Here is a 60,948-nt window from a genome sequence, read left to right on the forward strand (position 1 = left end):
TATTGAAACTTTTTTTGGGGTGGACGGGACATTGATTTTTTATTGTTAAATAGTAAATTTCAAATTAAATGATACTGCAGTTGCTCCTTACTTAGTATGGGGTCATTGTCTAGATAAAATATGGTAAGCCTGGTCTGAGTTTAATTTAGGTTAGGGGTGAGCATTTGGTTTATTTGGTTAAAAACCAAACCGAATAAATCAAAATTTTAAAAACCGAACTAAAAAATTAAAACTGAATTATAAAAAAACTGAAACAACTGAAACCAAAATATTTGGTTCAATTTTTTTATTATTTTGGTTAAAACTGAATTTTAATAATATATACTTTATTATATATTATAACATACAATATATATTATATATTATGAAACCAAATTTTATTATATTATATATTTATATATTAATATATAAATATATTATATATTACATATAATAATAGAAAGTTCGATTAATTCGGTTAACCAAATTTCTAATTCAAAAAATCAAAATCGAAAACCAAATTAGTTAAAAACTGAAAAGACCGAACCAAAAAAGGCAAAACCAAAATTTTTCGGTTTTAACCAAATAGTGCTCACCCCTAGTTTAGGCTTGAATTTTTTTGGTACAAGTCCATCTTAAAGTTCAAAAACTCAAACCCAATCTGTACAAAAGCTTTGATTGAATTGGGTAGACCCAACTTACACGCTAACCCTGCCTGAAATTATTTTAACAAAGCCTATGCATGGCATGGGTCCCTCTTAGTACATTTAAAAGTTAGAAGTAATTGACCGATTAGCATACTTGCCTTTAAATCCTTTTCCGTAGTCAACGTTACTTCAACCAGCGTATAAATTCATTATTTCTTTTACAACTAATTAATTACAATGACAAAAATGTAAGAATAATTATACTATTTCTAATATATTGAATTAAAAATTAATTTAATAATAACTAAATAATTAAAAATAAAAATTAATACAAATCTATTAACTTCAATAAATTTAATAAATTCAATTAACTTATCTAAGTTGTTAAAAGCATTGCTTGAGTTAGGACATGGATTGGCTTGGTTCAATTTAAAATGTGATATGGCTCTTTTTTGCTTCAATTCTGCTTGACAAAGCCCGTGCAGTGGTACACCACACGGGTCCAAACAAGTGTAACATTAAACCTAACATATCCATGACCCTATAGCGGAGAACATCTTGAAGCAAAAGAAACTAAGAGTCTGTTTGGTTCATAGTCAGAATCAGAATCTAAATGGACTATTCTTCTCACTTGTTTGGTTCAGACTGGAACCAGAATTTGGTTGGAATGGATTTTCGTTCCCAGGAAAGGGGAGGGAATATGATCATCCCCTCAAATGAGGGGATGCTAGTCCACTAGGAATGAGAATAGAATTCTGATTCTTCTCAATCAAATTGTTGAACCATTCCGATTCTGATTCTAGACCCCTATTCTCACAAATCAGACCCTAACTCTTTCCACCAACCAACTTCAGAATTTGATCTGAACTTCCAAAATAAACTGGCTACCACTATTTTCTCAAATAACATACAGACCATTATATACGATGGAAAAACTTTGGCTGTTCACTCTCAAATAAATAACCCTCATCATACCCCCATTCTTTTTCATATATAAGATGGGGATCACATCATTTTACTTCCTATTTTACTTTTTACAAATAAATAAAACAAAGTTAAATATGAGACAAAAGTAAATCAGAACTCACACTCACCCCCAATACATGATGCATTATAAATCTTACGCCTATCTAGCATGCTTTTGATGTTAACTGATTTTCCTTTTTCTCAAGTGGGTCCCACCAAAATGAAACCAGTTTCCCCAATTCAGGAACGGGAATGTAGGTTGTATTGACTTTGGAATCTAATAATTTCCAAACAAGACTTTTCCAATTTGAACTATTTTGATTTTATAAGTTAAATGAAGTCAAAGTTTTTTTCTTTTTGAATCCAAGATATAACTTCCATTAAAGATTTGGAATCAAACACATATATATTTTTTTGAACGTGTATTTGTCTATGTAAATCAAGGTTTTTAAAACCGAATTGGACAATGAACCGGTCAGGGGGACGGTTTTCGGGTCGAATGATCTGATCATTTGAGCTGAATGGCCAACCCATTCTAATGAAAAATTAAAAAAATTAAAAATTAGCGAAAACCATTCAACGGTTTGACCGCCTAAATCAGCAATTTACTGATCAAATCAATGTTTCTGTTCAAATTAACGGTTTTAGGGTAAAATAGAACCAGTCACTTGACCGATTTCTGATCCGATCGTCCAATCCAATTTTGAAAACCATAATGTAAATCAAACTCATCCATCCTCTTGAAAAAGCAAAATGGTAAGAATGAATTGAGTCGAGAAATTCATTCATGAATCATACTCAAGAAACAAAAACCTATTTACTAATGCCTAATACTGTTTTTTGTTTTGCCTTTTAGAAATGAGATGCCTGATGTGCCACTGAAAAGCATGAAAACTTATCACGTATCTTAATGCTTCTAATCTGAGTGCGGAAAATCCCTACGCCTCATTTGCTTCTTCAAAACACAAAATTACTACTACAATTAATATGAGTTTGGACAGATTAGATTAGACGAGTCAAATGACTAAATCAGATGGTCAAACCTTTCGAGATGACCCATTAGTCATCAAACGATTGAGATTCTCTGTCCTATGAGAATCTGACAAAGTGACAAGTGACAAGATCGATCTGGAATTTGGATGTCGTGAACTCCAAAATTAGATTATTAAGGGCCAAGGCCGTGTGGGCTGTGGGCCTTCCTTTCTGATAACGTGGATACGAAACACAGTTGCGTGTACAAAACTAGAAAGCGTCAGCCTTAACACATGCCACTACTCCCCAGCCCAGCCCAGCCCAGTCGGCAGTCCCTTGGAAACAAAACCCCGTCCCCGTCAAGTACCCAAAAACAGATTTTGTGTGAAAGAAAAATCAGAGAGACAGACAGCAATGCATGGTGGAATGTGGATACCTTTGGATTCAAGCGGTGGGTAGCTCGTCCATTTGTTGTCTGCAATTTCTGCTGGATTCTTCGATTGCGACGAACAAATAATACGTCTCTTCTTCGTATCCTCCAAAGCAAAATTGTACATAAAAGGATGACGCTGAAGCTTCTTCACTCCACCCCCTCGCTGCCTTCTTCCTCTTCTTCATTGCCTCTTCCTCTCTCTACTTTGTGCCAACTTTTTAGGTTTTCAGGTTCGTTTCGACTTGGGCTTCTTGCTGATTGGATCTTCCTGTTGATTCTTCAATTTCTTTGGACTTTTGATTTCGAACCTTGTTCAGGTAAGGATAACTCCACCCGGTGGTTCTTAATTTTGGTGTTTTATTTGTGTATGTGTATACATGATATTGAATTTGAGGATGATCACATTCTTAATTTGCTTTGTTGCATGGTTAGCGGCTCTGGAGGGGTTGAGGGAAGGAAATCTTCTTATTGGTTTACTTATTTTTGGTTGGACCGACGGTGTTGGTACGTACCTCAAATGTTACTACAGAATAGTCTCCGTTGTCTTCATACGTAGGAAGAGGGAGACGGATCTTAGAGACTCAGAGTTCACATATATCAGAGAATGCAGCTCTAGCATCTAGATAATGCTCTTAGCCTCTTCAATACCATTTTCCTTAAAAAGGGAGAACAAAATGAACAACAGGATAAAACGGCATTGCACAATCTAGTAATTATGATTAAGAACTCCATATTTATCCTCCCCTAGCCACACCTCCGCCCATCTATTTTCCCTTCTTGGAGGGGTTTTAGGGGTTAGATGAGAAAAAAAAAAACAGATGGAACAAAGGATTGTGTTGAGACAGAAGTTCCTTTTTTAGGTTCTCTATTACAATGTAGGAGTGCCTTGACTGTTGCCTGTGTATATTAAGGCAAATTACGATAAACATCGTTTTGTGCATGAGATGGTTGCCTACTCCCAATCAAGAATATTTATGTTCTTAAGCACGCAGGTTGAAATACAGGAACATTTCAGTATTTTTTTTTATCAATAACCGTGGATTGAATTAATATTAAAAATATGAGAAAATTACAGGGCAAGGGGGCTAAACAATCTTAGCTTCCAAGAACAACCATTAAACATCAGAAGAACAAACATTACAAGACAGCCCAAAAAATAGAATGTCTGTTCACCCCTTGTCTAGCTAGACCATCTGCCAAAGAGTTCGCACTTCTTTTTACCCATTTGTATTGGATTTCCATGTCCTTAGTCAGCCACTTGAATTTCCTCTTTTCATTACTGTAATTCCAAAGTCTAAGACTATCCTTTTTCAGCCAGTTTAGCACCACTTCAGAATCTCCTTCTATGATCAACTTGTTAATATGCATATCCTTGATTCTTTGTACCCCTTTAAGAGCTGCAAGAATCTCAGATCTCAAAGAATCTCCCACTCCAACTAGTCCAGAATACATAGCTAACAGCTTCCCTTGTTCATCTCTTATTACTCCTCCTATTCCGGATGGCCTTGGATTGCCCAAGCTGCTGCCATCAAAGTTCAGTTTAACAAAGTCATGGGGTGGGGGAATCCAACAAACATTTGAGGCCTTCCTCATTTGAACAAGTTCTGCTATCTCTTTCCACTTTCTTTGCAGCTCATCAACTGAGAATTCTGCGAACAGAGCCAAGGTTTTCAGCCAGTGTATAACCCTAATGTAGATGACCTCCAACATTGCTTCCAAACTTCTCTCCTTATCTATAAATATTCATGAATTTCTCTCCTCCCAAATAGTCCAAGAGACTGCAGCCCTCATACACCTCCACATAAACTTGGCCCTTTTTGTTGGCCGAAACAGCATAAATGTGAATAGGCTTTGTACATTCGAAGGGGGGGTCCACCTGCACCCAAACAAAGAAGTACACCACTCCCAAATGATGTTAGTGAATTGATAGGAGATTAGTAAGTGATATCCAGACTCACCATTAGGGGTGTCCACGGTTCAGTTAACCGAACCATGGCCCCTTTTTGTAAACTGAACCAGTGGTACTGATTTTTTCATTTTGCCAAACTGAAACCGAACCGGTACCACCGGTTAACTGGTCTGCCGGTTTCGGTTTTTGACCGGTTCGGTTCTTTGGTTTTTCAGTTTTTTATATTTATAATATATATTATATAAATATATGTATAATATTATATTATAAATAATAAATGATATATAGTATATTATAAATATTTTAAAAATATATAATATATTTGTAAATAGATCATTATAAATATAATATAAGTATATATTTATATATAATGAATATATATTTATATAAAATACATAGAAAATATGTGACGTATATTAAAATATATATAAAATATACATATAAATATATATACCAGTCGGTTCGGTTAACCATCGATTTTTTTATAGGTTAACCGAAAATCGAACCGGTCCTTCGGTTTTTCAAAAATTTCGAACCGAAATTGAATTGACCGGTTCGGTTAACTGCATTTTGCGGTTCAGTTCGATTTTTCGGTTTTTCATGGACACCCCTACTCACCATCAGCTTTACAAAAGACACACCATTAAGGACAAAAACAACTATTGGGTCTTTTTCTTTGAAGTAAATTTGCTGTGTTAACTCTTTCCAGAAAGGCTTCCCAACAGAAACTCCCAACCTTAGGAGGTATAGGATGACACCACACCTCTTTAACAGGGAAAGACAAGCCAGAAGAAGAAGAATGTGTGAGAGCACTAAAGAAAGAGGCACAAGTGAAAGAACCAGAGGGGGTGAGAGTCCAAATGTGTGAGTGGCACAAGCTCCCTCCCAACTCTCCGACCTCTGATTAAGCCCCTGGAATCTGCTCTATAAATTAGTCTCCCCAGAACTTCAGCTACCAAAGTAAATAAAAAGGGAGAGAGGGGGTCTCCTTGCCTAATCCCTCTCAAGGTTGGGAAGAAATCGACCACTCTCCCATTTACTAGTATGGAGTAATGGCAGTTCCTGATACAACCCAAGACTCATCTGCACCAATTATCCCCAAAACCAAAATTGGTCATCACCTCCATCAAGAAAGACCAATCCACCAAATCATAAGCCTTTTCCAAATCCAGTTTATAAATCACCCTTTTTTCTTGGATCTCTTAAACTCCTCCAAGTTCTCATTTGCTATCAGAATCTGATCTATTATCTGTCTCCCCTTCACAAAGGTTCCTTGATTATCTGCTATAATTGTTGGGAGCACTTTCCTTATTCTGATGGACAACACCTTGGTGATAATCTTATAAAGGCTGTTGACTATGCTGATCGGCCTAAAATCCTTTGAGTGACATGCATTCCTCTTCTTAAGAACCAGTTCTATAAAAGTGGAGTTCAGCCCTGGGTTGATCACCCCTCTAGAATGGAATTCATCAATCACAGTCCACAAATCTTCCTTTAATATCTCCCAACAATCTTGATAAAAAGCCATCGTAAAACCATCTAGGCCTGGTGCCTTTGATCTATCCATAGAGAACACTGCCTCCCTTATCTCTTCCACTTCAAACTTCCTTTCCAACCAATCCCTATTCTCTATCTGCAAAGCTGGCCATTCCATACCCTCAATCCACACCCTACTATTTAGGGGTTTTCTAAAGATAGACCTAAAGTGATTTGCAAAAGCCCCTGCTATTTCTCTTTGGGTGGATATTGTAACCCTTCAATCTCCAAACTTGATACAAAATTCCTTCTTCTTCTTCCACTTGCCACCGCATGAAAAAATTTGGTATTCCTATTCCCCTCTTTCAGCCATTTACACCTTGATTTTTGTCTCCAACTTATTTCCTCCTGAAGAAGATAATCCTCTAACTGTTTATGCAATTTCCATCTTAGCTCCTTATCTTCTTCTGTAAGACAACCCCTTTCTTCCTTGCCATCTAGGTCCTCAATTTGTGCAGTCACTATTTGCTTTCTTTCCTCTAATCTCCCAAACTCTAACAGATTCCACTCCTTGATTTTGCCTTTCAGATACTGGAGCTTCTTATGAAACCTCATTCCACTCCATTTCATTGTTGGATTGCTTTCTAGCCACCATTCTTTGACTTTCTTTATGAACCCCGGGTGTCCTAGCCACATGTTTTCAAACCTAAAGGGAGCAGGACCAACACTTCTCACTTTCTCCCTACAGATTACAATAGGCCAATGGTCAGAAGTCACCATTGGATATGCTCTAGAGTTTAGATTCCCCCAATGTTCTTCCTAGTCATTTGAGAATAGAAATCTATCCAACTTAGAGCAAATTGGGTTCACTTGGAGATTGGACCAAGTAAAACAGCTGTGTGATAGTGGGATCTCTTTAAGCTCGTAAACATCCACAAATTGATTGAATTTCCTCATACTCAAGGTCGATCTCCGCCTTGGACTATTTGTCTCTTCCAGGAATCTTATAACATTAAAGTCACCTCCAAGACACCAAGGCCCTTCCCATAGTCCCCTTATATCAGCCAGTTCTTCCCACAACTTCCTTCTCTCTCTGGAATCATTTGGACCATATACATTGGTAAGAACCCATTCAAACCCATCCTCCACTTGTTTAAACTTCAAGGAAATTGAAAATTGGCCTATTAACTCTTCCTGACCTATGAATACTTCATTCTTCCACATTGTGACAACACCCCCCGTAGACCCCTAGGAAGGCAGAGCCGCCCAGCTAATCCCCCTGCCTCTCTAGACACTCCTTGCCCACCTAATGTCAAAATCTGCTCTCTTGGTCTCCTGCAAAAGTACCACATCTGGGTCTGTTTTCTTGATGGCCTCTTTTGTTACTGCTCTCTTCCTAGCACTTCCCAAACCTCTGATATTCCAGCTTAAGATCCTCATCTAACTATCTTCTTTCCCCTTAAACCCTCCTGCCCTCAGTTATTCCTCTTCCTTCTTTCTCCTTTGACCTTCAAACCTCTATCTCCTCCCACCTCCTTTAGCAGCCTTTCAGCCTCACTCACTCTTCTCCTTTTAGATTTTGCTTCTTCTTTCTTTGTTTTCAAAAATACTTTGAGAACATTTGGATCTTTCAATTTGCACCCCAATTTCTGTACAAAACCCGCCACAGAATCCTCACTAATTACATCTCTTACACTTGACTTTCTACTTCCCTCCCCTATTTTTGTCTCCCCCTTTCTATATCACATTCCTCCTCAGAACCCTCTACTCTAACTCCCTCTGACCCTTCCTTTTGACTGTTTTCCACCACTGCTTCATTTAACACACTCTAGGGTTTCCAGGATTCTTTTCTTTTTTTCTGTTTCTCCTTCATTCCCTACTTCTCTCTCCTGACCCTTCCTGTCACTTCTATTTTCTCTCACCCCATCCCCTCCAAGGGCTGCAGCCTCTGGGTTGGGATCTGTATTTGGCACGGAAGTCAAAGAGCAACAATTAGTATCACAAAACGAAAGGACACGGTTACCTAGGTTGTGGTGGGGAAGATTGGGAGTGCTGGAGTTGGATACAGAAACAGTCTGACCCTGACAAGGAATGTGGGTTCCATCTGGTTCCAAGGCTCGGTTCTGATTAGCTAGCCTTTCCGTCACCTCTGTTAAACAGAGATCACATCTCTTACCCACTTGCTTATGCCTCCCCACTGTGTCCCTTTATTGCTTTGAGAAGTCTCGAGGGATCCCTTACAAAAAACCTGTTCAGCAAGGAGATTTTGAGATGGAGCTTCTGAGTGTGAGTTAGAGTTTCCACCCCCAGAGTTCGAAATGTGTTCAGCGACAACAATGTACGACTCTTCCTCAGCACAGTGAGACGTTACCGCACCTGGTCTTTTTGAGAACAATGTATCCAGATCAAGAGTTGCAGCAGCTTCTTCCTCTGAAAACTTCTCACCCAAAACACTGCCTAAACTGGACTGGCTATCCGAAACTTCTTCCACGTCGTCTTCCTCCATTTTGCAGTCCACCCAGCCCTCGTCAAAACCATCCTTTTCCTCGAGATGAGCTCGATCGTACCTGGGGTTTGGTCTGTCTTGTGATGTTCGTCCCTCCCTGGGTGTTTCAGGAACTGCGTGAGGCACCCACCAGAGAGTACTTGAGCTTCGCTCTGACTGCCTGAGATCACCTACAGCGCCCCCATCCAAAATTTTCGAAGAAGAAGAAGATAGATGATGTCTATCATCTATAGTCCCCAACCATCTCCCCCGACCCACGTGCTCACTTAAACAATCACGTGGGTAGGGATTCCCCCTTCTGGCTGAGCCGATCGGTCCACCCACCGGTTCAGATGGCCCGGCCTGCAGAAATCTCCCTTTCTTAACCACGTCAGTGAAGGTGTCTTGTCCCTTCGAATTACCAGCTAATTCAAAAAATTTTGAATTTATTTCTTTTAATAGATTTTGTGGCTTTTGGTTCTCTCCCACCGACTTTTCAGCTTCCTTTCTAAGCTGCCCCCTATGTTCAGTCTTACCGTCCAGCTGTAGGCCCCTAGTAATCCAACCCTCCATGTCAGCATCGTCTTCTAACTTGGGTCTTCATCCCCAAAGCTCTGCCTCCACCTCTGAAACTAACCATACTTTAAACCATGTACCTTCAGCAAGAACCTCTATTGTTCTTGGGAGCGATTCCAGTCTCACCCCGACCATCCTAACCACAGCAGCACGAAAATCTTGCAGTTGGACTTCCTCCATTTCTCCGCCCAGCAGCTTCACAATATTTCCCAGATTTGCTTCACTCCGGAGATGGAAGGGAAGACCTACCAATTTGAGCAGGAAACTTCCGCAGACATGTTCCATCTCATTACACAATGGTTTCCAGTTTTGAATCTGAATCAAACTTTCTTCACATTCAAAAGATGTAAATCCCCTGATTTTCTCATTGTCAATTCTCAACACTGCCTTCCTGTCTGAGAACGGTTTCAGAGCAACCTCGGACTCCAGCTTCAAGTTGTGCACCACTGAGTTTAGGACCTTCCTCCAATCTTGTATTGCCTTGCTCGCTGAGATCACCATTCCCCGCTCCCAGTCTTCTTTCTCACCATCAAACCACAGCTTCACCCCTGTATTAGAGCTCGAAATAAGTTCACCATCACTGCATGAGCTCTTCTTCAATGGCTGCTCCAGGCTTTTAATGGGTGCCGAACTTCATTCTTGCTTCAACACCACATCGACAGAGACAAGAAACTGCTGCAACCCCTCCGCAAAGGCCATCCAACCTTGTTTCTTCTTCCCTTCCGGTAAGCAAAGCAATTGTCTTCTTGCGTCGAAATATTTTGTGACCATGATGAACCAGCCTTTACCATTGCATCTCAGTTCCACTTCGTACCTCTTCTTTCCCAGTTCAAAAACATTTTTCCATCCTATTGTCCTAACCGATTGTATAACACCATCAATAAAGCCCTTTAACCATGCCACTGCTTCCTCAAACAATAGTATCGTGGCCGTCCTATCCTCCCTAATTTTTAACAGGTTCTTTCCTCTGGCCCTTCCGCTATCAAATAAAAATTTCTTCGCTTCAATAATCAGTTCAGACTTCCATCTACTCACCAAATGAAAAACTTCTCCGCTTCGGCTTCCCATCAGTTCAGACTTCTCCGGGTTCTAATTTGATCGTAGAGCATGTATCCAGAATTTAGAACAGCAGCAATGGTTCCAGGAGGCTTAGAACCGTCTGGAATCTGGAAGACTGCATAATGCCTATGTCTCTGACACCTACAAATTATTTGAATTGAAGCCTTTATCCATTTAAACCAAATTGGGGGGGGGGATTTATGGAGGATGTCATCGCTCCTATCTCTTCTAAATTCTAATAGACCAATATTGCCTCATTGATGTTCAAACTGGTATATTTAATTTTAATCACCTCCAGGCAGAAAGAATGCATTCTGTTTGTGGCCGGGAAAGGACAATGATACTGGATTGCTATTGAAGGGTTGTGGCCCCACGATTATGTTTATTAAATAGGAAAAATCTATGATGCTGGAATTCAATGATAATGACTTCTTTGACGTTTACAAGGATGAAAGAAGAGAGGGATAAGAAAAAGAACCAGTTTGCAGTGATTGCTCATCTTTGTCTTGATATTATCTTTCATAGTATACAAAAATTTGTGCTGTAGGAAAGAAGGTTACTTGATCCAGTGATTTAAACTTTGAGATCATATGGAAGTTTTACTAATATTTCTTTTGTTTTTACTTTCCTTGATGAGTAGCAATGACTTTGTTAAGAAGGAAGATAAAAGAATGTTTCAGGGAATAGTGTTGTAAATTGTATTCAATCTCTGGTTTATCTAATTCATTCTGAAGAAAAGTTCGTAATATATCCATCTACATGTATACAAGTGTAAATTCTGATCTCAACATTTTCACCCTTCTTCATCAACTATGATGGTTGAATTAGAAAGAGTTATTTGAGATTAATATAGTTGCAAAATGAAAGGGATAGTTCTTTAAAAAAAAGAGCTAGGTTGATTGGGTATAAGAAAAGAATGATGAAAAAGAAGTTGAAGTATGGTTTAAAACTGAAAGAAAGTCGGGATCAAGAGAAGCAAGAAAACCAGAGATTGATCAAACGGAAAAAGATATAAAAGAGATAGCTGGGTGCCTGAGTCTCACCTGTAACCTTGTGCCATGGCTTGAGTATGATGAGATTTGGGCAAGATCTCAATGGAATCTTGCTATTGAACATATGGTATGAACTCTGCAAAAACACATTCTTCATCCACTCCGTTGTAGGGGAATAATTCATATATACAGATTACAAGAGAATATCATTCAAATCTCCCCAAATACTAATTTCCTAAGGCATCGCCAATCACAATAAAAACCTTGCAAACAAAGACTAACAAGAAATTCCTATATATCCTAAAGATCCTCTAAAAATCTATGATAATGTAAACAAATCCTCAAAGATACTAAAATCCTCCAATGATGTTCATGGGCCATGGCAGTTTGAGCAACATTTATCCTATTGGCTGGGCTAGCTGGAAGTGGGCTTACAGTAGCTTAAATATTGGGTGTATCAGTGGACCCAACTTTGGAGGAGAATCCAGAGGGCTGCATTGCATATATGCTGGGTGCCAATACCCTGTTTTACAATATCAGACCATACATGAAATCATATGGTTTATCCTCCATCTCTCTGTCTATAAAGTTAAAAGCCATGTTTTTTTTTTTTCTCTAGAGTTTTCAGTTGGACATAATTTTGTGCTTCTGCGTTGCTTCTATACTTCTATTTCCTAAGGCTCCTTTGGGTGTTCATGAGGCAGGTGTTGAATATTTTCTGCAAGCAAGATATGGGTGAGGTTGACACGAAATCAATTGAATCGGTTCAAGCTGTCCTTTCCTTATTTGAGGAGAAAAAAGACCAAAGGAAGTATTGTTTAATTGGGAACGAGGTAAGTGGTTATCAAAAGGTACAGGTAGGGTTAGTTGATCATTGGAACATATAAATGGTAGTTACTATCTAGACCTTAATTTTGGATGTATCTTTCTTAAGAATCCCAGATTCCCACTGGAACTGCTGTTTCACATGCTTAAACTATCTATACTATAATCTATAATAGGTTTTCCAATTTGCACATATGGCAGTCTAAGATCCTTCACTATTTCCATGGAAAGCAGGAGGTGGTGAAGGGGATGGAACTTGACCTCATGCTCAAATACTTGGCCAACTACAAGGTGCAATTGGAAGTAAAAGAATCTGCCTACATGCAAGCCCTTCTCAAGATAGAAGTCTACCAAAAGACAGTTGATGAACTGTCCATCCAGCTGAAGAATGCTGAGGCTGAGAGGGACAAGTACATTAAAGAATGCCAAGAAGCAAGGGTGCGGATAGAGGATCTGGAATCCAAGATTAAGGAGATGTCAGATCAGCTCTTGGAAACTGGAAAGGCAAAAGAACAACTTATCTATGTGGTAAGTGAATTGAAGACCACCAAAGAAGAGCTGCTGAGCACAGAAGCAAAACTTGCTGCTGCTGAGGAATCGAATCTTTCTGCCATTGAACAGGCCAAACTAATTGAAACTTCTATTGATATGGAGAAAAAAAAGAGTGAGGAGCTTCTGAAGCACTTATCAGAGATCAACAAGGCTATGTTTCATTTTAAACTGGAAGTAATTGAAGCAGAGAAAGAGAAGTCCACAATCATATCAGAGAAGGATGGCAAGATACAGATGTCCATAAACGCAGCAGTTCAAGCACAGGAACAATTAGAAGAGATGAGAATACAAGCAACCACTGTGCAAGATTTAGACAACCAACACTTGGCGAAGTCCCAATCAATTGATTTGCCACAGAAATTGAAGCAAGATAAAGAGATCCATAATTCATTTGCAGAAGCTGCTTCTGGTAAAATTGATGATCTAAACCAACTAAAATCAGAGTTGATAGAAAGAGCAAACTCTGTCAAAGAAAGTGATACCAAATCAATGGATTCAGAGCTGAGGCAATTAGAATTAGAACTTAAAAATGCAAGAGAAGAGGTTTGCAATCTAAGGCATGAGATTAAATTTCTTAAAGGTACAATTCAGAAGTCAGAGAAAGAGATGGAAGAGAGCAAGGAAAGAGAGTCTGAAGCTCAGGTTCACATTGCAATGCTGAAATCAGAGCTTCACAGAGACAGATCAAAGATTGCAGCAGCAGAGGCAGCTGAAGCAAGGGCAAAGAGTGTTAAGTCGGGGTTATATCTTGCTGTGCAGCAGTTGGCAATAGAAGCGGATGAAGCCAAGAAGGAAACACAAAGGCTCAGACGAGTAATAGAGAAGGCAAAAGAAGAAGCAGACGAAGAAACTGGAAACTCTGCCAGTGTCAAACCCCAATTTCTTGAATCTTCTTCATGTCTAAAATTGCACAGAGTTGGGGAGTTAAAACCCAAAGTGGAAGAGGTAGAAGACAATATGATACCCATCTCACAATTTCAATGAATGAATGATCGAATACAATCTGCATCAGGGAACATGAGCAAGTGGACTGTTTCCTGAAGATGCATCACATGTAATTGCAGTGTGAAGTAGATGCTTCGAATAAAGAGCTTGAAACTGCAATTGCAGAAATTGGGGTGCTAAGGTCTGTGGTGGAGAAGGCTGTAATCACGGCTGAGCTGGCATTAGAAAATTGGAACAGTGGTCGAGTTGAGGATCAATTAAAGTGGAGGGAACTGAACACTGGAGAAGAGCTTGCTGCAGCTGCAGTTTGCAAGGAAACAGCTCCCAAACAAGGCAATAATGAAATGTTTCCTTTAGGTTCATAATTCGAAATTCTAGTCCCACAGGATGACTTTTTTTTTTTTTTTTTCTTTTCTTTAATGAAAGAGGTTCAGATTGTATTTTTGAGAACTTAGATTAACCATCATTGTCTTCCACTTTAACTTTGGACTTAGGAGTACATTGTTTTAGAAAATCTACCTCCGGTATCATACCTTTCCGGCATCATAGAATTACCCACATATACACAATTAAAACAAGACAGAATATGTTCCATTGCTTGGTACAATGAGAAAAATCTCAGGCTGGTATGTATGAGAACGCATTTATGACTCTGAAAGCAACGACTTCATGTAAAAAAAGAAGAGGAGGTTAAGTTTGAATGATTATATCTAGTCTACCCTTTGCAATACCCCCATATGGTTGGGAGCAACATTGAGTAATGGCCTTTACCTGAGACAAAGCAAAAATAAGCCAAAGATGAGCCATCTACGACTGGAAGAAGGAAGAATAGGCCTTATTTCTTTTTAATTTTTTCTTGGCAAAAGAAAACCAAGAAGAACTTTCTTTCTTTAGGTGAGCGTCGTGTGCATCAGTCCCCTGGGAGACATCTGATGAGCAGTTTCATTTTCTGTTCTAAGTTCTATATAGTTTCTACATATAGAGTATTTACAATAGCTGCTGAATCAGAAAATATATTTATATCTGTTATATTCAGAATTAACGCCTCCTGCAGTCCTTGAACATTTAGAGCCCACCAATACAAGACAAATTCCTCCTCCTGCAGTCCATTATTATTATTATTATTATTATTATTATTATTATTATTAGGGAAATTGTCTAAAATTCACATTACTTTTTAGCATTTCTTTTAAATTCACCATAACTTTTCAAAATGTCCAGTGAACCCTATGTTGGTAGATTATTATTTTACCCTTTGTTCTATTGTAAATGGAAAATAAAGCACAGCTTTGATAAAAAATAACAAAAATGTCTCAAATATTTCAGTTTAAAAAATTTTCTGCCCACTTTACATATTTAAGTAAATAGGGAGTTTTAAATAAAGAAAAGTGCTTTTGATCAAATCAAACTCATCTGATGCTCCATACCTACTTGCACCACACAATTATCACTTTATCCCTTTTAATTTCAAATGCAACAAGAATTGAGATCAATAAAAGATCTATGGTTAAGAAGAGGACACGTGGCTCTGTAGGACCCAACGTCCACTTCTATGTTCTATGAGATGTTAGTTAGAACAAAGGCGTAAAAATTCTAGATAGGTATGCCAATTTAGTACCTGTACTTTAAATCGTGACAATCTAGTGCCCGAACTTTCAATTTGCGACAATTTGGTACTTGATGTTAAATTTCCGTCAGTTAGAAGATAAAAAGTCCTAAATACCCCCAACTATTTCGAATAATGTATGAATTACCGATTAAAATTACAAAAATAACCCATCATCTATTCTGACCAATGCAAGTGGGAACCACTGCTCATACTTGCATTTACAGAGAATCCGAAAACCAGCTCCCTTATGCTAGTGGTGTCAAGCGAATGCGCTACCGGAAAAGTTGATTTCGACGATCGTACACGCCGCCGAAAACATTGAAGTCGAAGAATCCAGTACCGTTCCGGAGGACGACTCCTGTTGCCCGTCGTTGGAACATTATTGCACCCACTGTTTACTCAGCTGTTGCTAGAGAAGACGACTTGTTGCCGGCGCCGAAAGAGACAACTAGGGTATGTTTATTTGCTATTGTTTTCTATCATTTTCTATGCGTTTTTTAACATTGACTTCTCCTTGATTTCTCTACAAGTGGGTTATTGAGATTTTAATCCAAGATTTTTTAGGGTTGTTAGAACTGAAACATTTTGCCAAACATTTTTAGATCTGAAAACAAACAATGTTCTGACCATCAACATATGGCATGCAAACCAAATTGTTTTGGTTTGGTTTTGATTGCAGTATAAAGAAGCTAAAAGCATTCTGAATTTCTGATTTACTTTGTTTTCGACTTTAATTTGTTTTGTTCGAACTCGAAGTAAGCCTGAAGCTTAAATAAACCAAAATTTGAATTATTTATTTGCAATTTCACACTCGTATACAATTCTACCACAATTTCAGAAATGCAGGGTCACTTCAACCCAAATTTCTTAAGAACAAGATGAAGAAAGAATTTCCATCTCCGAAAACCATTGTTTTTTTCTTCTAAAATTTCATAATTTGTCATTTTCCGTCAAGCCAAAGATAAGCATTGGTGAAAAAAAATCCATTTTCACTTTCTGTGCTCTTTTCACATACAATTGTAATCACCATTTCGCCAAAATGGTTTTAGATCTGAAAATGGTTCAAATCAAAACCACATTTCTTCGCCATATGAAAATGGTTTAGATTTGTGCGCAACTCTGATATGGGAGTTTTCATACCCATCAGATCTGTGGGTGATTTTACAGATGTTGGGGAGAAGCTTACCGCCTTTCTTTGCTGGCCTCTCCTTTGTCGTTTCTCCAATTGATTTTGAAGAGAAGGGGTGGAATGGGAGTGCTAGGAATGAAGAGGAAGGTTGGCTCTCTTCTCCTCTTTCATCCGTTCAACCCAGAATAAAGAGAAAAGGGGATTAGGGAAATAAGAAGGGTAAAGGGTAAAATGATCCTTATATTTTCATAAAGGGTAGTTTTGGTATTTTGAAATTTTTACCTGCACCTGATATCATGTGAGTCTTCTAACTGATGGAAATTTAACGTCAGGTACCAAATTGTTGTAAATTGAAAGTTTGGGTGCTAGATTGTCGTGATTTAAAGTATGGGTACTAAATTGGCACTCAGCCTGAAGTACAGGGTACCTATTGGGAGTTTTCCCTAAAAATTAGGCTGACATAAAAATTGGTTATAAGGCTGACATATAGTTTAGGGGCAGTTTGATCATAAAAATTATATTTTATGCTGATGTGGACAACTTATGTCAATGAATACTAGGAATGCTCTAAGGTAAGGTGAATTTTGAAAAACAAAGTCACTATGACAGGTTTTTGATGAATTTAAGAGAAATGCTGAAATGTCATGATGAGTTTTAAACAATTTCCCTTTATTACTTTCTCTCAGATAAAAGAGAATGCATTTATTGGAGAGAAGAGAAGCAGATTAGAGAAGACTTCACTAGCAACATAAACGCGTTAAGTTGTTCTCTCCATCAATGTTCTTCGTCAACTCCCATCTCCAACGGAAAAAAGCAGTGGAATACTTATCTTTGTAACTCGGTTGTTATTTGTTCTTCTTGTCTATCTTTACCAGAACACATACAAAAAAAGGTCATTTACTAAAACACCCTTATAATTTTATGAATTTATTAACACTTATTCTATAATTTGAATTTTACCAAAACATCCTTACAGTTTGCAATCTATTTACTTAATCGACTTTCCATTAGATAACGGTGAAAAATAACAATTTTGACCTTAATGTTTATTTGAACAAATTTAATAAAAAAAAAGTAAAAAATGAAATTACCATTTTTGCCCCTAATAAGATATGACCAACCACTCTATTTGGTCAATTTTATTTTTTTTATAAAAGTGTTGGGTAATTTTGGAATAAAAATCATGAGCCCATGCCCTTGAAAATTATTCATTCAGCTTAGATGATCGTGTTACTATTTTCAGATGAAAAAACAAATACGTTGATTAAGTAAATAGATTAGGTTGTGTTAGTAAAATAAAAATTAGAGGTGAGTTTAAATAAATCATGAAATTATAAGAGGTGTTGTAATAAATGACACAAAAAAATTCAATCACGAAGTTGTGCTGCAACTCTCTTACTATTTTTATTTCTTCCGAAGATCGAAGTCAAAATGGGCGGCTCATTCGCCCCCTTTTATGTTATTAACGCATCATTGATAAAAATTGGAGCTTTGAAAAACTACACGACGAACTCTTGTTCCAAGCTCTCTGTTAGCAGGGACAGCCCACTTTTGCTTCAAACGATAATCCAAACCGTTGGAAACTCTGAAATTTGTGCATCGAACAATAATGAGATATCTGAACAGCCGAGAGCCGACCATCCGATAGTGAAGAATAAAAAAAGGGAGGGGGAAGAGGAGAACAATAATGGAGACAAGACGGATCATGATAGAAGGAGAAACAGGGTGCCGGATTTTGTTTGTATTTTACTTAATTCTTTTCACAGGTACGTGATATGTCTCGAGGTCTCTGTGTTTTTCATTTCGAAGCTTTGGTAGCTCATTCAGTGATATTTCTGTCTTTTGCCCACATAAAAAGAGTTGTCAGTAACATGATTTATGCCAATATTGATGAAACCAAGGTATCACCAACACCAGCTTTTGTTCTTCTTCAATCTGGGTACTTTTGATTCTGTGTTCAGTAAGTCCATATGGGATTTGTTCATTTTGTCCCCCGACTGGTGGCCTTGTCATGCACCGAGAGCCGCAACTGGAACCGCTTGTGGCATCACAAACATGATTTGCAGTTTTGACCGGGGAAACCCGTGTACTGATTCTGCTCAAGAACTCAGTCTCTGTACTATTTCGTCGGGATTTTAGCACTGATTATTCTTTAATGGAACTAATCTCTCAGTTGGGAAGTTTTTCTTCCCGACGGTGGGAGGTCCATGCATGAACCTTGACTTCATGAGGGAGACTTAGCAGTGTTCTGGTTTTCAGGAGACGGTGGGAGGGGAACGAGAGCGAACATTTGCTTCAGCTTTCTGTCTCCCCTTGTGACCTTGTCCATGATCTTTGGTTCTGTAACATTCATGGACCTCACCTATCAGCTTTAGGTTTTTGGTTGAATGGTTTCTTGTGATATGGTATATATCAGACTCTATTTGACCAAGTGGTCCAGTGTTGAATACTTGTCGCCTCATTATTTTGCCTTATGATCAGAATTCACTCAATCAGCTTTGTTACCCACTCTAGGAGTCCAACACATTGAGTAGTTGGGGAAGCTCTTCGAGAGAAGTTCGTAATTGCGATCTGTAATTAAATCCTGACACACCAAGGAGGCATGGAATGTTCATCCACACACACTTTAGTCTGCATTTAGTTGTAGTGCAATTTTATTTACACTAATACAAATACATTGGAGTGCAGATGAAAAAATGCAAATTCTCATTTAATTATTTTGGTTGACGAAAAAAGAACAAAATTTAAATTTATAACCAAACAGGTTCAAAATTTATTATCATCCTTGCCACAGAAAGATTTTTTTTTTTTTTTTTTGCAAAACAAAAACAGGGTTTGTTTCCTAACAGCATTTTCTCATTCTACCCATTTTGGTCTTCAATGCTTTTTTAAGGAGTACAAGGAATCTATAATCATGTATTATTTTAATTCCCCATGTCAACTAATGGTGCAGAAAAATCTGAACAGATTTCTTTTATTAATAAAGTTGTGCCCATTAAGTATTGAATCTAGCTCAAATTTCATTTTATTGTGTTACTTTAATATATTATCACTGAAGAAGAATGGGACAGACTCTTTCCTTGTATTTTCTTCTCCTTGTTTAAAATTTGGCTTTCTAGAATCTGGTTCACAACCCAAAAAGAAAAATCAGAAATCTCCCTTTAATTAACTAATCACCACCTTCTTCTTTTCTTTTCTCACATGAAAAAAAAAACCTAATTCTCTTCATGGATTTCTTATTGTTTGTAGTAACATATTCTCTCTTTCGTTCCATTCAAGTGTTTGAAGTTAACTTGTATTGAACAGAAACTTGTTAATGAGTTGCTCTTTTGTTTTCTCCTGTAGGTCGGACTGTTATTGGATCCTCTCTACAGACTGATAAAGAAGTTTTGCTTCAGTTGAAAATTTTTCTCAAGAAAGCCAATCCAATAAATAGAGGCCAATACACTGAATGGAGCAATGATTCATCTCCTTGCAATTGGCCGGCAATCTCTTGCACTGGTGAACGGGTTACCCAAGTTAATCTTTCTGACAACAGCATTTCTGGCGTTTTCTTCCATAACTTCTCTGCTTTGACTGAACTCACCACACTTGACCTCTCCAGGAACACGATTAGTGGGCCTATTCCAGATGATTTAAATCGATGTAACAAGCTTACGCATCTAAATCTCTCTCACAATATCCTTGAAGGAGAACTGAACTTGACTGGACTCGCCAATCTTGGGGCACTCGATCTATCTGTGAATAGACTTTCTGGTGGAATTCGTTCCAACTTCCCGGAAATCTGTGGCAGATTAAACATTCTCAACATCTCAGCAAATAATTTCACTGGTGGCATTGATGGTTGCTTTGACAACTGTTGGAGTTTGCAGTATGTTGATATCAGCTCGAATAATTTCAGCGGAAGCATTTGGTTGGGCTTTTCAAGACTGCGAGAGTTTTTGGTGTCTGAGAATAACCTGAGTGGAGAAGTCTTGCCATCCATATTCACTGGGAGTTGCAACCTAGAACATCTAGATATGTCAGAAAATCAGTTTTATGGGGAAATTCCAAAAGAGATCTCAAACTGTAGAAGATTGGTTTCTTTGAATTTGTGGGGAAATAATTTCAGCGGAAAAATTCCATCTGAGATTGGATTGCTATCAAATATCAAGGCTCTGCTCTTAGGAAGAAATAAATTCTCAAGAGATATTCCACAATCATTAAGAAACTGCAGCAAGTTGGAATTTTTAGACCTTAGCAGTAACGGGTTTGGCGGAGATATACAGAAGACCATAGGAACATTTGAGCAGGTGCAATTTCTTTTGTTGCATGGAAATTCATATACAGGAGAAATACTGTCTTCAGGAATTCTCAATTTGTCGAATCTAATTCGGTTAGACCTCAGCTTTAACAATTTCTCTGGCCCGTTGTTGGTTGAATTCTCCAGAATGACAAATTTGAAGTTCTTGATCCTTGCCTATAATCAATTCAATGGCACTATACCGCTGGAATTTGGGAATTTGTCGCTTCTCCAAGCACTTGATCTCTCCTTCAATGAACTAACTGGCCAGATACCATCTACGCTCGGTAAGTTGAGTTCCCTCTTGTGGTTGATGCTTGCAAACAATTCACTAACAGGGGAAATACCTTGGGAGATTGGGAACTGTAGCAGTTTGTTATGGCTAAATCTTGCCAACAACCAGTTATCTGGCAGAATTCCATCTGAATTGGCAAATATAGGGAAAAATCCCACTCCAACATTTGAGTCCAATAGGCGAGACTATCATGTTACAGCTGGTTCTGGTGAGTGCTGGGCGATGAGGCGATGGGTTCCTGCAGACTATCCGCCTTTTAGCTTTGTCTATACACTTTTCACACGGAAGAGTTGTGGAAGCATTTGGGATCGAATGCTCAAAGGCTATGGACTTTTCCCAATCTGTGCTGCCGATCCAAAAGCTCGAAGACTACAAGTTACTGGCTATCTCCAGCTGACTGGAAATCAGTTTTCAGGTGAAGTCCCCCCAGAAATTGGTAAGATGCAGAGTTTCAGTCTTCTCCATCTTGCAATGAATAAATTTTCTGGAGAGCTCCCCAACGAGATTGGACGGTTGCCGCTTGTTGTTCTTAACATATCTCAGAACAAATTTTCTGGTGAAATTCCGGCCGAAATTGGAAAGATGAGGTGCTTACAGAATCTGGAATTGTCTCACAACAATTTCTCGGGTGAGCTTCCAAGAAGCTTGAGCGAGCTGTATGAGTTGAACAAATTCAATGTCTCGTACAATCCACTCATCTCTGGTGTAATTCCATCGACTGGACAATTGGCAACATTTGAAGAAGAGTCTTTCCTTGGTGATCCGCTCTTACACCTTCCATCTTTTATAAACAAAACGAGAGGAGGTGAAGAGACAGATGGGAAGAAGAGCCCCGAAAAAACCAAGAATCAGCAAACTAGTACAATGTGGTTGGCGTTCTTAGCTAGTTTTAGTGGTAGTTTTAGTGTTAGTTTTATTTTTAGTGTTTTTATATTTTCATACAAGATCAGCATCAAAGCAAAAAAGAACAACAGGACAAAACGGCATTGCACAATCTAGTAATTGTGATTAAACAAACATATGGAATCAAGTCTACAAAAATAAATTCTACATTCACTCCTTTGTAGGAGAGTAATGCATATACAACTACAAGAGCATATAATTCAAATTCCCCTACCTTTTACCTTTTTCTTTCAAACCAAACACAGTCTAAGACATCATCTAAAAACCTTTTGAATTAGGGCTAACATGGCATTCATAGATTTGGTAAAGATCCTACAAAATCTATTTAAATCTAAACAAATTCACAAAAAAGTACGGATAGGCCCAATGTAGATCTCTGATTACCACTGCAGAGCTATAAACATTCAAAAGGTCAAAACCCCCTACTCTACACACCAATGCCCGTCTGTGAATTGGCATACATCCACTCCAACTGTACTTTGGGCCTACAAATTCTGACTCTGGGCTGATCAGACATTCTCCCAAATCTTTACTATCTTCGTAGGGCCAATAACAGCTTGAGCAACATTAGTCCTATTGACTGGGCTAGCTAGAAGTGGGCTTACAGAAGCTTAAATGGTGGGCCTATCAGTGGACCCAACCTCAGGCCCATCCTGAGGCCGGCCTAGCTGCAGACCCATGTAGGCAGTCCATAGATGGTTGCATTGCAAAATACTGATGGGTGCCAATATCAGACAATGCAAAATACTGATGGATACCATTTAGACCTTAATTTTGGATGCATCTTGATAACAAATCACACTTGAACCTAGCTAAGAATGTAGGTTTTCCAACATCAAACATATGCTATTATAAAATCCTTCAATATTGCCATGCCAAGAAAGAGGTGGTGAAGGGGACAGAACTTGACCTCATGCTCAAATACTTGGCCAACTACAAGGAGACTCCATTAGCATGGAGAAGCAAAAGAGTGAGGAGCTTCTGAAGCATATACCAGAGCTCAACAAAACAGCAATTGAAGCAAAGAAAGAGAAGTCCACAATCATATCAAAGAAGAATGGCAAGATACAGATGTCTATAAAAGCAACAGATCCAGCACTGAAACAATTAGAGGAGATGAGAATACAACTGTGCAAGATTTAGACAATCAACACTTGGGGAAGTCCCAATGCATTGAATTGCCACAGAAAGTGAAGCAAGATAAAGAGATTCATAATTCATCTTCTAGTGAAATTAAAGCCTGGCCCGGCCCGTTATATATATACAATATTTTATATTTATATAAATTATAACATGTTTTATACATATATTAAGAGTGGATTCACTAATATATGCTAGACTTCAAATCCAGATCTTAACCGATTATATAAAAGTATAGTTATTTTTTATTGGTTCATGTTTCAGAAAGTGTATTTCTATATTTAACAAGGTATTATTACTATCAGGTTCAATCAATCATATTTGTATTATAAATTTTGCCATATATTATTTATATGTTATATAATATAACATTGTAAATATTAAATATAAATGTATTTAATGGCATAGACTTAAAGCCTTGCCCAGCCCATGACACCCCAACATTTTACTTTGGGAATGCCTTTAAATTTCAAACAAAGTTAACAAGGGATGTTGGGTGGTGTTTGATATTCTTCTTTCACCTGTAAAACAACCATTTTTCTTTTTTCTTTTCCATTAATATTATCAAAACGTTTTTGTTCATGAGAACTTTTGATCCAACAATGGTAGTAATTCCATTATGAATAAGTAACTCATCCCAAAACGACACTCTATCCCTTGGTGGATTAGCCATTTCTGTGATAATGACAGAAGAGAAAATGAGATGGATGTTACAAATTACACAGATCAATGGTGGTAGGTGTGAACTGAACTTAGAATCCAAAAGTGGGGTGTGAATGTTTAAGCACAAAAGTAATGTGAAAAATAAGGAAGAGAAGCCCCACAAACACAAAAAAAAGATATGATGAAGAAGAAACATATAGGAAGTTGGCAAACCAGTGTGGCTGTAGCTGTTCTGACCTATAACCATTGGAACCATGGTGGAGGTCCTTAACTAATTAATAAGATGAACCCAGAAAAAGAAGTCTGGCAGTTCAGATCTATAATCTTTCTGGGCAAGTTAATGACTTAATGTCCTCTTCTTCTTTTCAGGTCATTGCAAGGCATGTAGAGAATAGATGAAACCAGAAAATGTGAAAGGGCATGGGTCTAGAGTTTTTATTCCAAAAATTCTCCACTCCTAGACCAAGGGGCTGTTTAGTACTGGATATTTATTTCAATAAATGTTTTGTATTTTTGTATCTTGAAAATTCAGAAAGTAGGTGATAAACGTTTTGTACTTTTCTATTTAGTGTGGTTTGACAGTTAGGTGCCATTAGGGGTCATTAGGTACTACATAAAATGTTAATTTAATATATAAAAGTATTAAAAATGTTGTTTCTCCCAATAGTTTGGCTCACACACAAATTAAGAAAATGTTAATTTAATAAATAATCTTATCAAATAATGGTATTTCCCCCAACGCCTACATGGTGATGACCTGATACCATTTTTCAAGTTGTAATGTAGGGGGGGAGGGTTTTGTTTCTAAAAGGTTGATATGATAACTATTAGGGGTATTTTTGAAATAAAAAACCATTGACCCATTCATTTTTATATTTTACACTAGTTTTAAGAGGTCACATAAACCCCCTGGTGCAAGGTAGTGACATTTTTCTTTCTTTTTTCCAAAAGCTCACGCTGGTCAAATTCATTAATTCAAAAATTCAAATGCCCCGTCAAAACGTTATCTTCCTGAAACAAAAACAAGCGCTTTGCACTTTGTTCCCTACACGGTGTCTAGGATCCCCTCTCTTTCTTCATTTCTTTCGGATGATGCTTCATGAAATTTCTTCTATCTTGAAAAGTGAAAATAGGGAGTACAGGTTTGAGAAATGCAGACAATTGATACTGATTGAATTGACCATTGACTTAGGATGTTACAGTGGGACCTGCTGATGATGCATCACTGCGCGGCAAACGTATATCACATTTCTGGGGTTTTGATTTGAAGGATATATTTGATTGCGGTGCAAGTGAAAATTTATTTGCACTAGTATAAATATAAAAATGCAAAAATAGGTCAGAGTTTACACCAAATCATTTACATTATTATAGTTTTGCATCAATGCAAATTTTTTTGTATTGCAATCAAATACAACCTAATAAAGTTTCTAAGTTTGACAAACAGGTCAATTCACATGTGAACCCGCCGCAATCCACAAGTTGTAAAAGAAAGAAACACAGGTCACAGGCAGAACAATATTGTGCTTGATTGGAGGAGTTTCACCGAGCCTTCAACTTAGCTCAGTTGTCTTAAGACTATGTTTGGTTTGAAGAAAAATGTAGGAAAACTTATACAAGAATTATAAAGGTTTCCCTACATTCTCTTTTACATACTTTTTTCTTTAAACCAAACACAGCTTATGGGTTCATCGCCAAGAAACTAATGCATTCATATGTTGATGATTCTCAGGGTTTAATTATGCATCTGTTTGAAACTGTTATTGTTGCTTCAAAAAACGGCGCCACATCAGTGTCATGTAGGAAAAAACGGTATTGCAGAAAATAGTCATCTATTTGGAATCGTTTTTTCATATAAAATGGTGCTTCAAGTCACGCCTTGAAAATCAGGAAGGCATGGCTTGGAGCAATTCCAAATTTGGCAGTAGATAATGGGTAGAAGTGCAGAAAACATTTCCTTGGAACATTGACACCAAACAGAAAAAGTTGCTATTGTTTCAGTAAACATCCTACCTGGAAGCAATGATTTCAAACAAAAAATGCACCGTTTTATAAAAAAACAATACTCCAAACCACACATTAAAAAACGGTGCTGCAACTACAGCGTTGATTCCAAACATATAGTATGAGAGAACACGCATATAACCGAAAGAAAATACTTGAAAAGTAAAGTAAATGTTGAGAAATCACATGGTTCCTTCTGTGGAAAAAATTAAAAAAAAAATGTTTGAATGGGTAAAATGTTGTGAATATGTTGCACATATAATGCTGATTAATTAGAGTAGTCCGCAAGAAAAATGTTTGACCCCATTTTAAGGAGCTTTTCAACTTGTTTGGGACAACATGCCATTTATACAATTTCTGTATGACGATGACAAAATAAGCATGAGATAATGGACCAGACCGATCATTATCATGAGTCTTGACGACTTGACCATTGAATATCAGAGATGGGATCTGTTCCTCACACAAGGTGCCCACATCCTATCATGCATTGGAAACATCTCCCATGGATATTATCTATGGGTATCCATGGAAGATGTTTCCAATAAATGCATGGTGAGATGGGAATGTGAGATCAGAATGAATTACTCTATGTGAGGAGCAGATCTCAATCCTGAATATCATTTCTTGGCAACAAGAATGGGAATGGGTCGACTCACTAAATGTGCTCCTTTATGTTTCGCCATACCCCATCATAATATTCATCAAATTGCAGGGATCTGTTTGTGCTTAATACTGAACCCAAAGTATATATCGAAGAAATACTAAGCATATAAAGATAACTTTTATGCCTTTAAGACAATGACAAAAATATGGTTCAAGCAACACTGAAAATGATGGTGATAGTTTTTGACAAATGGTACAAATGGCTGAACTGAATTTTATATACTTTGGTTTATAACATTTATCACCTCGAATTTTCACTTGCAATAAAGATTGTTTTAAGGGTTTGTTTGTTTTCTCTTGTTTTTTCTTATCTCTTATCTTTTAAAGAAAAATCTTACAATTTATTTTTTTTGGTTTTTCAATAATACTTTATAATACAAACAAAAATTCTCATATACGAGATTAAAATAGGAATTTAACAATTTTCAGAATTCAAATTTTAAAACAATATTTTCTACATTCAGATCTATCCTAAAAAAAAAAAAAAACAGTTTCCAATTTGCATGCTGAGATGAGATGTGCTTGTGGAGGGTATCCTACGGGACGCTGATGTGATCTCCTAAGTCTAAACTTTCAGATTTCAATATCTCGTCACCTCGGTTAGTATTTTGTAAGCTAATTTTGAAAAACATTTTCATATAATTGTCATGTGCTGGTTAATTACTTGTAAACCTTCAAATTATCCTTTTCTTAATTCGTAAGTCTAAGTACATGAAACTTGGCATCACATCACCTGCAATGAATGATGTATGGTGAGCCTGCACAAATGATCAACGGATAACTGCAGTGCGATGTAGCATCGAAACAGTAATATTGAATCCCACTGCATTCATTTCTCGAATTGAGATCTGTTCCTCACACTGACCTCATATGTACATTTCATCATGAATAATAACATACAAGTATAGGAGATGTTCCTAATGCATGATGTGGGATGTGACTGTGAGGTCAGTGTGAAGCACCCTGTGTGAGGAGCAAATCCAATCTCCCATTTCTCATGCCCTCCCTCTGTCCCAGCATGGACCAACCTCACAACAGTACGCCATGTTGTGCTTGAGAAGATGAAGACAATGCGGTGTGATTTGTTTAAACCCTTTGATTGAATGGAATCAATCCGATTCCCGTTCCTGGTCCCGATGGAAACATCCCCTTCCCCTCCCTTGAATATGAGAATTCCATTTCAACTAATTTCAATTTTCACTTGAATTCATGTTTAAACCAAATATTTGAGGGAATAAACCATTCTGATTCTGACTCCGAAACGACTAAGAAACAAACGGACCCTAATTTCATCAGCTTGGGCAATTGAGAAAGGCCGTTCGTTTTACTAATGTGGACAAAGAGTTAATTAATTAAACGAAGGGCGGAGTGGTGGTGAAACCTGGAAAAACGTCATTTTCCTTTTAACCACTTAACAATCGAGAAGTACAAAACAAATGGGCCCCACACCACACTCGCGCCTGGACCATGAAAGCCCTCTGTCTTCAGTTGCTCTCTTGTCATTTGATTTGAATATCGTTTTCTATGGTTTTTATTTGGGAAGTTCCTTTTGTTTAGGTTAGTCAATGGTCAATGTAAGTTCGACCGGCTTATGTCTTATGATGCTCCCGTCCGTACCTGGACTTTGTAATTTTCAATCAACAAAGCAAAACAAAACCAAACTGAATCCTAACCGTACGCTCCGTTTTGTTTTTAATCATCTTTAAACGAAAATACTTGATCTCTTTTGCCACGTGTACTCCACCATCTTCGGGGATCTTCTGGAAACTTCACCAAGAAACCATCAGAACCAATCCTTGTGGTTGTAGGGGCTTGATCATTTCATTGATGCCTTATTTTTCGCCTGAAGGTATAGAATGCAGATACAGTAGTGTTACTGTACTTCCAATTATTTCTTTTAACTTCTTGTGCTGACAAAAATTTTCAGGATACCAAATGGCAATTAATGCCACTAAACAACAAATTTATGAATGGTGGGACCTACGTTGAAAAACTTTGTGCATCTAATACAGAACAGTCCCCCCTTTGACCATGTCTGCAGCGCGGAGAATCAAAGAGTTGCATCAGCTCGTTGTTTACCGGCATTTTTTTAATTCATTGATACGTTCGACAATATTTAACATTAGTTTGCTCCTTTTTTTCTAATTTTAAATAGGGATAAAAATCCCTTTTAAATATTGTTTTTAAAGAAAATATTAAGTTACTCGTTCTTCGAGGATGATACGTCTTCGGTACCGTGTTGAATTCTTCACTTTAAACAATCGGAATCGGACTTCGCCTGCTAAAAAAAGTGTGAATATATATTGCCACGTCATTGTCCATAAAGAAAGTCGTTAATCTCTATTCAGCATTTGGAAAACGTTCGATTGTTAGTTCAGAGTTTGATGAAGGGTGATTTAGACCTCCAATTACACCGTGACATGTGGCACGTCAGGACTGCTGCATGACGCCTTAGTGCATCTCACTAAGTCAAAGAAGTGTATCTCAGAACTAGTCCGAGCACCTCGTATACACCTTGGGCACCTCAGCAGTACCTCGTCCAGGGCCGACAATACAGGTCTAAAGGACATCGGCGTGAGAAGCGACCTCCCCGAAGGACTTATCGACCTGACTGAGGTCCAGATGGCAACCTACAAGACATGCTGGCTGACATCCTCTACGTGTGTCTTATCACTCTCTGGTCTTTCGGAAGTCAGCTCCTGCACTAATCGTTCCGGAGGCAATCAGATAAGGCACGAAAACCTAGTCTGCGTGCGAAACTACCTCTGAGGACTTCAGACAGATAAGTCATGTCCTATCGGGGATCTCGGACGCGGTGCATAAAAAGGTCATGCTAGCTGACACCTATATAAAGGCACCCCCATTTTCTAAGAACGGTACACGCGATTTAGCACTCAAGCTCTCTAGCTCTCTCTTGCTTTCTACCTTTCTAAAAACTCCAATTCACTAACTTAAGCATCAGAGTAACCACATAGAGTAAAGTAGCTCGAGTACTCTGATATTTTCTCTTTCTCTACAACTCGACCAAGCGACCAATCTAGTCCGACGTTCGAGCTGTCTGCCAATAGGGAGCATCAAATCGCGCACCATCAATTGGTGTCGTATGTGGGAACATGCTACACAAAAGCTAAGTTATCACCCATTCTCTAAGTATTAAGAAATGGCATCAACTAGGGACAATAGTAGCAACGCCTGGATCGCAAGAACCCCCGTAAGGGGGCATAATTAGAATGACTAGCCCAAACAAGCCTCAACAACCCTGATAACAAGGTTGCCTCTATAGGTCGAGCCCTCTGTAGCTCCTGTGGGAGTCGGCAGCCAATGGACTATGGAGTTGCCCTTGCGAGTCGAGCCTTTCAAGGCTCCTGTGTAGGTTGACAACCTATAGATAGTGGAGCTGCCCCCACTAGCACGCAATGTAATTAACATGACACCAGAGAGTCAAAGGCAATAGGTTCCGCCGTCCCCACTAATCGAACTTTAGTTTGCGGGTTGGACCATGAAGGGGAGAACCCGCCAAAGTGACGAAGAGTAGAAGAGGTGATCTACTTCAACGAATATGATACACGCGAGATCCGTTACCCTCATAATGGCGCCTTTGTAGTCAAGATCGTGATCCACGATTATGAGGTGAAAAGGGTACTCGTTGATTTCGGTAGCTCGACAGACATCCTATTCCTTGGAGCTTTCAAGCAAATGGGATGAGCTACAGACTAACCTTGACCTAGTGGTGGAAGTTCGCGACTTGGCCTACAGCTAGACTGCGGTGTACTAGCAGCGGGTAGCTCGGTAATATAACGCCCTAGTTAAGAGACGCCAATTTTGAGTTGGCGACCTGGTAATTAGGAAAGTTATGGTACCTAAGCTCGCCATGGGAAAGCTGGGCTCGAACTAGGAAGGTCCCTATAGAGTCTTAAGGGTTATCTGTGAAGGCACGTATGAGCTCAAAACCATAGAGGGGAAGCAGGTACCCCGTGCATGGAACATCGACAATTTGTGAGATACTACGCTAAGGCTCAAGTGCAGCCTCGACCTACGTAAAACGCAAACCTCGACCACCCATTTCGGTGACTAGGATAAAGTCGACCTACGCTATAAGCACCTCAGCTAGAAAAGTTAAAAAGGGGAAATTAAATTGCTTTCATCTTTAACGCTCCCTCAAGCTGACCTCGAGACACGTCGGTTGATCTATGTAGGGCGGTCCCCATCTAACTAGCTTGATAGTGTTTTGACTTTGTTGTTATTCTAATTGGCCAGCCCGCTTTTTAGCACCACAACCTAAGTATACTTCGGTTCAAAGGAAGACCAATTCGCTTTTAGCACCTCGACAGACATGCAAACTTGGTCGACTTCTTCACAGTCATTCTCCACCTTGGTTTTGCACTCCGTATCGACCTTGTTGACTACTCCTTTGAGGATCGGCTTAAGGGACATTCCGTTGAAGTCTGCATAAATGGTGTGACCTGAGGAGACAATCGTGCAGTTTGGAACCCCTCTTGAGGACGACATGACGAACTTCGCTCCTAAAGTGTTCAACCGAATTGTAGATCTCCTTGACGGTTACATCCCTAGTACGATAGATGTCCTCAGAGTGCCTGCTCCGCCTCTCCTTGAGGAGACGAGTTCGCTCCTGTGCCCCGATAATCAAGATGGTGAAGTCCTGCGTAATGCTACATTCAACCCTTAGACTCTTCTGACTTGGGTAGAAAATTGGACTAATGCCTACGAACTAATCAAACTTGTCATTCCGGTCCAAGGACCCACAATGAATTACTCCCTCCAATGACACTGCAACACATCGCATGACAGGACTGCCACATGACACCTCAACGCCACATGAACAACTGTGGATCTCACTAAGTCAAGGAGGTGCACCCCAAAACCAATCCAAGCACCTCGTATACAGTTCGAGCACCTTAGGAGAGAGGCTAGCAACACCTCATCCATGGTCGACTTGTGGTACCTCATCAGTACCAATCCAAGGGACCTCGGCGTAAGGAGTGACCTCCCTCGAAAGACTTATCGACTTGATTGAGGTCCAGGTGGCGACCTACAAGATGTGCTCGCCGACCTCCTCTATGTGCATCTTATCACTCCCGGTCCTTTGGAAGTCAGCTCCCACACTTATCGTTCCAGAGGCAATCGGATAAGGCATGGAAGCCTAGTTCGCATTCGAAACTACCTCTGAGGACTTTGGACCAGTAAGTCACGTCCTCTCGGGGATCTCGGACGCAGTGTGTGAAGCTCATGCCAACTGATGCCTATATAAAGGTGCCCCCAGTTTCTAAAAAGGTACGTGCGATTAGCACTCAAGGTTTCTCTTGCTTTCTAGCTTTTTGAAAACTCCAGTTTGCTAACTTAAGCATCGGAGTGCCCACACCGGGTAAAGCAGTCCGGGTACTCTGATCTTTTCTCTCTTTCTCTACACTTCGACCAAGCAACCTATCTAGTCTGACATCCAAGCTATCCGCCAATAGAGAGCGTCAAATTGCACACCATTAGAATTCATAAAAAATGGAGAATGCCAATGCCCACCCATGAATTGGCATCAATTCCGAGCTGGCATCCACTTCAACTGTACTTTGGGCTAAAGGTTTTGACTTTGGGCTGAATCGTTATTCTCCCTTTTACGGAAAAAATTGGAAAGACCCAATTTTAGAGTGGGTATTGATATATAAAATGGAATTTTTTACATTTTAATGTTTATAGATGTGCATTGGAATCAAAAAATCTGCATTTAACCTATCCGTACTTTTCCGTAAAATAAGAACCTTCGCAAATAGTCTTTTAACCGATAAAATCAGCAAAATGTGCATCGAATATGGATCATTAAGTAATTTCTACGTCAGAAAAAATTATTTAGCTGACGTGGCAGTTATATACATATTCCCTACCAGGCTACTCTAATCAGCATCGTAAAATGTAGATGATGGTAAGATGGGGCTGTGAGGTGCGCTGAGAAGCAGATCCCAATTCTTTATATCAATCAGGAATTTGACTGCTTCACATCACATTTGATTCCATGATTCACTGTTCCATTTCAATGACAAGTCAACGCTTGTGTTAAGATACCTACGCAGGTGGGTTGTGGGTTGGATTCCATGCTCAATTCCGTACCAACCAGAATCCAAATCTGCAATGGACAATGACGACACATCCACGATCAAAGGGAGACGAGAAAGGAAAGGTCCATGTCCTTGTGGATCCAAAGTTAAAGCACGTACCGGTGGGGCCGGGGAAAATCACCGTTTCTGACCAGCGGCCATAATTTTTTACTTTCATTTTAGGATGCGTTTGTTTTCGGTCTAAATATTTATCTATGTAAAAGTATATAGATGAAATTCGACACTGATGGGTTTAAGTATATGTTTGGCATCCATGCGTTAGGAAAATGGTGCTGTTGATGTATGAGTTAGAAGTACTCTTATTTAAGAAAATTGTGTCTTCTTTCTTGTTTGGAAATGTTGCTGTAGGTAGGATGTTTCTTGGAACAACAATAAAGTTTTTCTGTACCAATGTTCTAGGAAACATTTTCAACACTAGTACTTATTATCCAGTGCCACATCATGTCCTTGTCATTGCCACCTCATGTCCCTATTGGCAACAACGAGCTGTAGTTCCAAGAAATGCCAAATTCGGCATTGCTTCAAATCACACCTTCTCGATTTCCAAGGCGTGATTTAGAGCACTATTTTTTAATGAAAAACGATTTCAAACAAACAGACGATTCCTAGAACACTGTTTTTTCCGACATGGCGCTGATGTATCACCATTTTCTAGAGTAACAACAACGACGCCAAACATGCGCTATGAGTGAATAATTATAAACTGAAAAGACACGAGTGTCAATGCAAATAATATATCGATTTTATTGATATTGTAAGTAAAATTTACACATAAAACTACATTCAAAACAAATACCAAAAAATACAGACCGAGAATAGAATTATACTCCAATTCACATTTATATGGAAAACAAACGCATCCTTAGAGGGAAAATTGACACAAGTGCTGGACTTAAAGGTTATTATTTATTACTTTAAACAAATTTCTTTGAGACACCATGTACCATGTGGATGTGGGGTCATGAAGCACCTCCTTGATGGCACATTAAACCAGGTGCACGAGTTGTCTGTTTTGGCCGTGGTTTGTATCTTTCGTTAGGCTGTGTTTGGTTTGAAGGAAAATGTAGAGAAAGGAAATAAAAGATAGGGAAACCAATATAAGGTTTCTAACTACCTTTTCTTACATTTTTCTTGAAACCATCCTTTATTTTTTGATGCATTTGATTAAGGTGATGTTTGTGTTTGGTATTTATTGTGTTTTCGGTTTTTATTATATTGGTGTTATGTGGGTGTTTTGTTCTTTGGTTTAGACTTTTAAGGTCCCATTTGATTTTACTTATATGGGTAAATGGATTTATTTAGACAAATATTTATCTAATAAAACTTGTACGAACAAATTCGATTCCAATATTCTTATACAATATAAGTTACCTAGATAAAGAGTGAGGCAAGAGAGAGTGCATAGGTAAATTGCTAATCCACCTTACAGGAGAATATCAGTTATCTGGTATCAATTGCCAATAATATTGGCTTACTATGGTACCCAATATTCTTATACAATATAAGTAACTAATAATATTGGCTTACTATGGTACCCAATATGGCATACAAACGTGGGGATCATGGTCAATTATCAATTGACCAACTTAGCTTTCGCTAAATACTAACAAACAAACATGGCCTAAGAATTTTCAAGCAATTTTAAATACCTCAAATTTGATGAGAGAAACTTTTGGAGAAAAATGTGATTTTAACATTTCTTACAATATAAATCAAGGTTTTTAAAACTGAATCAAATATATATATATATATATATATATTAAAAAATTAAAACAAAAAACAACAAAAAATCGTTGTTCGGATTGACGGTTCAATCATTTGGGTCAACGATTCATTGACCAAATCAATGGTTTTTGGACAAAAAGCGATTTTGGGGCAAAGCGAAACTGGTCAAGTGACCAATTGTCCAATCTGGTATGGTTTTAAAAACACTGATATAAATAACATTTTCACCTTTTTGCCCATTTGATACCTAATGATACCTAATTGGCACCAAATAACAAAATAAAATATATGCAAAATTCATAATTACTTTACCGAATTTGAAGTCATAGGTTGTGTAAAAGTTCAAAGTATTGATAGAATTTATACACTAAATTTGGTATATTGGACTTTTTATTAACATATTTTTATTTTTTTATTTTAGTATTTTTTTTCAATCATATCCAAAGGGTTGGCAAATAAGGCCTAGCTACCCTTGAAACAGGTCTTACTCCAAAAACTCCCTCTATTTTGCGTATTGATGAACCACCCATATAATGTACCTGATATATAACTTTTTCTTTTGATAATAACGGGCATGGTATATATTTTGTTAGTTATTATTCACGGGAGATATTGCCAATGGAAAGTGGATGTGCCTGCGAAGCACCTCCGTGTGAGGAGCAAATCCCATTCCAATTTGTTAATAGGAAAAAAAAACTCGGATCTACTATTAGGGGTGTTCACGGGTCGGGTTGGGTCGGTTTATTGAGGTTTTCTCAACCGACCCGACCTGGTCGGGTTACCTGAGGTGGAAACCGAAACCGGTCCACTGATAGGCCAAACCAACCTGGTCGGTTTGAGTCAGGTTGGGTCGGTTTCGATTTTGCTCCTGTACAAAAGGACACCTAATTGAATTCTAATTGTAATTGCCTAATGGGTTGCCTATTTGGTGTAAAAGATTATAGAAAGTTAGAAACTAGGATAGATTGCCTATTCTAATTGTAATTGCCTAATGGGCCTTCTAGTTCTAGTAGAAGACTAGTTATAGTTAAGTAGGAAACTATTCAAACTAGGAACTACCAAACTAGTAGAAGACCAAGAAAACCAAAATCGACCAGATATATCGATTTATATATTTGCCCAACCCGAAACCGACTGGTACTGATGAAAACCCGATCGACTCGGATTGGATCGATCCGAGTTGGTCGGTTTGATCGGATTGGACATTATTATGAACAGCCCTATCTACTACCCACATCCCTATCCTACCCAAGCAACATTACAGCTGCACGTAGAATATCTCCCTTTCCATTCAAACAGTGAGACAAAATATTACGGATACACGGCAAAACTGCAATAAAAGCAAACATCACCTCAAAAGTAATTATTGATATAATAAAGCTCGTATGGGTAATGTTACCAAGTTAAAACAAGACCCAGGTTTGGACCTTGAAAAATGGGCCCACTGAAGCAGATGAAATCGAACGGCTCTTACATTATTTATACTTATAAAGAGCCAAGAGGTGTGTCTCCGTTTATTAAGAGTTAAGACTGGAATGGGATGTTCCAGAAGCTATATGCGAGTCTGACCGAATGCATGCAATGATGCAAATGCGAAAAGGATAAAAACGAGCATTGGTCATGGTCAATGCATGCCAGAATCCGAGCCGAAACCCGCGAACCGGTCGGTCAACATGGGCGGCTCATCCATCATCCGCTCTCATGCCTTCTGAATTCTACGAGCTACGCCTACGACCAAAGAATATGGACCGGTGTTCCGTTTTCGGTGATTTCACAATATCTTAACTTGTTAACACTAACACATCATCCTTTGAGGCTGGCTATGTTTGGTTTGAAGGAGAAAATACAAAATAGGGAAATTCCTACCTTTTCTTTCCTTTCCAATACTTCAAACCAAACACAGTATTAATGAAATAATTAATAAAGGATAGGTATAAAGAAGTAAAAATTGGACTCCATTTCAAAAACTTTGTTTTGTTTGTCTGATTTAAGGGATTTGAAAACAAGAAGCAAAACTACTAAACGACCAAGTCTCTGTCTTTCTCTTGTTCAAACTTTCTTGTTCATCCAAGCTCTCTCTGTTAGGCTTAGCGGCAGGCAGACACCATTTTGCTTCAAACGACATTCCAAACTCTGAAATTTATGCATCCAACTCAGTGTCGCAGATATATGATTTCTTAGCGAGGCTACCCATGACCATGAGATATCCCAACAGCTGATCCTCTCCTCATCATCCCATAATGAAGAATATAAAGGAGGGGGAAAAGAGAAGAACAAGAGGACGGATCATGACTGAAGGACAAACAGAGTGCCGGTTTCTGTTTATATTTTCCTTATTTCTTTTCACGGGTATGTCTCCGGGTCACTGTGTTTTTCGTTTTGAAGCTTTTGTATCTTATTCCGTGAATTTTTTTTTTTGTCTTTCCTCAACATATAAAGAGTTGTCTGTAACATGATTTAACAATGATTTATGTCAATATTCATGAAGCCAAGCAAGCATTTAGCTCAATATGCGGTTGTAGTTTGTCACTTGCGTAGTTGTTCGTCTGTGCTTTATATCCTTTTTCATTTTCTTCTTCAAGCTGGGAATCTCGTCTCTGTATTTTGTAAGTCCCCATGAGTCGAGTTGTTCATTTTGTTCCCCAGCAGGTGGCCTTGTCTTACATCCAGAGCTATAGGTGAAACCTCTTCATCCCGCTTGTGGCGTCATAAACATGATTTGCAGTGGTGGCCGGTGGAAACCCCTGCATACGCTAAGCAGTTAGCAGTCGACTCTGCTCTTGAGCTGGGTTTTCTATCCTATTTACTTGGGATTATAATACCGATTTTTTTATTACGCTTTAACACAAGTATAGAAACGATTTCTCTGGTTTCCACCCGAAAGCAAACCAAGTCTGCAGAATATTTTAGCTTGTTGGATTACAGTAAGCGAGTCTTCTCATGGCCAAAACAATCCTCCCCAATCTCTGTTTCTGGTTCAGCCTTCTTTATACGTTTCAGTTTTTAGTTTGGGGAAGTTTTTCTTCTTGACGGTGGGAGGTCCATGTATACACTTTGACGCCATAAGGTAGAGTTAGCAGCGTTCTGGTTTTCAGGAGATGGAGGGGAGGGGAACAAGATTGAACAATTGCTACTCTCTGTCTCTCCCCTTGTCCTTGATCTTTGTTTCTTTTCTCTGGTTACTGTGGCCACTGGAATCATATCACTTTAGCACAAAAACACGAAGCGAGAAGCTTTATTCTTGTCCATGGCGTTGCTTTCCCCAGGTAGAGTGTCCCAGGTTAAGGTTGAGAAACAAGTATCAGATCAATCCCATCCATCTTTCTCCATCTAGTTCCAGAGGCATGAGATCCTATTCCTTCTTTCCCTGATCAAAGGGGGCCAAGTGTGTCCCTTTCTTGTCCAGTAAAGCTGCGCAATTTGCACTTGGTAAATGCTAGCACAACGGGCTTGGCCATAATGTTAGGCTAAATCACAATACCAAAGCCCCGAAACTAAACAAATCCACCTCAAATTGACGCTTTAACAAACATCATCAATATTCAAAACACAGCCAAATTCGCATACTCTTAATAGTTATTGTGGGTTTCATGTTACAGTATTCTAAATTAATGGTCCTCAGTGCTCTTGTAATGAGTACAGAGAATCTGTAATCAATATGTATTATTTTAATTCCCCTTGTCAACTAAAGATAGTGCTGTAAAGCCTCTGAACAAATTTCTTTTATTTATAAAGTTATTCCCATTAGCATTAAGCCTTGAATCTAGCACAAATTCCACTTTTTTTTTGCTGTGTTACTTCAAAGAATAAAGGGAAAGACTCCTTTCTCCTTGTTCAGAACTTGTCTTATTAGAATCTGGTCCACAACCCAAATTGAAAATTCGGGAATTTCCCTTTAATTATCTTTGAAAGTTAACATCTTGTTCTTGTCTCAAAATAAAAAATCCTAATTGTCTTCCTCCTTGGTTTTCTTATTGTTGTTTCTAGTGTCATATTCTCTCTTTCATTGGATTCAAGTGCCTAAAGTTGTTTTAAACTGGCATTAGTTTCCCAATGATATGTACTAGATTCTTGAAGAAAAACTTATTAATGAGTTGCTCTTTTGTTTTCTCCTGTAGGTCGGACTGTTATTGGATCCTCTCTACAGACTGATAAAGAAGTTTTGCTTCAGTTGAAAATTTTTCTCAAGAAAGCCAATCCAATAAATAGAGGCCAATACACTGAATGGAGCAATGATTCATCTCCTTGCAATTGGCCGGCAATCTCTTGCACTGGTGAACGGGTTACCCAAGTTAATCTTTCTGACAACAGCATTTCTGGCGTTTTCTTCCATAACTTCTCTGCTTTGACTGAACTCACCAAACTTGACCTCTCCAGGAACACGATTAGTGGGCCTATTCCAGATGATTTAAATCGATGTAACAAGCTTACGCATCTAAATCTCTCTCACAATATCCTTGAAGGAGAACTGAACTTGACTGGACTCGCCAATCTTGGGGCACTCGATCTATCTGTGAATAGACTTTCTGGTGGAATTCGTTCCAACTTCCCGGAAATCTGTGGCAGATTAAACATTCTCAACATCTCAGCAAATAATTTCACTGGTGGCATTGATGGTTGCTTTGACAACTGTTGGAGTTTGCAGTATGTTGATATCAGCTCGAATAATTTCAGCGGAAGCATTTGGTTGGGCTTTTCAAGACTGCGAGAGTTTTTGGTGTCTGAGAATAACCTGAGTGGAGAAGTCTTGCCATCCATATTCACTGGGAGTTGCAACCTAGAACATCTAGATATGTCAGAAAATCAGTTTTATGGGGAAATTCCAAAAGAGATCTCAAACTGTAGAAGATTGGTTTCTTTGAATTTGTGGGGAAATAATTTCAGCGGAAAAATTCCATCTGAGATTGGATTGCTATCAAATATCAAGGCTCTGCTCTTAGGAAGAAATAAATTCTCAAGAGATATTCCACAATCATTAAGAAACTGCAGCAAGTTGGAATTTTTAGACCTTAGCAGTAACGGGTTTGGCGGAGATATACAGAAGACCATAGGAACATTTGAGCAGGTGCAATTTCTTTTGTTGCATGGAAATTCATATACAGGAGAAATACTGTCTTCAGGAATTCTCAATTTGTCGAATCTAATTCGGTTAGACCTCAGCTTTAACAATTTCTCTGGCCCGTTGTTGGTTGAATTCTCCAGAATGACAAATTTGAAGTTCTTGATCCTTGCCTATAATCAATTCAATGGCACTATACCGCTGGAATTTGGGAATTTGTCGCTTCTCCAAGCACTTGATCTCTCCTTCAATGAACTAACTGGCCAGATACCATCTACGCTCGGTAAGTTGAGTTCCCTCTTGTGGTTGATGCTTGCAAACAATTCACTAACAGGGGAAATACCTTGGGAGATTGGGAACTGTAGCAGTTTGTTATGGCTAAATCTTGCCAACAACCAGTTATCTGGCAGAATTCCATCTGAATTGGCAAATACAGGGAAAAATCCCACTCCAACATTTGAGTCCAATAGGCGAGACTATCATGTTACAGCTGGTTCTGGTGAGTGCCGGGCGATGAGGCGATGGGTTCCTGCAGACTATCCGCCTTTTAGCTTTGTCTATACACTTTTCACACGGAAGAGTTGTAGAAGCATTTGGGATCGAATGCTCAAAGGCTATGGACTTTTCCCAATCTGTGCTGCCGATCCAAAAGCTCGAAGACTACAAATTACTGGCTATCTCCAGCTGACTGGAAATCAGTTTTCTGGTGAAGTCCCTGCAGAAATTGGTAAGATGCAGAGTTTCAGTCTAATCCATCTTGGAATGAATATGTTTTCTGGAAAGCTCCCCAGCGAGATTGGACAGTTGCCGCTTGTTGTTCTTAACATCTCTCGGAACATTTTTTCTGGTGAAATTCCAACCGAAATTGGCAAAATCAGGTGCTTACAGAATCTGGATTTGTCTCACAACAATTTCTCGGGTGTGTTTCCAACAAGCTTGAGCGAGCTGTATGAGTTGAACAAATTCAATGTCTCGTACAATCCACTCATCTCTGGTGTAATTCCATCGACTGGACAATTGGCAACATTTGAAGAAGAGTCTTTCCTTGGCGATCCACTCTTACGCCTTCCACCTTTTATAAACAAAACGAGAAGAGGCGAACCGGAAGATTGGAAGAAACACGAAGGACCCAAGAATCAGAAAATGAGTGCAGTATTGCTGGCGTTCTTAGTTTTAAGTATAGTGTTCTTGTTATGTGGGATAATTTCTGTCATCTTTTGCACACTGGTAAGGAGTCCGGTGGAGCCGCCAGGATTTTTGTTGGAGAACGTAAAGTATAGCCACGACGGAGCGTCAAGTTCCTGTGCAGCATCAACAGGGACGTCAGACTCTGTTAAGGTTATCCGGTTAGATAAAACGGCATTTACATACGCTGACATACTCAAAGCCACCGGGGACTTTTCGGCTGTTAGAATTATTGGGAAGGGAGGCTTCGGAACGGTGTACCGGGGTGTGTTGCCTGATGGGAGAGATGTAGCAGTGAAGAAACTACAGAGAGAAGGGGTTGAAGGGGAGAGAGAATTTAGGGCTGAAATGGAGGTTTTGAGCGGGAATGGATTTGGGTGGCCGCACCCGAATCTTGTAACACTCTATGGGTGGTGCCTTTACGGAGCGGAGAAGCTGTTGGTGTATGAGTACATGGAGGGTGGGAGCTTGGAGGACCTGGTGGCGGATAGGACAAGGCTGACATGGCGAAGGCGTCTCGATGTGGCCATTGATGTGGCTCGTGCTTTGGTGTTTCTGCATCATGAGTGCTTCCCGGCGATTGTGCACCGGGATGTGAAGGCCAGCAATGTATTGCTGGACAAGTATGGGAAGGCGCATGTGACGGACTTCGGTCTAGCTAGGGTGGTCAGTGCCGGAGAGAGCCATGTAAGCACAATGGTTGCAGGAACCATCGGGTATGTCGCGCCGGAGTATGGGCAGACGTGGAAGGCCACCACCAAGGGCGATGTCTACAGCTATGGAGTGTTGGCAATGGAGTTGGCAACCGGAAGGCGGGCTGTTGATGGTGGGGAAGAGTGCTTGGTTGAGTGGGCGAGGCGGGTTATTGGGAATGGACGGCAAGAATCGAGCCGAACCATGGTTCCGGTGGTGCTTCTGGGATCTGGGCTTGCTGAGGGAGCAGAGGAGATGTGTGAGTTGCTAAGAGTAGGGTTACGGTGCACGGCGGAGGCGCCTCAAAACAGACCAAATATGAAGGAAGTGCTAGCAATGTTGATCAAGATTTCCAGCAAACAGAGTGATAATGGTCATGGGTCCTTCTCACCGTCTTAAAATTAGGACTTGGGAGATGTAGAGCTCCTGAAATTTGAAGTTGTCCATTATTAGTAATCCAAAGCTTTCATTTTTATTTTTATGTTGTTCATACAAATACACCAATATGTACACACATTTTCAATTTTTCAGTGTATTTGGTCTTACCATTCTTCATGTATAACTTGTATACATTCTTCATTCATTGTTGAGAAGTGAGAAGAAAATTACAAATTTTGCTCCTTTTGGTAAAATTCTAGATTATGATTTTATGATTATGGAAAGGGACTCACCTTGCTGAAACTTTGAAGTTAGATATTTGCTAGAACTTAATTACTGGTGATTCAGAGGGCTTGGTCTGGGTTGAGTGAGTGATGAGTTCAAGAAAGTGAGTGGTTGGTTAGTTTCAAATCAACCAGCCAGGTTAAATTGGGCAGTTGAAATTAGATTCTTGGTCAGTTTGATGGAAGGAGCATCCTCTCCTTGAGTGAAACTTCAAAGAAGGGAGGTAAAGAATCGGATTCTCTTCCTCTCTTTCTGTCCATTGGACAATTAGTTGATCCCAAATACCATAAATACAGAGATTCGTTCATGGCACAGGATCCCATATGTTGACCCCCCTCGCCCGTTTCCTCTTTACACTTCAGACCATTGCCCGCGAAAATTTTGTCGTAATGCCTCCAACGGAAAAACAGTACGTAGCCAACTTCTAAGGTTCTTTGCATTTCCTCTCTCTCTCTCTCTCGTTAGGGTTTCAGTCTCTCAAGTTTCAACCCAGGGCTTCAATGGATTTCAAATCTGATTATAAAGGAGGCTGTAAAGTTTTGGGGCTGTCGAAGGAACGCAGTTATATTGAACCAATGCCAGGTGATGGACGGCTCTAATTTCTCTTCTGATACTCATAATTTCTTTGTTGTTTTTTCACCCACTTATATAATGCCATTGATTTGTAGCTCCTGGGATCTTTTATTACTCGACCAGTGCTGCATGTGGTAAAATCATCTCCATTGGGAATGTCTCGGCTATTTGAGCCGTTGATGACTTCAGTACTTCTTCCGAGGTCTGCTGTCCGACTTTTGTGATCTTAATATTTGCAGTTGAGGGTACCAGGGTTTTTAGCCGGATGAAATTGGGTTTTTAGCAGTTTGGAGTATATGTAGCTAGCTCATATTTAAAACGTTTTTCTTCAAGGTTCTGGTACACAGACACAACGGCAAGAGTGGCCATTTCATGGGGATGCGCTCGTCAGATTACCATCAGAGAACGTTGTGCCCCAGCCAGTCCCATGTGATCCCGGTTCATCAAATAGAATGATGAACCCCTCCTTAGTTCAGACACAACTCTCACGTAGGAGTTCGCAAGAAGATGCATGTCTATGGGAAAATTCTAATGAAGGAATCAAAGAGAACATTATGTCGTTGGAACTTGCAATCAGAAGGGAGTTGGCGTACCGAAGGAAGATGGAGACTCTGCGACTACATTCTTCTAGTGACTGTAAGCAAGCCCCTACAACATCGCAGGTAAGAGTTCAATTCCTCTTGCATGATGCTTGTTATCCAGAAAAAATAGAACATGAATTCTGCATTTGCACGCTTCATTCTTTCCTATTTTCTTTTCTTTATTTTATTTTTAATCAATTTGTGCTAATTGATTATAGTAATTTCTTTTCTCTCGTACATATCTCAAGTAATAGACTAATGGATGATGTATTTAACTCTTGCTTTCTACAAACAATGAAAAATATGAATTAGACAGATAAAGTGAGTTAACTTTGAGATCTAGTCCAGCTGTTCTGTAAAACATTCCCTTATGAGAAGATTGTTTTTGGACGTTAGATGGTCCATGATGTGTATTGGGGGAAATATACGGGTTGATGTATACAAAATTGGGCATGAAGTAATGTCATAGAAGATGGCAAGATACTACATTATAGCAAATGGCTGTCTTATGGAATGGTGTTTCCTGTTCCCTTATGTTTTTTTTCTTGTTGAATGAATGCTATGATTTTGTGTATTGCTGAATAGCAGAATGGGTGTGCTGCTTAATTCTTTGTTTTCTTATGCATTACTTCTTATTCTAGGGGATATTTTCAATTCCAAGTTCAGTGGGATTGAAGAGGAAAGCACCATCCAGCAACCTCCAATCCTTGCCACCACAACCACACCTGGTTCATAGTTGCCAACCCCATCAAAACTCACCTATTAACAACCCATCCAACAATCTTCAATGCTTCCCACCACAACAACCTCAACCCTCTTATAGTTGCCAACCCCATGAAAACCCACCTGCCCACCCATCCAGTAACCTTAAATGCTTGCCACCACAACAACCTCAACCATCACAAAGTTACCAACCCCATCAAAATCAATCGAACAGCCTTTTTTGTAAGGTCTGCCAGGTGTAATGCTCAGGTGCATTTAATCTCAAGCAACACTTTGAAGGTAGTAAACATAAAGCCAAACTAAAAGAGTTGGAGGAAAGTCAGGGGAGTGGTGGAGGGAAAGGCAACCAGATATTGTGGTGCAAGTTGTGTAGTGTCCCATGCATGAATGAATTGTGCTTCAGGCAACATCTTATAGGCAAGAAGCATACTGCTCAGATCCAAGCAATTGAATATGAAAAGAGAGTGAGAGAAGCAGAAGAAGCTGCTATTATAGAATGGGAAGAAACTTGACTAGGAGATACTTGGATGAAGAAACAACAGAGAGAAAAAAAGTGTGGAGGAATGGGTAATCAATTGCTATTTATCCACTTTAAATTCAATGTGATAGACACTGTCCAATTTTCTTTCACTTGAAATTAGCTGATTATATTACCAAAAAAGAAAAAAAAAAGAAATTACCTGATACGATATTGATGTTTTACCTGAGTCAGCTACAATATGTCAAAAATTTTAAAAAGGACATGAAAGGGTGTATTCTGTACAGAACTAGGGACATAATGTTCTGAAAAAAAAATGTTCAAATACTTGAAATATATATTGCAGTGTCAAGCATAATATTATTAATCATTGAAGCTTTTCATTGTTGCAGCCACTGTGCCTTGGTTGGTAAGAGAATTAATCTTTAGGAAGTGTACTGTTACTAGTTTCTCCATTCAATTGTATTGATTATTTCAGCTCTTAGATTCTCATGGATTGCCCAAGGCTTTAACCTTGAAATCTGGAATTCCCTGCTATTATACGCCTTGACTGGAAACAGAGCTACTGCAGGTTATCCAAAGACAAAAGGAAAAAAAGAGTGGTTGTACTTCTCTTCTATCTGCTTTAAAGGGTTAAACGTAGAAAGGGACCACAAGTTCTTGTGTCTCACCTAGGAGATCCAAACCATAAAGTTGACAAGATAGGGTGATCTTTACTGTCTGATCTATGGCCTTCCTTTGGACAATCAGAATAGAATTTGGTCAATATTCTAAAAATGAGATTCTGACTTAGATGGAAAGAGTCATCTAGCTCTTGGTATCTTAAACCGTTTATGATCACATGATCAGCATGTGATGAACCTGGGATTTTGCATGTGGGGCACATCAAACATGTAAAATCTAGCATGTCTGAGAACCCAATATCTTTCCTGGAGTTGCAATGACACATAGTGTGGAGGGCAAATGGAATTGGTTATCCATGGTTTACTCCAATCAATTTGAAAATCATGGTCTCCATTACATCTCATAAAACATAGTATCTGCCTCACATTTGAATAACAGTAACTAAATATTTGCAAGTATATATAGCCTAGCCTCAATAATAGAAAAATAACCTTTATGGAGTGCACGTCTTCCCTAGAGGTGGTAAGATTTGAAACTTCTTGTAGTGTGAACCTGTTTCAGTGCCTTTGTTTTGTCATGAATCTATTATTAAAAAAAATCTATTATTGGTAGTAGAATATTTAACCAATATGTACCATGATACTTGATTTTTTTTTTTGAGACAAGTTAACCAGAATTCATTAAAAGAGAGAAAGAAAGTACATGAGGTGACATACAAGAAGATCAGAGCACAACCCACAAATTACACAGGCAATGTTCTATTGCTATACAAGGAATCTCTGTAAGCCCCTGATTTATCTAACTCGTCGGGTATGCAATTTAGATCCATGGGAATCCAGTAAAGGGTCATATCCATGGAATACAACAAACCTCTTGTCTCTTTCAGGTAGTGAGCCAACCTTCAGGGACCTCCACCTTCACACCAAGCCACATGATAGTATTTGCAATGATACTAGAATATTTAACTGATATGTACCATGATATTATCTGATAATGCAATCTATTATTTTTTTATCAATAATTGGAATTCATTAGATTAAACAAAAGGGGAAGGATAATGTGGAGATGTGTGAGGGATGCTGTTTGCTGGACTCTTTGGGAGGAAAGGAACATCAGAATTTTCTCTGATGTTGAAAGAAGTAAAGAATGCCTTATGGAAGTAGTAACAGTGAGGGTGGTACGTTGGCTGAAATCCTTGGACCTGTTTGTTGATATTTCTACGGATATGTTGCTAAATAGCTGGCTGGAGGTGGCAAATTCTGCTCCTGCCTGCTCTTTAGTTTGTCCTGTGTGGTCACCACTAGGAAGTGGACTTATAAAGCTAAACTTTGATGGAAGTAGTAAGGGAAATCCAGGTTCATAGGTGTAGGAGGGGTTTTTAGAGATGAGGATGGGAAGGTGCTCGCTTTGTATTCAGGTCCCATTGGGTTTGGAGACTCTCTCAAAGCTGAGGTCTATGCAGTACTGGAGGGTATAAGGAAGTCTAAGGAACTGAATATATAAAAGTTAGTCATTGAATGGGACTCAAAGCTGGCCTTAAGTTGGTTACAAGAAGGTAGTGGACTTTGGAAATATGCTAATGAGAGGAAGGAGATTAATTGGCTAAGTAGAGGACTGGGAATCAAGTTTCAGTGGGTCAAGAGAACAGCAAATGCATTTGCTGATGTTTTGGCAAAGCAGGGGGTGGGAAGGGATCAAATGTTTTGGGCTGTTCTGTAACTTTTTCTTTTTTGTTATCTTCCTGGAGAGAGTTAATCCTGTTTATCTCTCTTTGGAGTGCTGCAACTAAGATCTTATAATGCAATCTATTATTGGTATAAGCATATTAACTGTTGTGGGATTTATAAGTCACTCTAAATCATTGGTTAATGCAAAATGGCATAGAATTGAAACAAATCCTTGGATATTTTCAGTGCTAAAGACCATATGGTGTGACTAACATGCTTCCATAAACTTGTTCCTGTTAAGAAAGTGAGGCAGAACGCAGAAAAAACAATGTCGTTTCATTTCTTACTCCTTATATGAGGATCCCCATGCTTTGTTACTTGAACAGAAATGTGCAATGTCGAGATCATGGTCAGGAGGCCCTCCAAAACAGGAAGTGCATGCCTCTTGTATCTTCATTAGTTCTAGTGCTTGTACTTCAACTTGTAATGACATAGGCAACAGATAACGAAATAGGTTTCAGAACTATGATGTTATTATGCAAAGTTGTTTAGCTTAATATATTGGTGTGTCATAAAAGCTACTCATTACTATTCATACCTGAAAATGGTGATGAATTGACAAGTTGAGTTATTTATGATGCTAGATAAGTTCGGAGCTGATAATAGGCAGTAACTAATGTGATTTTCTGCAATTTCTGCTTTTTTTGGCTAATATATATTTTATTGAATTTCTTTATCAATTTCTATGTTTTTTTTTTTCTGAACGGCTGAAATATATATTTTTTGATTTTTTTACCATTTTGTGTTTTTCTGCAATTTATGCTTTTTGTCTGACATATTTTTTATTTTGAAATTTTATCAATTTCTTCTCTTTTAGCTGATATATATATATATATATATGAAAAACTTATTTTTATCTTTTTTTGTATTTTTTCTGCAACTTTTGCCTTTTAGATTGTTCGGTCAATTTAAGATATGCAGCTTGACCCAACCCAGTTCTGCCTTGTGGCAAAGGACACAAGAACAGAGTTCTTTTTGTTCTTTTTTTTTTTTTTTTGAAATTGGTTGATTTAGGTATACGAGTTGATCCAATCTGATCTTGCCGGGTTGGATTTTCTTTTTTTTTTTTTTTCTTCCTTACATTGGCAATTACAGATATATGGGTTAACCCGACCTGATTATGCCATGTGAGAGTGGGAACAAGGGTTAGAAATTTGTTTTGGGCAAATTTCTTAAATTACTCCTATTATTTAGTTAATTCACAAACTCTACCTTTACTGTTTAATTATTGTCTTGCACTACCTTTCTGACAAGTGTCAAAAAGTAAAAAGTCAAATTTATCTTTTATTATTTTTCATATTTTTAAATAAAATAAGATATCAAATTTACACTCCAATCCCAAGCACAGATCATCATCGCTGGTAATCTGAAAACTGCTAATAGAGAAACAACCACAGAGACATTCTTTGTGTTAATGTCGTCGCCGCTGCAACTTCAAGCAGCAGTGGCATTTTTCTTTTTTTGCTTGCTTCCCCAATCTCTCTCTACTCTCTCTCTCTCTCTCCCCCCTTTCGCCCTTTCACTCATGCGTTCTCTCATCTCTGAAAGTACCGTAGGAGAACCAGGCAATTAAAATGATTTTCTGATCACAAAAATTACACAGGTTAAACTGGAGTGGATATTCCAAAATCCATAGAAACGAAATAATCTGCCATGAATTTGGCAGAGCAATTCGAAAGCCAGACTTTATTGGAAATGAGTGAGAAAATATATACAGATGTTGAAACGCACAAATCATCAATCGAAGAGGAAAACCCTTGAACGTTGTCATCCGACCTCGGTGTTTTTTTTTCTGGATTTGGAGGGGAGGAAAAAGTTTATTTTCCTGAATATTACTTCCTAATAGAGGAATTGCTAACATTTGAATGGAACAAAAATATCTTTTTTAATAATAAATTTTTATGGATTTGCATCTCTAGCATTCTTTTTTCTGCCTTTGTGAACGGACGGTGTTTTATGTTTGCATTTCTCTTTCTTTCTGTTCCTAATTTCCTATAACTTTTTCATGCGGCTGAAGGTAAAGCTTACTTGTATCTCTCGCATTTTCTCTTTATTTTCTCGTTAAATGTCCTGGAATGCATTCTCTCATCTCTGAAAGTATCGGAGAACGAAGGAGACGTTAAACTACACCGATTAATAGTTGTATCGAAACTGTTTCTCACCGGAGAGTTCTCTTCACTGCGTGGAGGTCATCAGAGTTCTCTTCACCTTCTTCATCATGTTTGCACTTGCAGATCTAGAGCTTTGGGTCCAACGCTCAACTCAACCTGAAAAATATATAAAAGCTACAAGTCTACTTCAAGCTTCAAGCTTTCCTCTTCTCTGATTCATGATTTAGGGTTTTCAAGTCTCCTAACCTCTAGTAAGAACAAACACTAAAAAGTGTTAGGTTTCAACTAATTAATTAATGAGCTTCCGTGAATTCTGCAGTTGTAGGAAAAAAAAAAAAAAAGGAAATATCAAAGACATCCATCCATCCCTGCTAATTCACAGGAAAAGGGTCTAGATCCGAGTCTGGGTCCGGGAAACCTACTAGACATGCAATCAAGGTCTACAGAGCATGCAATATATATGACCTGGAGTTCCAACTCTACTCCAGCACCATGGTTGCATCCCACCCGAATAGATGCATATAAAGGATCGGAGATTATTTGGATTTGGGTTGTAATTAAAATGAAACGCATATGAATCCTGTTTTTCCATCCGGATCTGTTAAGACCCAAAACCTTTGAATTTGGATTTAGCTTGATCTGCTCCACATCCGACCCATTACATGTCCTAATTATCTTTTACAGTTCTTGACTTCTTGTCATCAAACAGGCAAAAGGCATAAGCTGTTGGATTAAGCCCATGGAGGCTTCAACATGACCCGTTTTGCACTCATCCATACCTAAACCCGAACCTTTTATCATATCTATCTGTTCCGAGTCCAAGTCAGGCTATGACACAACAACATGGTTTCCAGACCAAATCCACCCGGTTTGTTTATGAGAATAACAAAAAAAAAAAAATCACCGGAAAAACAGAGGGAAAGAGAAGGTAGATTTACATTTGTTTCAATGGGTAATGATTTGATATCACGGTTTGAATGATCATCCAAAACCACGACCGGACCGTCCAATCCGGGAAACACCAACTTCAGCAGTCAGTGTCTGGTCGGGTCGGGTCTAGCTAGATTGTTGAATTTCTGTCCACGTCTCCAGCTAGATGATGAATACCGTATCCGTGACGGACGAAGCACACCCACTAGTTCTATGACACCCTAGTCCACTCTATTACTAGCTCTCAAATGTACCACGTCAACCGTGGTCCCGCTGGCCGCTGGTGCTGTAACCAGAAGACAAACACTCTCACCGTGAGTGTGAGAGCCTCCCGCGTATACGCCCCAAGTGAACCGGAAAACAAAGTAAATACGAGGAGCTGCAACGGTGAGCGCGCTCACGTCTGATCATCATCACTCGAAAACAAAGGATGAAAAGTGTAGACCTAATATCATGACATGTGGATGTATGTATTTATATATATTCGTTTCTTTTTGCCACGTGTAAAGAAAATTAGTCGGTCCAGAGTCCAAACACCAAAAAGGTAGAAATCCAGATTGAGTGGCCCGGAGCGGAGTTGAGGGAATCTTGTGGTCTACAATTTGCTTCACTTTTTCATATAAAAAAAAAACGTTTCAATTATCCAACGCCATCTTTATCTGCGAAAAACAGTAGTGTGAAGGAGGAGAGGAGATCGGGAAGAAGTGGAGAGAGAAAGAGAAGCGATGACGACGACGACGACTGCGATGATGATGAGTACGGAAGCTCGCTTTCTCTCATCCAAGTCTTTCACCACCAAAATCATTGACCCCGCCCTTTCAATCAAAGCTAGAGCTCCTTGCTTAAAGAGGAATCCGAATTTCTCTCAATTTTCGCAAAGATTAGCTGTTTCTCTTCCTTCTCCTATAACATGTAAGTGCTTCTACTTCCCTTGTATTAAATTATAGACCGTTGAATTTCGATCTATATTCATCACAGGTTCATGGACCCTGAATCTGTGATGGGTTCCAGTTGGATCCCCTGTTTATGTAAGTAGCAAATATGTCAGAGAATAGGGTGATCATCAAGACCCTTTACCATTCTCTTTCTGATCGTCGACTAGAATGTGATACATTGAATGCTTATTACTTTATGATCAAGTAGAATTACCTCCTGTAAACCAAACCTCTGTTTTAACTTTAAAGCTCCATTCGCAATTCATTTTTTTCTCCTCTGTTTTGGTTGATACCTTGTTAACTGCAAATATTGACAATAGGTTGTCATCATTCATCGCCGGAGGATGACATCAGTCCGGTGATGAATAATGTTGATTGGAGATCATTCAGAGCGAGGCTAGTTGCCGGAGAGCTTGCGTCAAGGCCAGCAGAGCCGTCCAACTGGGTCGATCCCGACACTGTGGAGGATCATCCTCCCCGTGTCTCGATTGGGGAGAAGTGGGTTCACCCACTGCATGAGCCAGAAAGAGGGTGCTTGCTGGTGGCCACGGAGAAGCTCGATGGGGTCCACATTTTCGAACGGACGGTCATCCTTCTGTTGTCTATGGGTCCCGTGGGTCCCACTGGTCTCATACTGAACCGGCCATCTCTGATGTCCATCAAGGAGACACGATCGACGGTTCTAGACATGGCCGGCACATTTTCCGATTTGCCGTTGTTCTTTGGGGGACCGGTGGCGGAAGGGTTGTTCTTGATGGGTCCTTACAAGGGGGTGGATGATGGAGTAGGGAGGAGCGGGGTGTTTGAGGAAGTGATGGGGGGGTTGTACTACGGAACTAGGGAGAGTGTTGGTTGTGCAGCGGAGATGGTTAAGAGAAATGTTGTGAAGGTAGGAGACTTCAAATTCTTTGATGGGTGTTGTGGGTGGGAGAAGGATCAACTCAAGGACGAGATTGGGGCTGGTTATTGGACAGTTGCAGCGTGTAGCCCTAGTGTAATTGGGTTGGCTGGTTCTAGCAGTGTTGGTCTTTGGGAAGAGATCTTAGGTCTTATGGGCCAAAACAAGGTTTGGTGATGGTGATGGATATGGTTATGGCTTTATGGGTACGGTGACCCAGCAAAGAGTAGGATTGTAGATTGTGGTGGGAGTGTCGTAATAAACGCATGGGTGAAATATGGGTATCTTATGTTAGGGCTCTACTCTACCAATTTATTCCCAAATTTCAATGAGGGCAAATACAGAAGAAAAATGGGGGAAGAAATTAGTTGTGTAATGATGGGCATCTAAAAACGAATTGTAAGATGGGGGAAACAAGTTGGATTGCAATTATGATAAAAGGAAGGTATCATATCCTAAAGCTATGTTTTATGAAATTTCTTTCTGTTTTTTCTTATTTTCTATCAAACCAAACAGAGCCTCTAAAAAGGAATATATCATGATGCATTTCTGCGTAAGCCTTGTCACTTTGATCCTCATCTTGTGTATATTAGCAACTTATTGACTATTTATTCAATTGGTTATAAGAAAGGGGCACTATCGCCATTGTAAATCAATATCATGATTTAAAAGGTGTTTGTTCGTTATTTATCTAGGTAAATGCATTTATCTGGGTAAGTCCCATGAAAGATTTATTTGGGTAAGTGCATTTATCTGTATTCTTTTATTTTCTATGTAAATAAGGCAATGACTATTTTAGTTATAAAAAATCATTATTAAAAGAGATATTTTTGTCCCAATTAAGTGTTGGCAATTTTCTTCTCCAGGCGGGGAAGTTAATTATTCACATAGGAAAGTAAGTGATACTCAGAAAAATAAATTTTTCCTATTCCCTGCATAAATTTGAAAAAATAAAAACATAGATTTCTTAACCAATGAGAATCAAAATTTCATTGGCCAACTTTTTCCTCTCTCAAAATCTATAAAAATGAATACCCCCAAAATCCAATCCTGGTCAGAAGACCCAAATATCCCAGGTCCTGGAAAGACTAGATTGAGATTGGATATGGACCTCAAATCTGGCATTTTAGAATGAAGTAACCACTCTTGGACTCAAAACCACGCTCAAGAGCAGGGATCTTGCTCTTGCCCCATTCTTCTAAACAATGCTTCATTTATAAGCATCCAGCAGTGTCAGAGAAGGGGGGAGGGGGATGTTACGATCCTAAATAGCTAAATGATAAACAGTTTGGTTCAATGCATTCTATAAATATATTAAATTTGAACCACAGAAAGGGCAGTTTAAGAAAAAGGCTATCTAGAGTAAGTGAAAGCTATCGGGAAAAGAGTAAATTGTCACCAGAGTATGAATCGTCATAGAAAGGGAACCTGTGACTTGTTGGAATATAGACATTTGGGATCAAATTCCACTGCCACCATGGTTGGTGGGGTGGGGGGGTGGTGGGGGGATACCCCGTTGTGTAGCCCTATGAAATTAAAAGAAAAAAAAAAAGTATAATAGTATGTTATAATCCTAAATGTCAAATATTTGATTTGATGAATCCCAACTGTCTCAAAGTTTGTTATTGGCATATTCATCATTACAGTGCACTGTTACTATCTTTGTGGGCTGGGCCCATTACTGAGTCGCTGCACTAGTGTAATGCACCCATCTGCCTTGGATTGGTGATTTATCATCTCCCAACATTGATTATATATAATAAACTATAAATACAGATAATCTTCAAGACCATACTAACAAATTTCATTTCTAAAGGAATCCCCTTGCAAATCATGATCACAGAGGCCGGCTTAAATCAGATGATGAAAGAGTTGTATACCGATGGAGGGCCTGTTTGGTACATTTTTTCGTGTGGGTTTTTGGCTGTTTATAAATTGGGTAGATCGATTTTTGGTCTATTCTTATTTGGTTCGTAGAAGATTTAGTCGTTAAAAGTTGGAGTATTGAAATACGAGAAGTCTATTTTGGGCTGATTTTGGAAAGTTTCAAATAAAACTTTTTACGTCTTTCGTGTTTTATTCTCATGTAAAAAGACACGAAAAGATACACGGAAAGACATGTATCTGTCAAATTAGCTTCAAACTGTTCAGATCTTCATGCAAAAGCTCAATGCATCTTTTAACTATCAGAGCTAACAGAAAATCTTTCCAAAATGACTTACTAAACAGGCAAAATGGTCAAAGATTCAACATTATATACAGATAGATCGTTTGGTGCCTAGCTAGGTGCCAAGGAGTAAAAGACAAATAGGCAAGCAATTTGTAAGTAAATTAAGATGAGAAGTTGAGAGAGTGGCATCACGTCATGGATGGAAAGATGGGGACATCATCTTTGCCCATGTCTCACATGATTACTGTTCGCAGCGAACTGAACTCACTCCCCAAGTGCTCCGGCCACTAACTCGATCTCCAAATCCATTGAATCAGAAAACTATTGGCACTTCCCCTTAATTTCTCCTCTTTAAATCCCCCAACTCCCATCTCTAGTGTTGAATAACAATAACAAATTATAAGTGTGTAGAGGGGATGGAGCATTCTCATGATGATGGGCGTCTAAGTACCAAGGGCGTTTCTCTTCAGGAGCTGAGAGATAGGCTTTCAGAGTTTGCCAGTGTAAGGGGATGGGATCGATTTCATAGCCCTAGGAATCTCCTCCTAGCCTTGGTAAGTACCCGCAAATCAAAGTGCAACTACTGTTATGTTTAATTGTCGATCTCATCATCTACTTTGTATCACTACTGTCTTAATTTTGTAGGTGGGAGAGGTTGGGGAGCTCTCTGAGATCTTCCAATGGAAGGGTGAGGTAGCCAGAGGACTCCCCAATTGGACTTCTGATGATAAGGAGCATTTAGAGGAGGAACTCTCTGATGTTTTGCTATATCTAGTTCAACTTGCAGATGTTTGTGGACTTGATCTTGGCCAAGCTGCTCTTTCCAAAATGGTTAAGAATGCTCACAAGTACCCGGTTGTCAGTTCATCTCCTCCATCAACTGGCAATTAGGATGCACCCTTACCTTCAATGCTCTCATCTTCCTCCATCTCTTTTTCTATTCCTTTCCCCCTTTTTGGATAATTGGGTTCAAAGAACATTCGAGGATGTTGACAAAGAACAAGGTCCCAAGTGAACTAGCACTAGCTAGATCTAGAATTAATAAGACTTTGTAGCTGTTACTATCTTCTAATAAATCTGTCAAGTCATATGCCAATAGTATTTCCTTTTTGGTCATCTATAACTTTCTAAACAAAATGTTCTAATACAATCTCAACTCAGCGCGGACAATATTAGTTTAAAGAAACAACCTTGCTACAAGAAATGTTTTGCTTAGGTTAATGATTTCAGATCCTGTATAAATTTCAGAAAAACCCTTTAAAACTATAACATTCTAAAGTGTACACATTTACATTTTGCCAACATCTTAATAAATCATCATCAAGGATTAAAGTGTCCATATCGAGTATCATATCCCCGGACAACTTGAAAATTGTATATAGGGGTGAGCATGGGCCGGTTTGGTTCGGTTCATGGTAGAATACAAAATTTAAGGTCAAACAACCACAAATAGGGGTGAGCATGGGCCGGTTTGGTTCGGTTCATGGTAGAATCTGTAACCCTCTATAGGGGTCAGTTTCAGGTTTTTTGGAACTGAAACCTACCTTGTGAAGGTCAGTTCTAGGGTCTACCCATGGAACTTGTTCTTGCTTTACTCTTCTCCTTCAAAAAAAAAAAAAAAACGAGAGAGAGAAGCATGTTCTTTAAAAAGTGATTTTCAATAAATATAATATAGTTTAAAAATTGTATGTCTTATATTGATTAAATTGAGTAACTTAATATGCAAATTATCATTACATGGTTCAAAACTTATAGTTTAAATTTAAATTTTGTAATATTACCTTTTACATTGCTTATTGTACACATTCAAATATTAAAATGAAAACAAATGATCAAATCATTTAAGTAACTCAATTATCAAGTGAGACCATGGCCTTTGTAACCATGAGTGCTTGGATTCAAATCTTCCCAAAAGTACTTTGGGTTTATTTCAAGACAAGTTTGGTTCCAAGGAAAGTTTCACCAAGGCCAACCAAGGCTGGTTCATTGGATTGGTTTGGATAGGGTAAAACCCCTAGACCTTGGAACCAGCCTAGGTGGGGTTTAGTTCCAAGAATTTAGAACCAGACCCCCTACCTTGTAATAGATTGGGTAGGGCAATTCGGTTCTGGGTAAAACCTACCCATTTGCTCACCCTTAGCCACAAATAATGTATATTTTAATGATGTATATGACAAATATATATTACAATTAATATAGAAGGTTGCATGAATATCATATAATTTTATTGATAATACATCAATCAAGAGCCCAAAACACAAGACATGTGCATCCTATTATATTTTTATTATTATATCAATTATTTTTTATTTTACTATTTTTACTTTTTTACATTAACAAAAAAGTCAACCAAATATTACATTCTCAAATGTAAATTAAAATATCAATTAATAATTTATAAAAACATATCATCTCAACTTAAAATATATCAAATGTATTAAAAGTTTTAAGATACATATCGTATGCAAATTTATTATTTTTAATTACTAAAATGATTATTCAGTTATTTATATTTTTATTTCTATAGTTTTTCTAAAATTAAAAATAATTTTTGATATAAAAATTGTAGAATAGTAGATTTGATAGATTAAATTTAATATTATATTCTTGAATATTAGTAAGTATTTTTTTTTTATTTTTGTAAATAATGAATTTGTTGTTATTGAATGTAAATAAAATATTAATTAATCATTTATATATATGTATATATATGAATTTTAAGATACAATAGCATGTGTAAATTTATAAATTTTAAGTACTAAAAGAATTATTATTTTATTAAGTACTAAAAGAATTTTGTTTGTATAATTATTGTGAGATTCAAATAATCTTTTGATATAAATACGGATTTGATATATTATTTATTCCATTGTTTTATTTGCATGCGTTTAGACAATAAAGATAATAAAAGTTTTTTTTTATTTCACTTATTATCATAAGAAGTTAATTGGTTTAGTGGTTTAAAAGCTTAAGCAAAAGGAATATAAAGAAAGGAATGGGGGAAGAAATTTGATTATTGTGACCAAAATTTGCTAACCAATCCGTTCGAAGTTGCCTCCCGGAGTACATGACCCTTAATTGGAACCTCATGCAGACCTCATAACTAATTAATCTTCTAGAGTGTTGGTAATAATTCCAAGGTGGAGTTGAGACTTGAGACGCCCTAGAGCCTGCCCTTCGATTGCATGCCTGGAATCCCCTTCTTTTAGAATCCTTCTCCTTGAAACTTGGCTACAACTAGGTGGGCTTCATGGGCTGCCCATGCTTCTGCCTTGTTAATAGAGCAAGCGCCTATACTCTTCCAAGCTTATCTCTTGCTATGATTCCAATTGCGCATTGACCATCAATCTTCCTTGAGACATCGAAATTGATTTTGATTCATTCTTGATCGTTGGCATGATTATCTGAGGTGGTACTTGGTGGCACAGATGACTTCTCTCTTTCAAAGATTTCTGTGTTTCTATTTTTCCGAATGTGCACTGTTGTTGTTAATGATAATGATGATTTCCAATATGCAGATAGGGTCCATTTGGTTCATAGTTGGAATCGAAATCGGAATGATGTATTCTTATAATTCTGTTGCTTCAGACAGGAATGGAAATGGGAATGAGAATGGGAATGAGAATGGAAATGGAAATGGAAATGGAAATGGAAATGGGAATGGGAATTGAAATCGGTAGGAATGAGATTTCATTCCCAAGGCAGGAAAAATAGGATTCCAATTCCGTCCAACCAAACAGTTGGAACCAGAATAGCAGCTAGCCCATTCCGATTCCAATTTCAGACCCCTATTCCTGCGAAGCAAACGGGGCCTATTTATTTGATTGTAAGTAATGACTATTGATATTGGAAATCTGGTTACCTAATTAAGTGGTTGGTAAGATAGGAAGATGAATGTCAAACTTGAGAGTATGGGACCGTTTTGATTAAACTGAAGTTGCTGAATAACTCAACTGGTTGCTTTGTCTTTTTGTAGACAATAATTAAATAATACAAGAGGAGGAGGAATTTACTATTTACCCAACCTTAGCTTCAGCCATTGGAAAAACCTGGCTTGGTTTTCTCCGATTAATCTTATTTCTCTTGTAATTTCAAATACTCATAGTGGGTTTTGGTATCGTGTCAGTAGTTGTGATTTCATTTGAAATAGTGATACATAAGCATCATATATATATATATATATATATGTTTAAATATTGTTTAGTAGAGTGATCAAAGTAAGTATGGACATTTTGTATCTTTTCTTTTATCTGGAACAGTTATGTGAAACTTTCACTTTGAGAGGTTTCTATTGTTGCATTTTCATTTTGTCTGCACCTAATGGCACTTATGTCTAATATAATAAAACACAATAAATAAACAATTGTTGCATCATACAGATACAATCTAATGCATGAATTGAATGCAATGAACACAACATGGCAATAGAGAGAGAGAGAGAGAGAGAGAGAGAGAGAGAAAAGAAGTTTTCTGTAGTCTCTAGTTGATAAGATAATGAAAAAAGCACACAGTTGATGATGGATAATTAATAGAGAATATTACAACTTAGGCGAAGTGGATGGGTTGGATCCTTTAGTTGTGTTTATGATAGCACCTCTGTATCTGCATCCAGCATCAAGTACTACTTGTGAATGTAAAAGAGGACTTATATATTAATTAATTGACTCCATCTGAATGAAAGCAAGCACTAGGACCCTCTAGGATCGATAGGGGATGGTTCTCCTTTGGAAGCATTCTTCACCCTGCAACCAAATCATCACCAATTTGTCTTCAGTCCAACAAAACCATACCATATGCACCAGATGGAAGAATGAAGAAAGTATGAACCCATAGAACCCACCCTAACCCTATACATGAAACATGAAACGTGATATCTTGATTAATATCAGGATAGACACAGGGGGCTCAATATTGTGACTGACCATTATATTTCCGCCATTTCCGCGGCCACAGCTCGAATGGGTACCACTTAATTGATTAAAATTCTTGCAACTCCAATAGTTGCATTATTCAAGCACATTGAAAGCTTTTGACTAGACTATTGACAGTACTCGAGACGTAAATCCGAGACAGCATGATAAGAAAATAGGCATGCCATGGCCCATGGGAGAAGGAAACAATACACATGATGGAATGAAAGAAAAAAGAATAAGCAGAGATCGATGCACAGAAAGATGAGCCTAAAAGTGTGGTCGCTCGCCCCACCTGTGATGGGAGTGAGTGTTGTGCAACAGTACGTCTCAATGGATTAGGGCTCACTACTCATGGTGCAATTTGTCAGTCATCAGATTGGACAAGCAAAGTAGTATTGGACTTGAGGAGTCTAAGTGCAGATTCTGTAATTGGACTCAGTGGTTGTAGTTATAGTTATTTCCAGCTGTAAAACATTTGGGTAGAGCCCATATTCATTGATTTACTGATACTGAACTACAGATTTCTTACTTTCATTCATGTATACATCAATATCACTCAAAGAATATCTCGATATACTCTTGAAATAATCAATCAAATGTTACAGAGGCCACCTTGGTTCACAAACACCACTTCATGCATGTAACTGCATGGAACAGAACGCTTTCCCCTCTGTATAATAATAATAATAATAATAATACCAACAACAACTTGCACTTCTTTTCCTTCTAACTCTGCGTCTTCTTTTATTTTCCAAAAATAAAAAATAAAATCATACGGAAATATTTGAAACAGTTCAGTTTTTTTTTTGTTAGGCTTGGCTCCATTTGTTTGCAAGAGAAAATCTAAAACAGATGCAAATTTTGCACCCAATTTAGTTTTGTTGGTGACTATGACTTGATGTGTTGTTATATTTGCTTTTCTTGTCTCATTTGCATCCATTTGTATTGTAAATTTTGCATCTGATGCAAATTTTGCACCACTTCCTTCTTTTTTTCAACTTACATCCTAGTTTACTAAACAGATAAAATAAGGTCAAATCTGAAGAAAAAGTAAACAAACATTTATTTACTCGGCCCATTTACACCACTGTAAATTAACTTCCAACTGCAAAAACCTTTAGGAGATTTGGATGCATTCCAGTTGATTGGTTATCAGTTTTTTAGGTATTATATCTTTTCAATATCAATTTAATAATTAATTTTTAGTGATTCAGGGTCTCAGGGTTTACAAACTTGAGTTCTGGTATATCCAACTTTCTGCTTTATCAATCTCTCAAACAACTTTCTACTTTTTAAGAATCATTTAATAAATTTGTTTGGCAGCTTTCCAACTATCTTTTCCTTCCTACTCAATATTGTTCGAACTTTTCTCCATTACTTTCTGGTCATCCATGTTCAGAACTTCAGATGCTGTATATCCATGGCCCTTTGATTGGACAGTTCAGATTGATGATCATGAGTACCTGGTGCACACAGTACACATGCATTGCATATAAGTTATGGAGCTGGACTATTGGACTGGTTTTTCTTTTTTATTCTTTAACCTTTTATTCTGTGAGGTTCCTCTGACAACTTATTGATAGCAGATTTTTAATCAATGAAAAGCTTTTTTACTTCCTTTGACCATGAAACTACAGGGGGTTTGCTAATGGAAGAGATAAAATTAAAACAAAAATAGATATTTTATCAAAATATTCTCAATGATGAAGTATTAACCCTGGCCTCCAAAATATATATATTTCAAAGTATCCTTGTTTTATACATAAACATCAAATACAATTTTACTATCTCAAATTTTTATTTCCTTTAATCTGTTTTGGTTCAAAAGGGAATCAGAATCAGTATCAGCTGGAATGGATTCTCATTCACAAGGGAGAGAGAGGGAATGGCTATTCCCTCAAATGGGGGAATATCATTCCCCCAGGAATGAGAATGAGATTTTAATTCCGCCCATTCAAACAGTTGGAAACAAAATGAATCATTCAGATTCTGATTCCAATTCCCTATTCCTGCAAATTAACCAAATGGACCCTTAGGCTATGTTTGGTTTGAAAGAAAAGTTAGGAAAATGGAAGAAAACCTTTACAAACCTTGTATAGATTTCTCTACCTTTCCCTATTTTTTCCTTCAAACAAAACACAGCCTCAGTGTTATTTCAAAAAGAAAAAAAAAATGTCCCAAGAGAAGGAAGATATGAAAGAGACTATTCAAAACTTTTCAAATGTCAAAGTGAAGACTTTCATGATTCATCACTAAAAGTGACAGCATTTTACTTAACTACAGGTGAGTAAATTGAAAGGTAAAACCTAAGCGGAGGTCTTAGTATTT

The 60,948-nt window shown here is 38.3% G+C and overlaps 5 protein-coding genes across 9 annotated transcripts; all 5 read left to right on the top strand.

Annotated features, from left to right (window-relative positions):
• The first annotated feature begins 2,959 nt into the window (after window positions 1–2,959).
• LOC104603056 (uncharacterized) lies at window positions 2,960–14,330 on the top strand. Of its 2 annotated transcripts, XM_019198150.2 has the most exons (4): window positions 2,960–3,314; window positions 3,430–3,501; window positions 12,199–12,327; window positions 12,554–14,330. In XM_019198150.2, the coding sequence occupies exons 3-4, from the start codon at window positions 12,226–12,228 to the stop codon at window positions 13,853–13,855; spliced, it is 1,404 nt and encodes a 467-aa protein (XP_019053695.1). In that variant the 5' UTR covers window positions 2,960–3,314; window positions 3,430–3,501; window positions 12,199–12,225; the 3' UTR covers window positions 13,856–14,330. The 2 variants fall into 2 exon arrangements, with proteins under 2 accessions (XP_019053695.1, XP_010265291.2); XM_010266989.3 differs by lacking the exon at window positions 3,430–3,501 and having other exon boundaries at window positions 2,961–3,314.
• A 3,696-nt stretch (window positions 14,331–18,026) lies between these two features.
• Window positions 18,027–22,176, top strand: LOC104591173 (putative LRR receptor-like serine/threonine-protein kinase At1g74360). Its single transcript, XM_088899765.1, has 2 exons — window positions 18,027–18,320; window positions 19,900–22,176. The coding sequence occupies exons 1-2, from the start codon at window positions 18,242–18,244 to the stop codon at window positions 22,128–22,130; spliced, it is 2,310 nt and encodes a 769-aa protein (XP_088755891.1). The 5' UTR covers window positions 18,027–18,241; the 3' UTR covers window positions 22,131–22,176.
• Window positions 22,177–36,298: 14,122 nt separating this feature from the next.
• On the top strand, window positions 36,299–48,566 carry LOC104598479 (putative LRR receptor-like serine/threonine-protein kinase At1g74360). 4 transcript variants are annotated; one of them, XM_088900999.1, is made up of 4 exons: window positions 36,301–36,706; window positions 38,476–42,539; window positions 42,626–43,192; window positions 46,850–48,566. In XM_088900999.1, the coding sequence occupies exons 1-2, from the start codon at window positions 36,598–36,600 to the stop codon at window positions 41,691–41,693; spliced, it is 3,327 nt and encodes a 1,108-aa protein (XP_088757125.1). In that variant the 5' UTR covers window positions 36,301–36,597; the 3' UTR covers window positions 41,694–42,539; window positions 42,626–43,192; window positions 46,850–48,566. The 4 variants fall into 4 exon arrangements, with proteins under 4 accessions (XP_088757129.1, XP_088757125.1, XP_088757127.1 ...); XM_088901001.1 differs by lacking the exon at window positions 46,850–48,566 and having other exon boundaries at window positions 42,626–42,732; window positions 42,864–43,717; XM_088901000.1 differs by lacking the exon at window positions 46,850–48,566 and having other exon boundaries at window positions 38,476–42,366; window positions 42,451–42,539; window positions 42,626–43,717.
• Window positions 48,567–50,288: 1,722 nt separating this feature from the next.
• On the top strand, window positions 50,289–52,045 carry LOC104598492 (PPR containing protein (DUF179)). The gene is made up of 2 exons (XM_010260586.3): window positions 50,289–50,616; window positions 50,960–52,045. Exons 1-2 carry the CDS (start codon window positions 50,430–50,432, stop codon window positions 51,712–51,714), a joined length of 942 nt encoding a protein of 313 aa, XP_010258888.1. The 5' UTR covers window positions 50,289–50,429; the 3' UTR covers window positions 51,715–52,045.
• A 198-nt stretch (window positions 52,046–52,243) lies between these two features.
• On the top strand, window positions 52,244–55,943 carry LOC104598499 (uncharacterized). Its single transcript, XM_010260596.3, has 2 exons — window positions 52,244–54,261; window positions 54,353–55,943. Exons 1-2 carry the CDS (start codon window positions 54,124–54,126, stop codon window positions 54,596–54,598), a joined length of 384 nt encoding a protein of 127 aa, XP_010258898.1. The 5' UTR covers window positions 52,244–54,123; the 3' UTR covers window positions 54,599–55,943.
• Window positions 55,944–60,948: the final 5,005 nt, after the last annotated feature.

This window comes from Nelumbo nucifera, chromosome 3, assembly GCF_055504915.1.
Source record: "Nelumbo nucifera cultivar China Antique chromosome 3, China Antique-T2T, whole genome shotgun sequence".
Classification (NCBI taxonomy): Eukaryota; Viridiplantae; Streptophyta; class Magnoliopsida; order Proteales; family Nelumbonaceae; genus Nelumbo; species Nelumbo nucifera.

Coding starts and splice junctions, on each gene's coding strand:
- LOC104598479 (XM_088901003.1), top strand. CDS start 36,598: ATGAAGAATATAAAGGAGGGGGAAAAGAGAAGAACAAGAGGACGGATC. Junction 36,707..38,475: donor TTCCTTATTTCTTTTCACGG/GTATGTCTCCGG, acceptor TTTCTCCTGTAG/GTCGGACTGTTATTGGATCC.
- LOC104598492 (XM_010260586.3), top strand. CDS start 50,430: ATGACGACGACGACGACTGCGATGATGATGAGTACGGAAGCTCGCTTT. Junction 50,617..50,959: donor TCTTCCTTCTCCTATAACAT/GTAAGTGCTTCT, acceptor TATTGACAATAG/GTTGTCATCATTCATCGCCG.
- LOC104598499 (XM_010260596.3), top strand. CDS start 54,124: ATGGAGCATTCTCATGATGATGGGCGTCTAAGTACCAAGGGCGTTTCT. Junction 54,262..54,352: donor GGAATCTCCTCCTAGCCTTG/GTAAGTACCCGC, acceptor TTAATTTTGTAG/GTGGGAGAGGTTGGGGAGCT.
- LOC104591173 (XM_088899765.1), top strand. CDS start 18,242: ATGGAGACAAGACGGATCATGATAGAAGGAGAAACAGGGTGCCGGATT. Junction 18,321..19,899: donor TTACTTAATTCTTTTCACAG/GTACGTGATATG, acceptor TTTCTCCTGTAG/GTCGGACTGTTATTGGATCC.
- LOC104603056 (XM_019198150.2), top strand. CDS start 12,226: ATGGGTGAGGTTGACACGAAATCAATTGAATCGGTTCAAGCTGTCCTT. Junction 12,328..12,553: donor ATTGTTTAATTGGGAACGAG/GTAAGTGGTTAT, acceptor CATGGAAAGCAG/GAGGTGGTGAAGGGGATGGA.